The sequence below is a fragment of the Anser brachyrhynchus genome, assembly GCF_964034855.1.
Source record: "Anser brachyrhynchus genome assembly, chromosome: 2".
Lineage (NCBI taxonomy): Eukaryota > Metazoa > Chordata > Aves > Anseriformes > Anatidae > Anser > Anser brachyrhynchus.
In genome coordinates this window covers 28,988,072-29,060,160 of record NC_137695.1, presented here as the reverse complement: position 1 = coordinate 29,060,160, position 72,089 = coordinate 28,988,072, and the positions used below count along the sequence as shown (strand labels likewise).

General features: G+C 36.5%; 1 long non-coding RNA gene across 2 annotated transcripts; it reads left to right on the top strand.

Moving 5' to 3' along the window:
- The first annotated feature begins 14,974 nt into the window (after window positions 1-14,974).
- On the top strand, window positions 14,975-44,496 carry LOC308189695. Of its 2 annotated transcripts, XR_013946515.1 has the most exons (4): window positions 14,975-18,109; window positions 20,898-20,977; window positions 31,949-41,621; window positions 42,056-44,496. It is a non-coding gene; the product is annotated as an uncharacterized lncRNA (long non-coding RNA). The 2 variants fall into 2 exon arrangements; XR_013946516.1 differs by lacking the exons at window positions 14,975-18,109; window positions 20,898-20,977 and having other exon boundaries at window positions 30,403-38,359; window positions 39,886-41,621.
- Window positions 44,497-72,089: the final 27,593 nt, after the last annotated feature.

Below are 72,089 nucleotides of genomic sequence, written 5' to 3'. Positions count from 1 at the left end.
GATAGATAAATGAAGCTGGAAGAAACAGTGATTTTAAAGCTCTGGTCCAGCAAGGTAGTGGTAGAAAGGGCAATTCTTCACCCAAAGTCTGCAACATAGGCATATAGTATTATGGATATCAACAGAAACTTCATACAAGTTGATTATTGCAATGCACAGCCTTATAGCATGAAGAAATAGTTTTAGGGGGAGTTCATTTCTATTTGCTAATATCTCTTTAGGCATAATCACTTCCATCTCTGCTACAACAGGATTCATGTATTATACTCAGAGCTTAGTGCTTTGCTGTATTTATGGAATATGATCATAAAGACCAAAAGAAAGAATTATGCCTTGGTTGGAATGCATCATTACTTTCTGTTCCATTATGAATGCAGAAAAACTGTATCCCCTCTGCATGAAGAAACTAGTTTTGACTGTGTTTTTTTAAAAATATTAAACTAAGGAGACGATAATGTTTTTTCCTAATGTGATCTGCACATGACAATATAGAAAACCTACCCTAGATGATATTGTGTATACACTATGCATACTACAAATGTATTATATGTACCTTATTAATATTTTTCAAGAAGGCTTGATTTCTGTGCATCAAATAATTGAAGCTCATTTTCATTAATTATCGGTAGCCACCTGAGCATGTAAATATCTCATCCACAGTCTCTGAAATGGCATTCATCTGAAAGCCAAAAATATTCTTCATGCTACCCTCATAAATGTCAGCTTTAGCAATTATTAACATGTGGGACATCAGGCAATTTAATCCCCAGTTGAACCCAACACTAGATGCAAAAGAACAACAGTGACATCTATTATGCCACTTTGCATCAATTGTTAATGATCCATTTTACTAAATGAAGAGCACATCTACTGCATGTACTTGTCCTGAAAATGGAAAATCTACCACCATATATAGACTTAACAATTGAATTCAATCAGCAAGTATAAAATGAATGAAATAGTCCAATTTCTTTTCCTTCACTTGGCAGAAGCCATTGAGTTGTGCCAGTGTAAAGGGAAGCAACATTTTCTATATGTTATTAGTGCTCCTTCTTCTGCCCTCTCAAAAGTGAAGATTTAGTCACCAAGCTGCATTCAAGGTTAACCCTGCTGGGAGCTGAATGGGGAGCTGAATCTTACAGCATATTGTCTCCTACTGTAATATCAAAATGAAAGTAAGTGGAAGTACGGAAACACATGAGAGTTAAAGAAGGAATAAAGTATCTTTATAAGGCTGGTGGATTAACTATACACATTTTCTACCTTGTGTACAGGAGCACAGGGAATAAATATGCTGAACCTGTTCAAATTTCAGAATAGCTGACTCTAACACATTAACGTGTTGAAAGAAAACAGTTATGCCATTCTGTCAGAGTGAGCTCTGGTCTTGCCTCTGCTACCATCACAAGGCTCACGTGATACACTAAATTTTCCGTAGGAAATGGTCACCTATAAGACTACTACAAAGATTGACACAACGTTATTACTTGAGGGTAATCTTAACACCTGAAAGAACAGCTGAAAATCCAAAGAGAAGGTTTCTGTTTTTAGGGAAACTGCCCTTAAAGGGGCTATTTGGAGAAGGATTTTCAATAAAACAGAGGAAGCTTTAAGAGACAAGGTAAAAGAGGAAGTCCAGTTCTTTAAAATGACAATAGAAAAAACAGTGGTGGCAGTACCAGTGCATGCTGGAAGGAAGCAGTGTGGAATGGAATAAATATGAAAAAGTCTAGAATAAATCACATAGGAATATATTTTTGCAGGGAACGATGTAAGGAAGAGGCATGAGTGAAGGCCTTAGGTGGTGCAAATTTGCACAATCACAGAAGAAGAAAAAATTAAAAAGTAATGGCAAATCACCCTGCAGACCCACCAGCACAGTAAGATTTCTGAGTTCTGTGAAGCTTAGTGACATGTGTTACGGTTGCAATGAAGTGGTTCTGCCCACGTGCAGCGGAGCACATTACAACTAATCTGTGCTTGTGGTTTCAAGAAATTTCATTGAATAAACAACTCTGAACCTCTTGCACCTTTATTTTGTGCTGCGATTAGCTCAACGTTTATTGCAAACCTATCTGATCTCAATTTTTGTTTACTCTTGTATTTTGTCTTTATGACACTTGTAATTATATGCTCTCCAGTTCTTTCTCTGCTTGTTTGCTCTTCTGTATAACACAATATTAGCCCTTCAAAAATCCATTTATTGCTACCAGTGAGCTTTGAACCACTTATTGGTCATGTCACAAATGACTAGTCTCTAATTAGCCCATCCTTTAATTGTTCAGATTCCTGCAACTTACTCAGACAACTGTTGCATAGCCAATGGTCAGTGGCCCCATCTGAAATCAGGTTTTCTGTGAGAAAATCAGCCTTGCACAGGTGATATAGAAGTCTTACACAGAGCAAGTGGTCAAACAAGAGTTATTACCTTGCACTCCCACAGCTTCCATCTCACTTCCTTCATCTGCCAGATACAGTGGGTCTGAATTGAGGCCAGTGCTAACGTTTACAAGGTGATACAGGCTGTGGTGCTGTGCCATGTTTGAAGCAATCAGAAAGCACTCTACTGTGGCCAATGCTCCAAGACCTTAAAAATATTAGTCATGATCCAGGGCATAGGACGTTTCCATTCTGAGAAGAAAAGTGGCTGGAAAGTATGCCTTTTGCTTAATCTCGATGTTTTTAAGTAATAGAAATGGCTGAAAGTTTTCAGTCTGTATCATCTTTCTGCTGAAAAAATCTACAATTGCAAAAATACAACTTCTCTGCCATAATTGCGGAGCATCAGAATTTGAATCCTCTTTTTTAATTCACCAGTGTGATATGTACCAGAACCAGGACTGTTTCCTTTATTGTGCTGTCAAAGCAAAGCAAAAAATCTGTCACTATTGACAGATAACTTGACTAAAACTATTTGACATGGTCAGGCTTATAAATGGTTAGTAGATTGTCATATGAAGTTAATCTAAAATGTGATGATATGTGAAGCAAATCATGCAAATATAGATGCTATAGGTAGGCTCAGCATGGTTTAGCTGGTGCAAGCTTGCCAGAATTTTTATTGTTCAGCACTTCAGCTATACCATTTTCCTTTAGCTTCTCCAAGTATATCCTTTATACAAAAGATGGTTTACCTGTCTTAAGTTTATCTGAGTATTTATGCTGCATATAATAACATTAGGTTTGCAGTCTGTCTCTTTGTTGTTCAGCCTGGTCTTTTCTCACTTGCTATGGATCTCATGTTAGCTCTTCAATTACAGATTTCAGGGAATTGTGGTTTATCTTTGAATGTGACTCAGCAATTCATGAATATATAACCTTGTCAGAACAGCTGGAGCGTGTCTCTTACCTGCACTGTGGGATGTACTATAGGCTCTTTCCATAAAAGTAGAATTTGTTAAATTTCGATTCCAGTACAGTAAAAATCACTATATAGATCTGACCTTGTGTCCTGGTTCCAGTTAGGACAGAGTTAAGTAGCTCATAGTAGCTGGTAGGGTGCTATGTTTTGGATTAGGATGAGAAGAGCGCTGATAACATGCTGATGTTTTAATTGTTGCAGAGCAGTGTTTACACCAGGCCAAGGACTTTTCGGCTTCTTGCTCTGTCCTGCCAGCGAGCAGGCTGGGGGTGCAGCAGGAGCTGGGAGGGGACAGACCCAGGACAGCTGACCCAAACTGGCCAAAGGGGTATTCCATACCATCTGACGTCATGCTAAACAATATATAGGGGTGGCTGGCCGGGGTGGGGGGGCCGGCTGCTCGGGAATAGGCTGGGCATCGGTCAGCGGGTGGTGAGCAATTGCATTGTGCATCACTTGTTTTCTTACACATTATTATTGTTAATACTATTACCATTATCACTATTATTATTATTATTGTTATTATTATTTTCCTGTCTTAATAAACTGTCTTTATCTCAACTCACAGGCTTCACTTTCCCGTTTCTCTCCCCCCATCCCAGAGAGGGAGGGGGGAGGGTGAGCGAACGGCTGTGTGGTGTTTAGCTGCCGGCCGGGTTAAACCACAACACCTTGGAATTGGTATTTTTTCAAAATTTGTTAAGTGGTTAACACTATACTTTGTTTCACAAGCTTTATTAAAGGTCATTTAAAGTCAACCAGAACTTTGTATTGAACTTAACTCTTTCAATTTTGTAACATTTTATTTAATACAAAGTCAAGAACAGCTGAATTGAGAAAATTTCACAAAGAAATGTTCTAATTTTTCATGAGTTATTTTGACATTGTTTGACAGTATTTTTCCCTTCACCAGTGTAATTTCAGCATAGTTGACACAAGAGGCTGCTTGTACTTACCCAGCAGCTGAATCCCAAATTGCTATGGCTTAAAGCCAAGTTTGAACAGCTTCACTGCCATTCATACCTGAGCTTGCTGCAATTAAGGCCACTTTTTCATTTGTACAAGAGATTTAATGGTTCCACTGTCAACTATCAGCTACATCTGTTAATAAGACATTCCTACCATTTCCCGTAACTTACTTTAGGTATCAAAAATGATGAAGTTGTACTGAGTTGTGAATCTCTTTTGGTAATTCTGAAATGAATACAGGCTGGGCAACGACTGCATACGGGACAACCCTGTGGAGAAGGATTTGGGAGTACTTGTGGATGAAATGCTCGACATGAGCTGGCAATGTGTGCTTGCAGTGCAGAAAGCCAACTGTATCCTGAGCTTCAAAAGAAAGTGTAGCTAGCAGGTTGAAGGAGGTGATTCTTCCCCTCCACTCCATTCTCATGAGACCCCACCTGGAGTGCTGCATTCAGCTCTGGGGCCCCCCAGCATAAGAAAGACCTGTGAGAGCAGTTTCAGAGGAGGACTACAAAGATGGGTCAGAGGGCTGGGGCACGTCTCCTATGAAGAAAGGCTGAGAAAGTTGTAGTTATTTAGCCTACAGAAGAAAAGGCTCCAGAGAGACCTGATAGTGGCCTTCCAGTACTTAAAAGTGGCCTACAGGAAAGATGGGGCTTTATCAGGGACTGTAGTGACAGGAGAAGAGGTAATGACGTTAAACTCAGAGAGTGGGTTTAGATTAGAAGAAATTCTTTCTTATGAGATTGGTGGGGAACTGGAACTGGTTGCCCAGAGAAGTTGTGGATGTCCCCACCCTGTTCAAGAACAGGTTGGATGTGGATCTGGGGAATTTGATCAAATGAAAGTGTCCTTGCCCATGATGGGGATTGGAACTGGATCTTTAAGGACCCTTCTAACCCAACCCATTCTATGATTCTGAGTCTCTTATGGCTCCACAGAAATCTCCCTGAATGTGGGTGAAGGCAAGATCAAGAATTTACCATCAGAACTATCCTGCTGAAAACTTGTCTTTTGCCTCCTTTTTTTGTAGCTTTTCTTTTCCCTACTGTGAGAACATTGGTTCTCATGGGTGGTAGATACTACATATGAATGCCACAGAAACACTATGTATGTCAGATTTCTCTTTGGCCTAGATAATTTACATATCAGCCACTGTCATCTCTGTGCAGAAAGGAGACCAAAGTTAAGGATCATCATCATCATCCCATCATCACCATGATCATTACAATTAGGAATATTGGTATTACCATTATCATCTCTGTAGCTTTTCACAAGGTCAGGGTCAAATCAAAGATTTTTCCTAAAGCAATAATGCAAGACTGGATCAAACTCAACAGCAAAACCTGGGAAGAGAGCTTATCTTCCTTGGACAGCCTTAATGGGCCATACTCTTCTTTTGTGGATTCAGAGTCTGCACACAAACCAAGAACACTTTCTCTGGTGGGAGAGAGCATAGTAAGTACAGCAAAGACAAACTTACGTGAGGGAAGACAAAGATATGACCGCTAGACTGGGATTCTAGGAAACTTTTCCATCCATATTTATATAAATTTAGCACAGAAACCCTAAATACATTTTAAGGCTTGTGTTTCTATTTTCCACCTCATTCTCCACTGTATTATTTTATTTTTGATTATGAAACTTTGAATCTGTGAGTGCAAATATGAAGGAACAAAGTAGAAAGTTGAGCTTTATATTAAGTCTTATTTGAAATCACTGGACTCACCTGCAGAAATCTGAATCAGGTTGGAACAGAGGTAATTTGATGCTAAGAGTGAATATATGAGGATTTAATTAGGACTAATTTAATGGACCAAAGTTTAAAAATTCTATACGTTTCACCAGGCATGAAGATCCGTAGATCTCATTTGGTTTTATTTTGGATCTTCAGCAAAGACGTGTTATGTTACTAACTGTTTTAATATTTCAGAATGAAAAACCTGTTCAAATACTTTTACTTATACTCTTCTCTTTATAGAACAAAGGTTTAATTCTGACATCAGATAACCTCAATGTATTAATGTCTCTGATGCCACTAAAACAAGTATTTTAATGTAATTGCAAGTTAGACTAAAAGAAGCAGAGGGCGTACATTAGTAGAAATAGCTGTAGGAAGCAGACAAAATGATAGAACACTTTAAAAGTAATTGCAAGGGAAATGAATCCAAGTTATAAGCAAAATGCTTAAAACATTCCCTAGTGTGAAATTCCTCTTTAGTTGTAAGGGTGCTAGTAAGTGCCTCCTGTATTACTTTCTTATACCATATATATTCTACCATCAGATAGGATAAATGGAAATGTCTTTTTGTTCATTGACAGTATTGTCCTTTCTGACTGAAATGTTTTATTCAAGCCTGAAATTTTAACCCAGCTGACATGAAATCATAGTTTTCTGTCATCATGTCAGTGACCTACATTAATGTTATAAAAGCAGCACCTGGGTTCTAGTTTTTGTAAAATAAACCTTTGTGGAAAACAGGCCAACCACATAAATTTAGCACAGACCTGACTTAATGCTATATCTAAAAAATGCTTATCTTGAAAGCATACTGCATGCCACAGACAAGTCATGTAAGACCTAGAAGGATTCGTTTTTTTGGTAACCCACTTCTAGTATAGCAGCATGTTGTGAAAGGGTGCTCTGGGGAAATGTATTTACATTTTAAAATAATTTGTCTTAAACAATTTAATTGACAGTCTTTATTGAGTTATGTTGTATTTAGTCATAATGAAAATTATCCAGGGCCTCATGTACTTATTTGGCAAATTATGAAGATGATTTTGCTTCCTTTGGTCATATGTAGTAGGTCTCATACAAGTAAATATTTCAGGGAAGATCAGAGCTGTTACTCAAAAGAGTCAGATACCTTGGATGTAAACAAGATAGGTAAGATCAGGAAGACTTAATTATATATTTTTCTTCAACCACAGATTGTTAAGGTTCAAATTCCTAATTTATGTTTCCTGTTCTCTTGTGTCTTGTAGCAAATAGTACTTTACATTCTGCACACTGAAGTGTATGTTTGTACAATAAAAAACTGTAGTAACATTTTTGAAATCCTCCATAAGAGAGTTTATTGTGTGCCCCTTATTTATCTATGTATTAGCATAAAACAGTTACCTTATAGAAAAATGTGCTTTTCATTAGGTGCCTTCCTTTACTTTTTGTCAAAAACGTCTTCTCTACTGGTAAGACAATTAGCTAATTCTGTTATCATTTGCAATTCAGGTGACATTGTTGCAGAAATGCTGCATTTTTATGGTGCTTAATCTGTTTAACACGTTATTGATAGTGAAGTTCTGATGACTTAAGAATGAAATAAGTATGAAAAATGAGTACACTGTTTTTATAATATTCTCAGTTTGCTTTCTTACTCCAAATGTAATGTTTCCTCATCACAAGAGCCAGCAATAGATGCATAAGGTATTAACCTACTTGTAATAGCAAATGTATTCACACTCACAGCAACAGAACAGCAAAATGATAACTGCTCAATATATTTTCCATTTTCGCTTCTGAATTTTCTTAGCATGTGTCCTGAACCCAAGTGACCCTGAGCTCCTACTGAATGGGAGACACTTACTACTTTAGTTGTTGTTGCTGCTTAGAGAATCATACTAAAGCTGGAAGCTGGCCAGTGAGTTTTCCTATTAGAGCAAACCGAATACATTACTCTCCATGTTTTCTGCACCGGTTGTTATTCTATCAAAAACTGATTTCACTATTTAGAATAGTTTTTGACTTATTCAGATTCTGCTCATAAAAAAGTGCATTGGGTATACCAAGTTTTAGGTACCGGGGTGTTGTAAGGGTGGTCACTGTGGAAGGAGGTAAGGGGCTGCTCTGTGGTGGCCAGAGCAGGTTTCATCTGGCTCCACAATGGACAGGGGCACAACCGAACCCATCAGCCAAGCTGGTCATGGCTCTGTGAATACACTTAAGAAAGAGCAAAACACTGCATAGCAGTGAGGAATGAGGAGAAAAAGGGTGAGGAACAGCCCTGTGAGCATGAGGTCAGAGAAGAAGGAGGTGCTCCAGTTGCTAGAGCAGTGATCCACACTGCAGCCAATAGAGGAGTCCACAGTGGAGCACGTATTTCCCCCACAGCCTGTAGAAACCAGGGGAAATGTGGGATGGGAAGGAGCAGCAGAGAGAAACTGTTATGGACTGACTGTAGCACCCCATTCCACCCCCCCAACCCCCCCCCCCCCCCCCCTCCTTCCCTGCAGCCATGTCGGGCAGGAGGTAGAGGAGTTGGGAATGAAGGAGTGAAGTTCAGCCTGGGAAAAAGGGGGTGGAGAGGAGGCGTTTTAATTTCTATCTTTGTTTCTCACCATCCAAATCTATTTTAATCAGCAGTAAATTAAATTAATTTTCCCCAAGTGGAGTCTGTTTTTCCTGTCATGGTAATTTGCAAGTGATCTCCCTGTCTATCTTGACCCATAAGCTTCTCCATCTTATTTTCTCACCCTGTCCTGTTGAGGAGAGAGAATAAGAGAGCAGCTGGGTGGGCATCTGGCAACCAGACAAGATCAACCCACCACATCAAACTTCCTCCTTTGCTCCACTCTTTAAAGGGCTGGATGTAATCACCTAAATAGACTATACGCTGAGAGAAAAAGTAATGAGAACCTTAGGGTGAAAGGGGCAGGAAAAGCAGACCAATCTTTGGCTGGTATAAATCCATGGAGCTCTGTTGCTGTCTATGGATACAATTATCCAGATAAAATAAATGGAACAGTTCTCCTGCTTTAACCAGCTGAACATCTGGTCCATGATTTTGTTTTGTGAGAGAAGTGACAGGCTAATTATGCTTCTTTTATTACCATTTGTGTTTACTTGGTGAATTTTTAAACAAGTTTAGGCTGAAATAATCATAGTAACTCTGCTTTAAAGACCCTTCTTAAAAGTCACCATGTAAAGATATGTAGAATTTGCATTAGAATTAGTTAAATTGCAAACAAATAACAACACAAGCAAAGAAACAAAAAAACCAAGTAGTATTAACCTCTCTAGGTACAAAACTTTTCAAATTTCTAAATATTTCTCTAAATATGCAGGTTGGGATAACCATGATTGAGTTATCAGCAGCCCTGCGAGGAGGTGATGGACAGAACTGACAAGCAAATAGCCTGGAGTGGGGTGAACGAAAGGGAACATATAATCAACAAAATGGGGATTAAGCAGAGCCACCTCCAGCGATTCCATATAAGCAAGGATGCACCTACAAGGCATCGTTATGGAGAAAAATCACACATCCTTTCTCAGAAATAAGCATGTGCCTCTCTGAAGTGTCTGTACACTAATACACATAGCAAAGGGAAAAAGCTTGAGGAATTAGAGATTTGTGGGCAGTTGCAGGGCTATGATCTTGTTGAGATCATGGAGGCCTGGTGGGATGGCTTGCATGCCTGCAGCATTACAATGGAGGGATATAGGCTCTTTAGGAAGGACAGACCAGGAACACGAGGAGGTGAGCTGTCCTTTATGTGAGAGAACAGCTAGAATGCACAGAGCTCTGCCTGGGGATAGCTATATGCTGATAGCTATTAGCTATTAGTAGCTATTTCTAAAAAAAACAAAAATATATCCATAATATGTAGCATCTAGAAAAAGTGATTTATTTTGTAATTAACACGTTATCCTCCAAATGAAATTGAAACAGGGAGATAACCAGAAGGTAGAACTACAGCTGTGTTTGTGTATGGCTAATCAAAGAAAGGAATTGTTTGCTTTGATGCTTATCCTGTTGTCCTGCAAAGAATTAACCCAAGCAGCTGACAGTCTAAGCATTTATCTTCTGAATATGGAAATCAAGGAAAAACAAAAATCACCATAGCACAATTACTACTGCCCCTGAAAAACTGAGCTAACAGTTTATCAATGCATGTTTTAAAGTTAAATTTATATTTATATATTTACTATTTGGCAGCTTTATTTGTCAGTGCTCTTCATTATCAGAACAAGTAAAATATTTATCATGTATGTAAAAATTCACCTTTAAATTATATAAAGTTTCTCTTCCAAAGTGAAAGTAATTCTGGAAATCTGACACTAGTAGCAACAAATACCTGTGTCCCACTTCTACACACTGGATATGTGAAGCCAATCTGAACTCTTCTGCTAATCCCTCCTGAGACCTTTATGTTTTTATTATTCAAACTGGAACTGTGCAGTTTCCTAGCTGCAAGGCTGTTACACTGCGTATGTGTGTGTATACGTGTCCATGTTTGTATGTATACATAAATATACAAGTAAACCATTTAAGAAACTAGGACTGTTACAAGAACTAAATGTTCCAAAACTCCTTGGCAGTCAGTAGAGCAGAATCTTAGTGTTTATTTTTTAATTCATTTTTTAAAAGGTTCAAGATTTTTAAAAGGAAACCATTTCACTGACTAGAGAATATGATCCCATTTCCAAAGGGTGGCAGAGAAATGTGGAGGTCTCTGTACAAATTATTTTTGTACCAGCGACACTCTGAAAAGTACAGAACTATACAGCCAGAAGGAAAGTAGGGCCCTGATACAGTGAAACTAGCAAGATTTTGAGCAGAGGCAACTCCACAGTTGTCATGCACCCTGTTCTATATAGTATATTGGTTTTGCTCTTTTCTCATCAAATAAATATCTCTATTCTTTCCAACAGGTCAATAGATGATCAGCCTGGTATCTGCCATGAGAGAAGACAACATCTGAAGAAATTCTCAATGTAAGAGTGATAATATCGGGATTCGTCCAGCCTGAATTCCTGGTCATAATATATCTGTCAGGGTCCTGAGGGCACTACTAAACCTTATTGGCCCTGACCAGATTACTGCAAACAAAATTTCCAGGTTTTGATTGTTGACCAATAAACTTCTGGCTCCTTAACTGTTCCATTTTCTCAAATAAATATTCAACTACAGGCAAGTCCATTGTCCTTCGAAAGTGATGAGCCAGAGGCCATACATAAGAGGGAGAGAAGAACTGGGGAGACAGCGGAGAGAATGGCTTCAGATTTGGACTTGGAGGTGTGAGAGAGTTTAAGAGTAAGGCCGAAAGATGTAGAAAGCACACAGGCCTAAGTAAGGCCTGTGTGCTTTCTGTTTATAGTGTGGACTCACAGTAGTATACACATCACCAGTATAGGCTCCTAATTCAGGTGAAATCAAACTGTTTTTCTCCCACAACCACAATGCCCTGAGTTTCTGAACCCGAGGGGCCGGTTCCCCTCACTGGGGTGGTCACTCCCAGCTCACTGGCTGCTCCCCCAGCAGCTGGGCCAGCCCAGGGCCCAGCTGGAAGATGGGCAGGGCAGATCCTCCAGCTGTTGGTGGTGGCACAGTGACCACCCAGTGCTGAGCACATTGCTCTGAGGAAGCCCATCAGCCTAGCCCTCCAGCTCTGCTAAGCAGTCCTGGTCCCTCTGGAGCCCTGTTGGGAGCACATGGTGAATCTGGACCCACAGAGAGGGCTGGGGTTTGAGGTAGCAGGCACCAACCCATCTGCTCCCAATCACTTTTCACATTGAGTAAGTTTAATTTTGGCACCTAAGATAAGCAGAACTACTGCTGGCCCCATCCATGGGCAGTTTGTCCAGGCATTGTGGGGACACAGGGTTTGATCAGTGCTAGGTCACTGAGCATAGCTGAATTCTTTCTCCTTGGTCTGAAGACACACTGCATGTATAGCATATGGACAAGCAGGCCAGGACTTAACAGTGGTTCCAGACCCATGCTCAGCATATAGATATGTGAATCATCAGCCTGTACAAGGCTGGTAGAGCAGGATGGTCTGTGGTCAGGACTGCCCTTGACCTCAACATTTTCATCCTCATCCACATGTTGAGCTGCCTTAGGAGGTAAATGGAGAGTTGCTCTTTCCCTCATTTACTGGCAAAAGAATTCATCATCACTGCAACAGTACTCTTTTATTATTATTATTTTCTTCCTCCCTTCCTCCCTTCCTCCCTTTTGCCTTTCCTCCCTTACTTCTTTTTTTCTAGAAGACCTAATAAATCTTCTGCAGTAGATCAAGAGTTTCCAAGAGAAGGGGGAGCTCCTGGGAGGTGTTCTTAGGAGGCCCAGGCGGTTTCTCTCTCATCTGTGTGGTTACAACTCACCCATCGTGTTGTGAGACCTCTCAGGGGCTTAAGACATAATAGACAGAGAAACATTCTGCTATAAGATCAGTTTTTATGCTTTTTGCAGAAACAGAGAACTGCCCAACAGTGCAGAAGTTGAATTAACTGTCTGTTTGTCAGAGGTGAAATGGCAACTTTTCACTACATCTACCTCCATTAACATGCTTCCAAGAGAATCAGAGCTTGAAAAATGTGTTAAGCCTTTTTTGCTGCACCATAAAATGTCTTAGCTCCCATTTAATTTTATCCATGATTATTTACAATAAAATGACTTTAATCTGCCTATAAATCCTTACCTGGTACATTCTTTTTCCAAATTGCTTTATTAATCTTTAGTTATTATTAATTAGAAATGGCACAAACAGCACAATCATTTCCTTAACTCTGGCCGACAGCTGGGCTTTAATAGACTGCAGAGCATGACTTTAGTTTCTGGAATTTATTTTTCTCCTGCGTTAGCTATGTCACATGGTTGAAGAAGGTGAAGAAAAAGGAGAAATATTTCTGAGTATCATTTTTAATTGTAGAAGGACAATGTTTTATTATAACTATAATGGATTGAAATTCATGATATGTACTTAAATGATGCAGACTAGTAAAGCAGCTAGCAGCTTTGTATTCACAATTATTCAGATTTTTTTTTTTTTTCATAGCCCCTCCCTTAGGTATCAGCTTATTCATCTGTTACTAGTATCATTGGTCCCTCTCTGCTGTTTTTGTGGGACCTACAAATTATGTCATGTGTGACACAAATCAAATGATTTCCCTGCAGTGACAACTGATCAGGCAGAATGTTCACATTTAACAGTGCAAGATCTTGGTAATTGCGTAGGGAGAGCGTGCTCTTTCCCTGGACTGATGTATCGTTGTCATGCACTTGCTAACCGTGTTTCTTTGACTTCACTTAGCCACCTACTGGAAGTCTTATTGATGACAGAAAAGGTATCTAAATAACTTGTGAGTACCAGGGATGGAGTAGCTTTCAGTATCTACATCTAAATAGAAATAGCAAGCGGAACAGTAGGGAGATTCTGATAACACTGGAAACATTTCAAATCTTTGCATTTTGCACATACCAACTCAATGACTCTTTCTTCTAAACAACATACTGCTATTGCTATTAATGATCAGCTCCGACTAATCACAGCCCATGGGGTAAAAGTGTGACTGGTTTCCCAGCTGATATTACCCTATGCTCAAGTGTTCCATAGATCCTATTCTCGACACAGAATAATCAAGGAATGCCAATCTTCTTCTGTGTCCAGGCTTTTACATATACTGCTTTGGAAATTTGAGAACACTACCTATTTCTGAATTAAAGAAATGCCTTATAATTGGATCTTGAGTTTTTCTAATATAATCAGGACAAAGGATATGAAACTGTACAAAGCGGAGTACCTGTCACAGAGAGAGCTATGAATTTACAATGCAAATGTAAGAAATATGGCCCAAGGACTATGCAAATGTTCTGATGAAAAAATTATAATGGAATCTTTTATAAAGGGGCTTGTGTTATTAACATCTTCTTAAACATTTACATAAGTGTGTAAGAAAAGGAAAAATAGGAACTGCACATAGACTAGGCCATAAGTTAATACTAAAAGAGATCCAATACATAGCATTCAAGATGACTGAGAAAACACAGCAGAAAAAGATATGATTGCACAGAACTCTGATGAATGACCAAGACACAAGAATTTTCTATTGAAACATATTTTTTTAGGCAAGAAACCCAATTTTTAAGAAAAGTTTTTAAAAATAACTTCCTATTTCGTTATTACTTAACTAAGCTATTAATTTCTGCCATTTAATTTCTGCTCAAGAAGCAGTATTTCATACTTATTTTTAAAAAAAAGTCTGGTTTTGCACCTGAATCCTTGTGTGACTTTGAGCAATTTGCTTTTCTTGGAGTTTAAACTTTTGATTCCTATTATGTACAGAGGCATGTCCTCATCTCAGGGATATGGTAAAAATACCACCTGATGATTTGTTGAAATGTTATAATCATGGGATATGTGTGGCAACACAACTTACTCAGTGGATGGATAAATGAATACTATTTATGTATTTATAAAAATTGAAAGTTAATTTATGTAGTGTTCTTTCCATTCTTTGGTCAGCTTTGTTTTTACAATCTTGGAAAAGCAATGTCCATAAAAGTAGATGTCCTCTCTACTGGCTAGTAGTTCTTATGCAGACTACTACCATCAGAAGTTATTGGTCTAGCTGGAGCACCCAAATATTTCATCCTCCTGACAGTACTCATTCTATTTTATATACTTAGAATTGTATTATTATATGTTTTGAAATGTACTCTGCAGACTGAGTTTTCTTAAGAACAGAGACTAGCTTCCTAGCTCTGTTCAAAAACCTACAGTAAGGGCACACAAAGATGTATATTGTAATTTTTGGCTCAATTTTTTGCTTTTTAAAATGGGTTTAAAAAGATTTACTTACACTTTGAGGGTGCACTTACACCTGAGGTTTCCAAGATTAAATTGGTCATGGTAGTTTTTGTGTCTGGAAAACATCAAATGTTATGAGAGGAATGTGGGATCAGAGGGACTACAGCTACGAATAAAATTCCTCCTCAGTACAGGCAATTCCATTTTTTTGCAAACTGGGAATGAGCTTGGTACTTTCAACCAATTACTGCTGAGATAAAAAATTGGAGATTTTTTTTTCCAGTTTTATTAAATCAACCCAAGCTATATAGAGAAAAGAATCTTCTTTCTACAAGCAGCATTATGCTGCACATTGTAAACTGTCAGAAACACTTAACATCATGCTGAAAATGTTTTATGTCTGCTCTGTCCCTCCCTTGATATTTGTTATTGTTAAAAAGAAAGGACAAGTAAGGCAATTGAAGGTTACCCTTACACCACACACACGTGTGCACGTTCACACACAAAACAGAAAAGAAAAAAGAATCTTTTCAATTATAAATAGTGAATTCTATGAAACAGCTGCAACACTTTTCTGAATTCTTTGTTTCTCACTGCTTTCCCTTCATGCCTTGAGCAACCAAAAGGATTAATTCTGGGTAGTTATTTAAATATAGTTACTTGCTAAAAATCCTCTGCCAAGATCAGAGAAAAGGGATTAGGATTAAACTGTTCTAATCAAAAGTGTTTTTTTTTCTTTTTTTTTCTTTTTTTTTTTTCTTTTTTCCCTCCTTATAGCAACTTCTTTTGCTTCAAGAAACAAGTATTAACACTGTAAGGACAGCAATCTTGTGTAGTGCATATATCTCAGTGCCAGTAGATATCATCCTTACCAAATAGAGAGAAAGGGATTTTCTGTCACCTTTGTCTATCGATGCCCTATGGATGACTAAGGATATTATTAAAAGACCATGTATTAAAATACCATCACCACCATGTGTGTTTCTTTCTGCTTTCAGTTTGTAGAATGGCTTTGGCTTGTATAACTTCTCATCAGAAATCACACACACAAAGTTTTTGAATGTTGTAACTTTAATTAAAACTCATCCTTGGTGTGACTGTAATTGTAATAACATCTGTAATGCTTTCCTATCATCTTGACTTCTTTTCTGTAGCAGATGAGGTGCAATAAAATAATATATACAAAATATGTCAACATGCAAATGGCTTCTTAAAATCATGCTCTCTTTGGGTCTCATTTACATTACATTTACACTGTATTTTTCCTACTTACTTCCTTCCTTCCTTCCTTCCTTCCTTCCTTCCTTCCTATTTCTTTCTCTCTCTCTCTCTTTCTTTCTCTTTCTCTCTTTTTTTTTCTTTCTTTTTTTTTTTTTTTGTAAATGATTGCTAGTGGATCTTTGCTGACCTAATGATTGTATTTAAATTACAGCTAGACATTTAGTTAATGCGTGCATGGATGTGCAAGTGCATTTTTTCATGAGGCATAATGGATATTTTAATGACATATAACGTGGATATATTGTTATAAGCTAAACTTTAGAAGGACACACAATAAGTTGTAGGGATCATGGAAGGTTGATAGGTTTTTATCAGACAAACTACTTGAACTGGTACAGAGTATCACATATCTCCCATTCCCCTGCACCACAGAAATCAGGAACAAAACAGTATTTCTGGAACAAATGGAGAATTTATTGCATGACTACCAAATGACTACCTCTGTCTAGTGCTTTCTGAAAGAGGGGTTACTGCCTTTATTGGTACTCTCTGGTCATCTGTGTCCACAGAGTTAGAAGGGTTAAGGAGGGGTTAGAGGGGTCTGGCAACACTTCTACACTTGGAGAGAAGAGAAAGGGAGCTCTGTTGCAGATTACTTTTAATTATCCTACTGCCCATTTTAAATCACTAGCATGAGCAGTTCAGTGGAAGAAAGGACACTGTAATGATTTGGGGAAGCTGAGGAGTTGTCAGCTGAATCCATGGGGTGTGGCAGATCCTGACTGCTCTGGTACTAGGATGTAGTCACTGCTGACGTGGTTTAGGAGAGAAGTGCTTTGGTGCAAGAGACTGACTGAGAGGGAAGAAGTGATGGAAGCTAGCTGTAAGCATTTGTGTCAAGCATTATCTATAGGAATGAGAGAAACAAAATCAAAAATACACCTGTTTTGTTTTTTCCTAATTTAATAATCAGTGTGACTAAGTCTACTAAGTGATTTAATTTAATCATTTGTGTGAGTAAGTAAGTCTGCCATTAAATGTATCCTTCCCTTCAGAAATTGATTGTAATTGAAGGTAAGTAAGAAATGCTTTCCATCAGATTACTAAACCATCTTCTAGTAGTAGATAAAGGCTGGCTCAGCTGATGAAGGAACATTGATTGTAGGGATCATTGTTGATGAGGAAACAAATTGTGAATGAAGTTTGGAAAGTATTTCCACAGTCCCATTCAGCAATAAACCCTCAGTAGATTGGAAACAATTTAGATGTTAATCTCCTGGGGACAGAAACTCTCTTTCCTTAAACTCTCTCTCCTTAAAATTCAGAGCACATATAAACCAGAATTATGACTGGGATAATTAGCAACAGTAAGAATGTCAATAATAATGTTGTTTAGCTGTCCATTTCATCCTGTGACAGTTAACTAAAGTTCAGGGCCTCTTGATAGTTTCAGTTAGGTGGAGAGACTGGTAGCGGAGATTTTTAGCCAGTCTTGTTTACCTACAGAAAAATGCACAAGTTTTATTTCCATGAAATGGGAAGATTAAAAAAGGAAGCTATTTTCTTTTTGTGCTAAAGTTTTGTTCTGGTAATTTTTTGTTCTTTTCTTGTGCTCATTTTTTCTCTTATTTCTCTCTAGGCTTTTTACTGTTTCTCTCACAGAGATTTGTGCAAGCACTAACGTGTTGCTTGGGTGTTGGCCTGGATCCATAGGAAGTCCCATTACTGCCTTAGTTGTCAGGAGAGGCTCTAGTTAATGTTGTTGTAAAGATCCCCTTTCTCATAACTGGTGACCTGACCTCATATTTTTCATTTCTCAGCTTAACAGGAAAGAGCCTTCAGCTTCTGGTTTTCAGATAGATGCTGCTGGGTTCTGTTCTCTTAGAGTCTGAAGAGGTTGTTTTACTTGCATCAGCTCTGCGGAGTTCATATACTTTTTGGCTTGAATGATTTCATGGACTTCTTCTTGCCCTGCCACCACCTAGGATTAGCAGTCAAGCAAAGATATTATGAACAGCACTGAAGGTACAAACCTGAAAAGGCAGTTTTAGAAGCAGAACAAATTAAAAACACTTAGTAGCTGGATATTGCTCCAGTCGCTTAATCTCTTACCTAAAATCCCAGACTTACTTCAGCCCTTTAAATGGGTGTTTGTAACAAAACACCTTCTTACCATTGCCCTCAGTTCCGAATAATCTTTCCAAGCATTTCTTAGATACAAAGCTTTGGAGATACATTTTGGGATACAAAGACATTTTTAAAAATTGTTCTTTGGGAAGCTATGTTCTTTATTTTATTTTATTTTATTTTATTTATTTTATTTTATTTTATTTTATTTTTATTTTATGGACTTCCTATCAGTCCTATTGGGCTAACTGCTCACAAACAATATAAGAGACTTCTGTTTATGCTTCTTCGATGTAGTTAGCATGTATAAGTGGTGATTTCATGTTTTTATATATTCTCTCACCACCTAGAGACCAACAATGGCATATGACATGTTAACATAATTGAGAGGGTTGGTTAGTGGTGTATTGTCTGGTCATGGCATGAAGAGAAAATCTATTTTTCCCAGCTTTTACAGTGAGTTCATGGCAAATGAATGAGTATTATGTTTGCTATTTTATGTGTCAGGTCAGACAATGACTTTTCTTGGTGTTCTAAAATGAGGGATGATGCTCTAATTTACCACTGCCACCAATATTATTCTTCCTCCTTCTGTGTATGTAGTAAAGTTCATAACAAAATTAAGTAGTTATGGTGTCAAAAGTTATTACACTCCTGCATTTGTAGACAGAGAGGTGAAGGAAACTTTACACAGATCAACTCTTGCTGAGCCTTGACTTCCTGCATTGCTCTATGCTTTTCGTCTTCTGTTAAAAGGCAAAGAAAAGGACTCCAGCATTTCTTTAAAGAGATAAGGATCATCTTTCTCCCACACACTGCCTCCCACAGACTCCCATTTTTGCAATATTTGGGATGGTGCTCTACATGTATCAACATTCTCCTTGAGAAATACCTGGGATAGAGTGTGACTGTCTAGGACTTTCTTTGACAGAATAACAGATCCCATAATTCATAGAAGATGGTCTCTCAGGCTGATCTTTAATGGAAAAAGAGAGACCTACAAAAGACTTTTCCTTTGGTCCAGTTGTTGGACCACGGCATTCATTATTAGAAGGAAGGTACATAAACATCTTTTGTCTTCAGCTTATGCATACATTTCACTGACTTGTTTATAAACTAATGTCTATTTTAATGTTGGGTGTATTCTAGATATTGGCAAATGCTTTGTTTCATTTTTATATATACAGATGTTTGAGTCTTAGTGAATTTTTGCTTGGAGCCAGGTGGAACCCAGCCAAAATATCAATAGTCCTGTGGAGCCTTGGCACCTGACTGCTCTCATATTGTCAAAAACATCAGTAGCTCAGGGCCCTTTGAGAGTGTACGCTGCTGGTTTTCTGACTTTGTCTCAGTCTGTTTTTTCTTGTGGTCTCTCCCTAAAGAAAATATCACTTTTTCTTCCATGGAAATGGAAAAATGCAGATCCTTGCTATCAATTCTGTGATTTTTCTGGTATTCAGTTGTGGGATGGGATGGTGGACTTGCATAGATTAGGCATGATGCTAACCTTTCCTATGGTGCAGCATTCCCCAGTTACTGAATAGGTCCAGTGTTGGTGCTAATAACTCTTGAGAATGTTTACATCAGTGACCTCTGAAAATGTTCTGTTTGGTGCAGGTCAGAATAACAAGTTATCTTTTTCATGACTCAGAAAGTATTTAGGATTTTGAAACAGTCCAAGTGCATAATAACAGTTCCCAGTCTAGCCGATGCCTTCATATTTGCTTTTGTTCCAGAGAAGCACTAGAAGTGATGAGTTCTCAAGAGCGTACCCTGTGGGTTCCCTGAAACTGAACAGATGTTTTTCAGCTTTGTTGATAGTAGTTTTTTTTTGGTAAATTTGTTAGCATTTTACATGCTTGACTTTGGACTTGTATCCGGATGTCCTGGTTTCAGTTAGGATAGAGTTAATTTTCCTCCTAGTAGCTGGTAGGGTGGTGTGTTTTGGATTAGGATGAGAAGAGCGCTGATAGCATGCTGATGTTTTAATTGTTGCAGAGCAGTGCTTACACCAAGCCAAGGACTTTTCAGCTTCTCGCTCTGTCCTGCCAGCGAGCAGGCTGGGGGTGCAGCAGGAGCTGGGAGGGGACAGACCCAGGACAGCTGACCCAAACTGGCCAAAGGGGTATTCCATACCATCTGACGTCATGCTAAACAATATATAGGGGTGGCTAGCTGGGGTGGGGGGCCGGCTGCTCGGGGATAGGCTGGGCATCGGTCAGCGGGTGGTGAGCGATTGCATTGTGCATCACTTGTTTCTTACACATTATTTTTATTTTTATTTTTATTTTTATTTTTATTTTTATTTTTATTTTTATTTTTATTTTTATTTTTATTTTTTATTTTTATTTTTATTTTATTTTTATTTTATTTTTATTTTTATTTTTATTTTTGTTTTTATTTTTATTTTTATTTTATTTTTATTTTTTATTTTTATTTTTTATTTTTTATTTTTTTTTCCTGTCTTAGTAAACTGTCTTTATCTCAACTCACAGGCTTCACTTTCCCATTTCTCTCCCCCATCCCAGAGAGGGAGGGGGGAGGGTGAGCGAACGGCTGTGTGGTGTTTAGCTGCCGACAGGGTTAAACCACAACACTGGGTGACCATGGCAAACAACAGGCAATGTAGTCTTTGTTTTTTACTACTTATTTTCTTCATTATTTAAAGTTGTATTTTTCTGTTCAGGTTTTTATGTGTTGATGGCTACAGACCCATGATCTCCTGTCATGAAATGAGTGGCTTGCAGGTGGATTGCATGTGAGAAGGTAACAAGCAAGTGTGGTATGAGAACTTAATGTTGGGTCTCAGACCTTTGGAAACAGGCACTCTATATTGCTAAAATTTTAAACTGCTTAGCACAGGATGCCAGTTGAATGCAAAAGCAAACTTAATATCTTGTACATCCATTTCCTTATTTGTCTGCAGAATGATGTTAAATATTCTTTAGATACATATGCCAGTGCAGGGCAGGCCCAAAGGGACTGATCATTGTTGAGAGGAGTGAATCATGAGATACTCAATTTTCTGGAGAAAGTGGTAGTGCTCTGGCAATGGGGAATCCTCTGAACCCGAGAAATCTTGTTCTGAATTGACAGAATCAATGTACATGATATGGGTTTGAATGCTTTCTTATTAGGCAGTCAGCCTGTTGCCAGAGTACCACGGGATCATCTTAGCTAGCTACTGGCATTACCCTTGACAGAAGTCCGTGAGGCCATAAATAGCTTACCCAAGTTATATGTGTGGGAAATGTTATCTGATGGAGTTGTTCTTTTAATACTTTATGTAGACTCTGAGTACTCTTTATCAGAGCACAGGAATTTGGACAGAGCAGAAGCAGTATGGGAAACCATCCCCCTTGCTGACAGAAGTTTTAGTCCCTTTGCCAAATGCTGCTCTCAGTAATACTGTAAAAACAAACAAACAAACAGAAGCACCTTCAATGAGAACAGAGTGGACCTCTCCTGGATGGTTTAGAAATACCATAATGCATTAAATTAGTAAAGGAGGTCTGACCTGCAGAGCAATCTAAAAGCAATTCTACCTATTTGTCTCATCATGCTGAATGTACAGTGCAGCTCATCTGCACATATGTGTTAGATCCAGTACTAACTGGTATTGTTGGATTTACTGTGCCTGCACAGATTATCTATTCTACTGTACAGGTACATATATTTAGCTCATTCCACTCCCCAGTTTGTGCCTGGTCAGATTAGGTGCCTAGGACCCAGGCTGCCTCATGTACCAAAACCAATGCATAGAATGTGCCAGGTTCTATGGACTGACAGGTGGACAGAGGTGGACAGAGCACGCATACTAGATGAGTTGTTCTGGTGGTTTGTGCTAGATGTCATGCAGTATCTTTCCTGATAGCCCTTTGAAGCCTCATCTCTTATCATCGAGAAAGATGACTTGGTAGACAAGCAGATGGGTACATGAACATGGTACGGAAAATACACAGTTAATCTACAACCATATTAAATGTGCAAACTTAAAAAAAAATAAAATTCTTACTCACAAAGAAACAGGATGCTGTAATACATTTTAAATTTATGAGATTTACAACAATGATAATGTTACACTAATAGAAAAAAAAGGACAAACAGGTTGGATAATATTTTGTGTACTACTAAAACAAGTTAAAATTACTTTGGAAACACTATTGGACACATTCTCAGTTGGGTTATATTGTTTAGTTTTACTGATCTGAGTGGAATTATTGCCCTATAAACTGAGTGAATAATTCACTAAGATATAATCTGTGTGCTACCGTCAACACAACAAAATTATCAGTTATGCCCAAACATTCATATGCCTATATAGAAGTAGGAATGTAAGACTGAGTAAGAACCTTGCCTTTGAAATCATTAAAGCTACAACTATTCAAGATAGAATTTAGTCCATATATTCATTCCACATTTAAAACTAGATCTCATGCAAATTTGGTTATCTTCTTATTTACAGAGATTTTGTAGATAGATTCCTGAAATGCTAGCGTGCTATCATTATCAACTCACACATAAAAAAGATGATGACTGCTATGATCATAGATTTATCATTTTCAGGTACTGATTATGCCTTGTGGTAGTCTTTAGTCGTTTGAAGAAACAGTCTGATTGCCTCTAATTTCCTTGTCTAAATGCACTTTTCTTTTCTTTTTTTTTTTTTTTTCAAACTTCTCTTGAAATAACCATAGGGATTTTTTTCCTCTGCTTTTTGACTTCTTCCTGATATTTTGTGTTTGCAAGGCTGTTGCTCTTCTCACATGACCAAGCCATTCCTGTAGCTGTCTTTTTTTGCAAGTGCTTGCACAGACTCATGGGACCCAATTTCAGAAATACCCACTCTAATAGAGTTGCTACTCCTATGCACGGTGTATGTAATTCATATATTTATCTAGAGACATCTGAATGCAAAGTCTGAAATTTGTCATTCTATTTATACCACTGGAGTTCATATTTCACACATGTACAGGCCAAATCCGTAAACAGTTATTCTGAGTTTTATCTTTGATGCACTTGAGATATTCTAGTCTCGTCTGGTTCCATTGAATTTTGCAAGTGCTGCTATCATAAAAGCAATTTGACTTTTGATTTCTGCTTCAGAATTTCTCTCCTTTGTGATGATAATTCAGAGATACCTGAATGAATCCACTCATTCAAGTTTCTCAACTTTGATGTAAATTTCTTGTTGTGTATGAGAATTTTCTATTGTCCTGGTGCTGGCCTTTTCCTCCTGTTTGATCAGCAGTCCACAGGTAGTAGCTTTTTTGTTAGATCTGCTAGTTAGGGTCCTTTTTCTTCCAGTCAAATTGACATAATCTACAAAGTAAAGATTATAGATCTTTTGCCGCTAGCTGATAACTTTGTCCTACCAGAATGTTCAAGCACTTTGGACTTAGTATGTTCAAGGAAAATATGAATAGAGGTACTACCAGGACAGATTTCTGTCTTTTAGTCAGTTCTTGTACAGAATCATTTACTTAATGTGTACTCTGTGAAGATTATACTTTTCAAATTGTTTCTAAAGCTTTTATTTCAAGTTCTTATGCAACCTGAACTCACAGTTATTAGGAGGAAAACCTTGTGCATTTGCCTGTGTGGTTGAAGGAACTGTCTTTCTACCTTTTCTATTGATGGAGTTAATGTAATATTTCCTATTTTTACCTTTGAGATTTGTTTTACTTTTGAGGCCTTAAGTATTTCATAGAACTGTGCTTACTGCAAGGAACTTAGTGACGCAGGATATGGGTGTCAACACACCCTTCTGATCTGAATTGCTACTTTGTGGAATCTATGTTCTTAACTAATATAAGGAGCAGGTTCTGGGCTCCATCTGGATTGTCTGCTTTGGGAGAAGGACAACACTCGAATGAGCAGGTTATGCAAACACTTGCAGCCTATTCTGTGCCAAGGAATATGTTGGTAATAAACCTACCTCTCTTGCCAGTTTCCATAGGAGTCGCACACAATTGTCACCTCAAAATGTTCCATAGTTCTGTGGTTAAGATAAACTTGTGATGGTAGGAAAGGGATGTGATTTCTTGTCACCTGAAACAAAAAATGAGTTAATTCTGGATCTCCAAAGTTGTAGAAGACTGTTCTAACTTGAGGCTATTTATTGAGTAATAAAGGAGGAAAGAAAAGAGGTCAATGATGCTACATTTTCTTCCTTCTTGAAAGAACTGACCCAATTTCATCTCTTAATCTCAGGAGATGATTCACAGCTGTGGTTCTTGGAATGCGATGGACATCTAGCTTTATCTATATGCTGAGTGTATAAAAAGTTTGTAAACATGTTACACAGTGGATTTCAGGCAGAGCTGGTATGCCGAGTGGTTCAGAGATACTTGGGTTCTCACAATGAGATATTTGCTTTAATACAGGACTGCACCCAAACTAATAAGCCTTGACCGTCAGCCAGCCATCTGCCTAGTGAGGTGTACAAACATTTCCACTGCATACTAAGGTTGCCTAGAATATGTGCCTTAGCCCAGCTACCTTCACACTGTTATAATTCGAAGCCAGGAACAGAGTGCCCTGTTGCCCAGATCCTGGCGTTTGCCAGGTCCTTTAAGGCCTGTACAGCAAAGCAAGTTCTGTCTCAGCTTTGGAAAAAATGTAAATATACTCAAATTGATTCACCTAATACTAGTCCCAAACCCCACACACTCAGTTTGATAAAGGCTTATTTCAAATTTCCTCAGATTTTGTGCAGTGGATACCCACATAAAACATGGGACAACAGGCTTTCACAGTATCACTCACGTTTAGCTTCTATTTCACAAGTTACCTGATCATGCAGAGAAAAATCCACAGCTTTTAAAATGATTACTTATTAGTGAATAGCTGAAAATTCATGTAACTATGTCTTGGAAAAAGGAAAAAAAATAAAGAGGAATTGAAAATTAACAATTTATTTGGCCATCAACACTGAGCAGGAAGTTGTTAGTAAGCATTAAAAAATCAGTGTACAGAAATTCAGTGCAGTTCCCCAAATCCTACTGCAAATTCGTACCCCAGTTCTCTTTCTCTAAAATAATTTACTCATTGCCTATCAGCAATACTGCTTGTTTAATAATCAGTTACTTCCCAAGTTTAATCAGTGATCTGTTAGTTGAAGTACCTGGAGGATATGGTGGGAAAAACAAAAAGGATGGGATTCATAAAGGGTAGTGGTTGTGCCCTGGGCTCCATTCACAGCTAGTGGAGATCTAGTCAATATAGTGAATAGAGTCTAAAGTGCAATTCTTCTCATCTGGAAGCAGCTGCCTAAAAGAAGTGAAATGAATCAAACCTTGAAAGTGCCCATTACTCTCCATGGACTTGAAAGGGAGCCGAGGGGGACTAACTTCCTTGTAAGCAGCCAGACATCAAACATTTGACTTGAACCCTATCCAATGCAACTAGCAGTACTTAAGAGGTGTGTAAAAGTACCTGTGAATTTGTTGCATTCATGGCTGTTCAGTTTGAAGGCTGGAAACGCACATTTGGACAGAAAATGCTTATTCCAGCAGACTTGGTGTTGCATATGTAATGTAAACCTCTCAGGTTCAGACCCACAATTACATTCCTTTCTGTTCTAGACCCAGAAGCTCAGCAGCAGTTTGGGGAGAAGAGGCAGAGAAAATGGCAAAGTGGACAAGAGGAGGATTATTTCATGTAGTTAAACGTATCCGAGTTACAGCTATAAGATTTCAGTAATACCTTATACCTAAGCTTGCTTAGCTAAGGTTGCTTAACATTATGGCTACTGTGAATTCTTAGCGGTGGAATTCTTAGGCATCTGGTGCTTCTCTTACCATGCAAAGGGGTTTAAAGTTATGAAATTATGAATTTCTGTTTGTGACTGCATTCCTAAAAGTCAAACATTATAATATTGAACCTTGGCTATCTACTTCAAGTGCCCCATGTCAAACTGTAAAACTTTTAAAAGAAAACATTTTTCTCACTTCATAAGTAGAAAAGGAAAGAAAAACAGACTTTTTAATGTAGAAATGTAATTTATATTAAACACTTTGGCACTTCTGGTTGTTTCCTCTGATCTGAAATTTACACCCTTTTCCTCCCTGTATTAAATGAGAGAGAAAGGGAAAAAATCCAAGTCCCTTGATTTTATGAAGCAAAGAAATAATGACAGGAAATGGGGATTTTTATTTGTTCTTTGGTGTGAATTGGCACAGGCATTATGATGAAGTTAAAATGCAGAGGTTAATTGAAAAATGTGATAAACAAAGCCCCTTGAAGGTCTCAGAATAATTTTGCCTGGCAGCACTGACAGCCTACTACCATCAAGCATTAAACCTACTCCTGCTGGAGATAAAAAAAGAAAAAGAAAAAGAAAAAAAAAGAGAGAAGAAGAAAAGAAAGAAAAAATCCCTAACGTTAATTGTCTTTCTGTTCCTTCCACCTCATTTCAGCCCAATTATAACTGGGAAAAGTCATTCTGTCTAATTTGCATTAATGCACCTCTATGGAAAAATAGCTTAGACAGAGAATTTGATTTTCTCTTTTTTTTTTCCTTTTTTTTTTTTTTTTCAGTTTATTATGGACATACTTAAAATAAAAAGAAACCCAACGGAGCAAATTTCTATGGAAAGCTCATGGATCTTGATTTTTTCTTCGGTTGTTTAGCTGACAGAGAAATTTTAAATATTTATCGTCAGGAAAATTCACATTTTCAGTAGACACTCTTTAATCACAGGACTGAAAATGTTGAAATACCTTCTAGAACTCTATGAGCGCTGGCTAACTCCCTGTCATTATTAAGGAAGTCGACAGTGTTCTGTAGGTTGTGATAAACTTAGCTCTTTCTCTGCACTTTGTGTTTTTCATAATAGCCTTCAGAAAAGCTGCATAAATCCCCACTTATGCTGCGTTTTGAAAATAAGTCCAATGCATGATCCTATTGTGCGTAGAGTTTAATGGTGTAAAAGAACTCAAAAGAGAGGCCATCACATTCATATGCAGTACCATGTTTCCACTCAGCATTTCAATTCACATTTAATAAACACATTAAAGGGGCTCACTTGTTGTTGGACCCATGTTACATCTAATTTCTTATTGAGATAGCGAAGAAAAACAGTGTGTTTTGCTCTAAATTGTCAGTCAGTGTATGAGCTCGGTCTGCCTCTTCTCAGTGCCATTTATATTAATAGGTATGATTATCCATGCAGGCCTTATTTTCAATGTACTGTGTTTATAGTCCCCATTTGTACATCTTGCTGGAGCTAACGTGTTCATAACGATGTGGAACAGCTGGCCACAGATTGCTGTTTCTCATTAAAAAGACATGTTTCTCGAGCTTTTGGGGATTGTTTAAACTAAACAATACATACTATTGACATTTTGCCCTTTTTGTTTTCCTTTAGGTCTTCACTTCAGTGGGATATCTGGGGTGCAGGATTCTAAAGTAACACCTGAAGGGCTTTTGAGAGATAGAACCAAGGACAAAGCCACTTTGGGTCTTTAAAGATCCCAGGGTACTCTTTGCAAGAAAAGTGTGGGAGTTATTATTGTCCTGGACAGATTTCAGCTTGTATAGCTGCATTGTATGCTATTTAATCATGTGTTTTGCAGCTAGGTAATCTCCCCTTGAAAGGCCGCTGTACTATGCTGTTGAACATATAATAGCCACTGTATTCTGCTCCAAGAATGGCTTCACCCCAGAGATGAATGGAGTAGCTCCTTCATAGTGTTTTCAACTCGGACAACATTAATAATCAGTATCTTACTAATTATACCAGAAGCTTGGTTTCTGTTTGTATTGATCAGCAATCACAGGAGGTCCACCTGAAGAACCATACTTTTGTTTTTGTTGGCTCAGAGTTTTTGGACTGTGAAGTAATAGTTTTAATGCTCTACTTAGTCTAAAATTGATCACTTTTTTTACTTTCTCACTCTGAAAGCAAGCAGATATAAACTTAAAAGCATATTCTTTGATCTGAAGGGTAAACATCATGTCAGTAATGGGAAATGCCATTAGAAGTAATGGCCAACTGGCAGAGATTATGGTGCTGTACCAAAAGACTACCTGAAGTCTTTTGCTGATTCAGAAGTCTGCAGCCAGCTTCTCATGTGCTGAGAGCTATATTTCTGCTGTAAATTTTGATTATGATTGCTTAATATTGGTTTATTTAATGGGAATGGGAAAAAGCAATCCAATTTATACAGAATTATGCTATTCTCATTTAGGAGCAAGGATATTAATATTAAGATAAACATGATAAGATAAAGGAAGAGAATATCATAAAGTTTTAAACATGTTATGATGAAATGTCTAAAATGTGTACTTTCCTTTATTCCACACACAGAAATATTGTCTCAGGCTTCACCCAAGTTCGTGCTGATTGGCATGTCTCTGTCAAGGGCACTAAAGCTGGATGTGGGGAGTCAATAGTCAGTAGCACTGCGATGCACCATATAGAAGTACATACTTCTGTGACTAAGCTGTAATGAAAGTGTTTTTTAGTAGTATTTTGTGTAGGAAAATACATATTTCCCAAGTACACATTTTAGAGATTGAATAATGAAAATATATGCTTGAAATACATTTCCAGCTATATTAAACTTGACATTTTGCATAAATTCTAGCTGTGCATGGGAACCAACCATGCAGTATGCTGAGTGCATTTTGAAATAGGTAAAGATTAACCAGTGTGCATGTACGAAAGAGAGAACATTTCCATATCCGTGCATAACTTAAGTGGGACTCAGTCACAGTGCCTGGGGACTGAAGTCACTGTCTGATGTAAGTATTATGGCAGCATCTACCCCAAAGAAAAATCAAAGAAATGAAAAGGAAAGCAAAAAAAGGGGTAGGAATCCTACTTGCAGCCTGTGTTGTTCAAAGCTTCAAGAACAGTTGTGGATTTAGCGAGAATTCTTCCTGATATTCGCTCTGCAGTAGTCACTTGTTTTCAGACTCTCCAGTGGTGTTATGATTTACACCCTCTGCAATATGCAAAAGTACATTCTGGATTATTACCATATAATAATACAATATAAGAATGTATTTAACTAGATGCCTAAAATTGTGATATATATTTATTTCCATGTAAATAAAGATACAAAGTTGTGCATTGTGTTTAAAGAGTAAGATTTAGCAAGTACCAAAATTTTTCATAAGGATTTGTACTCTTGTTATATATATATATATATATATATATATTTATGCATCTCATTTTGCTTTCATTTTGCTTTCAATTTGAATTTGGCCAACCCTGAAGTTCATAGCTATTGAGTTATTTTTCCTATTTTCCTGAAAACAAACAAACAAACAAAAACACACAACAAACAGATAGTTGGGTGGACATGTCATCATCTGAATAAATCTTTAGAATGTCATCAATAGAACACCCTTTAGAGATATGAAGGAAACTTTATGAATTCATTCGTTCTGAGAAGCAGTGACTGACTGCAGAGATTTATTTGCCAGAGTGATAGCAGACCAAGATTAATGGAGCAATGTATACATGGAACCTCACTGTCAGGACCAATTTTAGTTTCTTCCTTTCAAGGGTTCCAGAATGGTTAAGGAGCTTCATGCAAGCAAGCAGATATTTGGTGGGAGGGATCTTTGTCATGCCTTCCTGGAAGAAATGGGTTGAAGGTCCTGTACGTTAAAAGAACCACCATCACTTCATTTTGGCCTCTCATTCCGTGTACTTTGCAGTGGGAGGTGGTTGTGACATGCCAACTTCATGTTACTTTTGTGCCATTTCCTTTGCACCACACGTTGAAGACCATGCTGATTCTTTTGCCATGGGGAGAGATGTCAGTGGCATTTTTACTTGATTCAATCTGCTGCCAGAGAATTTAAAACTAAAAATGGGTCCTGAAGAAAGCCCCAGGAAGCAGCCAACCACCCGCGTAGCAGCTCATCACTACCCCTTCCTCTCCGCTCTACATCAGAACAGGGGTTTAAAAAGAAACAACAAAGCCAGAGCAGCAGAACGTGCTCCGCACAGGCACAGGTACACCCCAAACAGGCTGCGGCCCGTGGAGCAGGCACTTCCTGAAGGCACTGCAGCTCACACCAGAGCAGCAGGAAACTAGTCAGAAGAAAGGACCAGTGAAAGAAATGCGTAAGTAAGGAGAGGCCGAAGGAACCCACTACACCCTGACCCCAGCCTCCTGCACTGCTTGTCACCTCACAGAGATGACAGATGGTGGAGTTAACAAGGCAGGAGAAGATGAGCAAGCAGGGAGGAAAGAGGTGTCTGGAGGGAAGTTGAGCCATTGAAAGGGAGACGAAAGGTGTTTTCCCTAATTGTTTAAATATTTATTATGTTTGTTTCACAATACCCAAATTAGTAATTATATGTTTTAAATTAAGGTCCCCCAGACTTTTTTTTTTTTTTTTCCTGTGACAGTGATAGATTTTGACCCATGAGTTTTCTCATTCTTGTGCTTCCTAATTTCTCCCCTGTCCTGCTGGGGAAGGGGAATGAGTTCGTGGCTCTGTGGGTGCTTAGCTGCTAGGTGGGACCAACCCACAACAGTTCCAGAATCCAAAACTAGATTATGAATTTCTATAGTCTGTTATAGCAGAATGTGTTGGAGACAGTATGGAAAATCTTTAGCTCTTCATTTTCACTTGTTTGATGTAACTAGGAAGGTTTATTTATGTCATTAAAACATTACAAGTTCTCTATACGTACATGGATCTTAATACTTAGCTAGAACAGCACAGGGAGAAATTATTTTTCAGGTAGACTAATTCAGTTACATTAGTTCAGTTGCCAAGGAGGGATAAGATTTAGGTCTAAAACTCAAATCTTCTATATCATATACTCCTGAAATAGAATTTAGCTCCCCAAATATGCTTATATTATGTATATAGTTATTTTTGTAATTTTGAGTATTTTTTTTTGCTGTTTTGCCTTCTGTTGCAAATGACTTATTTGCTGATTCAGTAAGCGAGAACACACAACTCTGATTTTTTTTGTAGACTGAAGAATTTTGCCCTTTTTATACAGATCTGCAGGGAACCTTAAAAAAAATTTTGCCTTTTTTTTTTTTTGTGTGTGTGTGTGCATTGTTTTTAATAATGGCAGACTCAAGGCTCAGGGAGAGGAGATTTTTCTGGAATTGGAAAATGGTTTGCAAGTAGCTCTGCATTAAAATGTTTCAGTCATCTTTGTTTCCCTGACTTCTCTCATAATTTGGATTATCTGAATACAGATGGCTCAGACTTGCTCACAAGCATTCTAAATAAATAATTCCACAATAGGATCACATACTGTTTTTCTCTGTCTTTAACTTCTTTACAATTCTGTGTTCTTTCTTTTTCTTATATTGTCTTTTTCCTTATGTTCTCACCATTCAAAGTCCAACTCATGACACTGTAGCATTATTTACATAGTAGTCATTGAATAGGAAGGCAAGCTAAGAAAGCCTGCCCAAGAATCAATGAGTGTTAATAGTATACACTAATTTTTAATTGATGCATGCCTGTTGTGTTGATGCCCTTTTTGATAATCCTGTGTCTGTCTTTCAGGCTGTTAACTCAGAAAAATACTTTGGCATATCTATATGGTGACTGCAGACAGGCTTAGTTTCCCCTGTATGCTGACCTCTCGGGCTAGCCAAGATGGAGCCAACAGGCATGGTGGAAATACGTGGCCAATTTTTCACAATATTTGCCCTGTATCTAAAATGTTTAATTTTTTTTTTTTGTGTGTGTGTTTTTTTCCCCGCTATGAAATAGTCATAATAGTGTTATTTTTTTTGTAGGACAAACTAATTGCAAGACAAAATTGCCTCTCAATGGGAGATGTGAACTTTTTGGTGGTGAGCATTGTATTGCAAAACAGAAATAATCAATTACAATAAAATACTGATATTTTAGCAGTCTATGGCCCATTTGTCGGACAAGGACTTTTTGGACACAATGACAGAAATGACACAATGACAGAAAAATAAGAAAACAGTCAGAAGAGTTCTCCTCTTTATCTGTAACACAGAACTTAGAAATGTGCTTACAATGAAATCCAAGGTATGTACAAACAGAAGAAAAAATAACATGTACCTGGGAGTTACATTCTTATATTTGAACATGACTTTTTAAATAACTATCTGATCTTATTCATTCACTTAATTTTAAGCATGTGAGTCTCCTTGTCACTGTTAGAATTTTTCTTGAACTCATTAAGCATGTATACTTGATTATCTTGAATTCACTGAAGAATTTCCATTATGTAGGAGAATCTTAAAGTCTAATTTGGGAAACAAAACATTCTCATCATGTCATAAATATACGAACTTTAAAAGCGTATGGAGTACTGCCTATACATGTTCACTTTAGTTTCATGACAAATTAATTTTTCTATTATATCATTAATTTGTTTATGTTGAATTCTTGCTGGGGCAATGGGAGACATCAAGATATCTGTATTTGAAAGTTGGTCAAAAGAGGTGATGTTCAAACTGAACAGTGGGCAGTTACGACAGTTATGCATGGCAACCTCAGTCCAGGAACTGAAACAATTTCTATTACTGTGAGAAAAATCTCAAATAATTTTCTTCAGACAGGATCCTCCGTGAAGCTATTTTATTCGCGATTGCAATGGCGGGCGTCCTGTCAATTTGGAGTGCATTTTAGTAAACAAATCATAACCTTTTATTTCCTATTACCTGACGCCTGATCACCTCCCCTGTTTCCTCATTGGCTGAGTACTACAGGTTCACAAGCTACTCGATGCTCCTCTATACCATATATGTACAATTTTTCTTTTTTTTCAACCCTTTAATTTCTCCTTTCTTATGTTTTGAGAACTTGTGATCTTTGTTTTACTGTTCTCACACTGCGCATCCTGTTTTTCTCAAGCTTCTACCTTATTTTGGAACAGTGAGGCCTTCTACTGTCCACTTTTCTACTTAGCATTTCTCCTTATTATGACTACACAACTACCTTTGAATACAGAAAATTAGTTCTCTACTGCAAAAACACAACTTAGTTTCTCACATTACCATCAGCCAGGATGCCAGTCAGTTTGGCTATTTTGGCTAAAATGTCAGAACAATTTTTCTATCCAGGTCACTGTCTTCACAAAGCTATTTAATTAAATTGACAGGTTTTCAATATGCATTTTGGAAATTGAATGAGAGGTTTGGGATTATTTTATGAATTTCCAGTTGAAGCCATATAAATGTATAAACTAAAAAACAACAGCTACATAATATTAATTTTCAGCTGCTTGAAGAAACAATTTATAATTTGGGAGCTACATCAAATCTTTAGATTGTTCATTAATTTGGCATTCAAACTCCTGTAATCATCTTTTACCAGTAAATTTATTGTGTTGATTCTAATTTGCTTGCACAGACATTTGAGATCTCAGTTACTCTTAAAAACAAATACATTAAACAGTTTGGAAGTTAAGAGGCATTATTGTCATGAGCCAGTCAAGTCATTAAATCAACATCAAGTTACCAAGTAAGGTATGATATTTGTGATGATATTAAGGTGAGAAGGAAAGTAATGATAATCTGAACAGTGAATGTGTAAACAATTCATATTGTATTCACTGTACCTAGGAAACCAATACAATTTAAAGCGATCAGTGATAAAAACACACAGAAAAGCAATAATAATAAAAAAACTGAACGTACTTCAACTGGAGTAGAAAATGCTGAAAAAGAGATCCGCAAACAGAAAGACTCTAGTGCCCTATTCAGTGAAGACTGCATTCTTTTCCTTCAACTGAGTCCTCTAGAATAGTTCTAGATATTTAATGTAGTAATCTGTTCACAGATTCTTTACAAAGTTCCTTTCTACACAACAGGGAATTTGACAATTTTAAGTTGAAAGTGTGTAGATTAATGATAAGAAGAGTGGCCCCAGGAGACAGCTTTTTTAGTTTAATCTTTCTCTGCTACCAGTTTGCCCTTTTGTGGGTAGATCATGAGAGAATTTAATCCAGGGCATCAAGGCACTGAGTTTTTAAGAAGCAATAAGCTACTATTGATTTTATTAGACATTTGGGGTTCAAATGGTTGGGCCTGGGTATATCTAGTAAAACATACTTTATTGGAAGTGGCGGGCTCTTAGAATATTGCTGGAAATACTAACCATATGCTGGATGGAAATGGATTGGATTACAGTGTAATTATACAATGATATAGTTATATCCAGTTCAGAAGATAGAATTGCTTGGGAAATTTCTGACAGTGTTTCCTCTCATTCAAATTGACAATTTATTGAAAGCGTTTTTTATTAGAATCATAGAATATCCCGAGTTGGAAGGGACCCACAAGGATCATCGAGTCCAACTCCTGGCACCACACAGGTCTACCCAAAAATTCAGACCATGTGACTAAGTGCACAGTCCAAACGCTTCTTAGTGTTTTATTATATATTTTATTTTATTTTATTTTGTTTTGTTTTGTTTTGTTTTGTTTTATTTTATTTTATTTTATTACTTTATTTTGCTTTACTTTACTTTGCTTTACTTTACTTTATTTTGCTTTATTTTATTTTTTTTCCTTATTAACCTAACACAGTTTCAAAGCAATGTTCATGTAGGAGGTGCTTGTTAATCCTCTTGGAATTCTTTTCTTTCTCTCTTTCTTTCTCTCTTTCTTTCTCTCTTTCTTTCTCTCTTTCTTTCTTTCTTTCTTTCTCTCTCTCTCTCTCTCTCTTTCTCTTCCTTCCTTCCTTCCTTCCTTCCTTCCTTCCTTCCTTGTATGTGTGTACTTAATAAACAGTGTAGTTCAGGTCTCCATTTTTACAGAATACAGTAACCATTGGGTTGAGATTCTCTTTCTTTTGTTAGTTTAATGGTGTACATAAAGCAGATAAGTGACAAGATGTAAGGCATTCTGCAGAATAGTTGGGTTATAAGGCTACTCAGGTTCAATGCTGCTCTAATGTTCAGGAAAATGAATTCACAAATGAATGCCTTAACGGATATTAAGACAACCTGATCTTGTTTGCTGAAACTGTTTATGTGTCACAGTTAACGGAGCAAAGGTACAGTTACCCCAAATACATCTCAAAGATTCATCCCAAATGATAAAATCTTCATATTTACCTCTTTTTCTTCTGAAACTTACCCATGAATAGATTACATTTTCTGACCTAAACTGTACTCAGTTTTTCTCACAACTAATTTAGCCCGTTGAAGCCTTTTTGGACTTCTTTTACACAAATCTCCTTTTTTCCATCTTTGACAGTTTTCGGGCCTAGAAAAAAATCTTGAGATGACCTGCTCTATAGCAGCATACCTATACAGGAGAAATTTCCAGTGTTGTAATTACTAACATCACTGCAATCTCCCAGTGTAGATGTTTTTTACAGATGTGATGTGAGACTTCAGTTTCTGACTTAATCTTAAATGACATTGATATAATTACTGTATTGCAAAGTTCCCTAAAGCAAATGTCTTAAATTTGTCAGATCAGTTAGTGGTTCCTGTAGGTTGGAAAGACATCCTTGGGAAATGATGACTTGAAAAAAAATAAAGATTGCCAAGCCTTAATGGATGTTCTGGTGGTCCAGATCAGGGTGACAAAACAAATATTCTGATAACAGGTCTTCAACTAAAGTTGAAGGTAAAAGTAAATGTTCTGAAGTAATAATTTTGGAGTTAAGAGCCAGCTGATTCTGTAGGCTTTCACACTAAGATGGAGTGCTGCCTTTTTTTTTTTTTTAATAAAATCTGAATATTAGGTCCACAGTATTCAGAGCTCAAGGACTTGTCATTTGAAGTGGATTAGATTGATCTACCAAAAACAAACACATTTTTTTTTTTCTGACAAGGTGCTAATAAACCCTTCTGGCAGTCACAGAGTTCTTTTTTCAAGATCTCAGTGTCTTTTTTTTTTTTTTTTTTTGAAGTGATGAAATTTCAGAGAACTGTTATAAGGTTCTAATTGAATTTCACAGAAGTAGCCCTGGTGTGACCCAAAATAGAGAAAAACAAAACAATCCTCAAAGCTAGTCTGTGTGGAACCAACGATTAAAAACGCCAAATGGGAAAGAGAGGTCCAAGCTAGAAATAATCAGCGTGAGGCTTAATGAAGATTTTTGAGATAACTTAGAGTTGATAAAGCCTACAAGATGGTGGATGAAAAGATTCACAACAACAGAAAAGTGTTTATTAAAACACCTTTTAAGAAACCTTGGAAAATAACAAAAGCTGCCTTTAAAGGTTCCTATTAAAATAAAGCCTGGGTGATTTAGATAATTTTGCCACCTGCAGCTTTAACAGAACTTTTTGCTTAGCTCTTATTGCAAGGTTTAGTTCACTTTGAAGAACTTTAACAATCATTGTCATAAAGCATATTATGAAGTTGTTGAGTAAAGACCTACATAAATCCCATTTTCAATAACTTTAAACAGACCTGAAGTGAGGTAAGAAACTCTCCTGGATGTGTCAGGGTAACTTTTGAGTCTCAGACTAGCATTCTGATCATGCTAGATAAAAGATACGAAAGTTGACTTTGAAATTTCATAGGTTATATGCAGACTGTTCCTAGTTTTTGGAGACCTGTCATTTCAGTTCCTTGTCTTACAGCCCTTGGTACATTGTAAATCCATGATGGGGTGAGATCTGAACATAGGAGGGCTTCTTCTTCCCTCTCTCCTTTCTTGGGCAGATGAAGAGTCATCACGACCATGACTGTACTAGCTCAAATAGTAGATAAGAGACAGAAGTTCTTTGCCACACCTAGTAAAGGTTTTAACTTTGTACTGGAACAGGAAAAGATTTGCAAATAAGACAAAGTCAGTGCTGAAAGCTGGAATGATTATCTGTTATTGGAACAACGATGGTGTCTGGGAGTCACATCCCCTAGTCAGGCCTCTGTTTTACCAGGTGTTGGACAAAGGACAAAAAGCCAAAGCTGTGTATTTCCTTGTAACTAGTACAAAAGTCTTCAATTTCTTTGATGTTATTTCAATATATAGAAAATGCTTTATTGCCTTTCTTCATTTTGATTAACAAAGAGGATACAGTGTAAGACAAATTTCTTTGTGCCTAGCACTGACTGAAATATGAGGTATTACAAAGGATTAGCTGCCTGCAGAATTGAGTAATATGATTAATGTAGCCTGGGAAGACATGTAAACAAGGTGAGAGGCTATGTATGCTGGTTACCAGGTCATTTTTTGTTGAGCTGACAGGAGGTGAGCCAGTTTTGTGACTGAGTTGCAGGAACTACAGTAGGTACAGTGCTCACCAATGCATTCCACTTCTTCCAAGCATGGGCTGGCTTGTGTCCTGACAGTTCAGGACACGGCTAAAGAAGGTACATCACTGTATGCTGCTAAGTATGCCTAACAAAGTCAATGTTTATTAGTTATCATGTTGTACTTCAACTGTATAAGATGATTATATTAAACAATTATCAGCTTAAACTTTCCATCAGCCTCTGGTCAACTGCACATTTTTGGTACAGGTTTTCCAAATGTTATTCGGTCCTTGACTTAATGGTTCAGTAGCTGCAGCACCCAGCTTCTAGGTCTGCCTCTTAAATTAGCTGGAAATTCATACTGGTATAGAGATGGTGTCTTTCTGAGCTACGAAGGAGAGACTTATGTTCTCTTAATTCTTTATATATATTTTTTTCCTGTTCTTTTCTGACACTAGGCTGAGAAATTCAGTTCTCATCTGTTACATTCTCACATTGGTTGGGCCACAAAATATGGCTTGTTGATTTGAAAACTGATTTTGGATTTTGCTCTCAAGATTGCCAAAGGAAATAGCTCATGTATTCTGACCTTTATGACAGCCTGTGAAGCCTCTGCATTTGAGGGGATGCATGAGAAAAGCTAAGGTGACGAGTTGGCACAGGAATGGATTTTCACTCTGGAAAATAAGCTTTGTATGTGAGAAAGCAGAAAATGTTTGTTTTTGAGCAGAGAATGCTTGTTCATTTGCTTTTTGTGCTTCTGTTGGGCTTCAGTCTAATTATTTTGTCAAGGTCAGCTAGAGCCTAAACCTTAGTCTTAATGCTTGGTAGGCTGACATAAACAAAACAAATACTGATACTATTTTCTTAATGCTGTTTCAAAAACCACTATTCTCTCAAGCTTTGTCCTGTCTCAAAGTTTTCTACTTCAGCAGCCACAGACTATCACTACTCTTCCCCCAGTTGTGCAGCATCAGTGAAACTAAATCGCTGGCTGGACAAACGATATTGGTGAGTATTTTAAATATTTAACTATTTCACTACATTTTGCATTGGTTTTATAGAAGCCCTATACGTTTTTTGAAGTCAAATGTAGTATGCTGTGCATATGTGTGTGTGTTTTAGATGCCAGAAATATAAATCACAATCCAAAACTACTGAGTTGAGATACATAAATATTGCGGGTATAGCTATGCTTCCATTACGCACACTGTAAAGCTAGAAGCCTTCCTTAGCGATTTGGTTGTCATATAACAAAACCAAGAAAATCAATCTGATTTGAATTAATTAATGAAATAATAAATTAATTTAAATACTTTCTGACATCAAAGAAGTATGACAATTGAAAGCTAATTCTCTATACATCTTGTTTCGTGTCAGTTAGAGACCCACATTTCATTGCTAATAATATATTAATTTTATATGTATTGTTGATGCAATTTTGAGGATATTATGATAGCAGCTGAATTTTCTTGTGAATGGATCAAATCATAAAAAGGATCCTTGTAGCAGTCATTTGATTCTTACTGTACAATAAATGCCTGTTAACTGAAGTACAAATTAAATACTTATTTGCAACACATAATACAAAGCACTAAGTACAAAAAAAAAAAATGGGCTGCATTATGGACTCACAATGTGGGACTGAAAATAGGCAGCTTCAGAGCCTGTTAAATATACTTAGCAGCCTGCTAAAATATGACATGGGAAACAGTTTACACTTGAGCAATTATCTGATAAGAGCCAGTGCTCACAGTGAACCTATTGCAGTATGTGTACATAGATAGTGTATATATACTTGAGCACATGTAAAGACCCACACAAGGGCACAGTATATGTCTGCTTCTTTATGTACATAATAAAACAGAAGTTAATAATATGGATGAAAACTCAGTAAGTATATAAACAATAAAGATGGTAGATAATAGAGGATATTAATAAAGAGTGTTCTAGTCTTCCGTTATGGTTGATGTATATTTTCTGTAAAGTCAGTGGAAGAATATTGAAACACAGCTGAAGTAATACAGAGGTGAATTAAGTTCTAAAGCATTGTTGATGATTGGGATTTATTGCTCCTCATTCATTTTATACAAATAAACAAAACAGACATTTAATATTATATAGTCAGCTTGCTTAGTCTGTCTTTTCAGATTCAAAGAATATTTCCTGTTCCCTTGGTACACTGTGAGAGGGGGTGTATGGCTTCTTTTTGAGAAGTGCTGGAAATGTTGTGAAAAGCGTATCTGCAGTGATTATTCATCAGGTAGTAAGAGCCTATATAGATGAGGGTGTTGAATGAAAGCTCTTCTAAGTCCCCTTAGATTACATGAGCTACCATTTAAAGAATGCTTCCAAAGTAGACTGACATCTTTGATTATCCAGCCTTTTGAGTCAGGCCAAATTCTCAGCTGGCATAAATCAGCATAGCCCCCCTGAAATACACAGTGCAGTGCTGACTTTAAGTAGCTGTAGCTCTGTCCCTGCCAGATCCATAGTTTTCTGCTCTATATTTATTTATTTATTTATTTTTGTTCTAGCTGCTAAATTAAGAAAAAAGAAAAACCTGTATTTTTGTTGCCCTATTTCTCTGTATCCAAATAAATGAAAATCAGATCTTGCAAGGGAAGGTAGGTAGTAGTAAATAGAGGTGGTGCTACCCACTGTACTGCTACAATATTTAATATATTGCATTGAAATGGTGCAAATGATATTCACTGATTATTTGTTAAGAAATAATCAGAGGTATTTAGAATGGGTGATTATAGTTTGGAGGAGATAACAGCCTTTTATAAAAATTAGACCAGGTGATCTGATTGTTTTAGCTGCCAAAAACCCTCAGGGAAGTCCTTTCACTCCATCTGTGCAGCCAGAAAGATGAGAATTGGCATGGGAGCTGTTACTCTGGCTCAACATCACTGAGACAAACCTCTCGTGACTATTCAGGAAGGTCTGAGAGTAACCTGGATGGGAAACTGTTTTCTCTTCCCAGTTATAACTTAAAGACGTAAAGAAATGTTGTCACACTTGGATGGTAATTTTAAAATCTGTAAATATCAAACTATGAATAAAATTGTAGGAGCCTGCTGACCAAAGCTAAAGCAATGGCCCTAATTTATTTCTGTGTGAGTACAAACATATCAATCTAGAACCGACAGTAGTGGTAGATATTAATGACCAACACATTTCTCTTCCAAGTTAAATAACTCATTTTCGTTAAATGCCCAAAGCTTAAAAAAACAAAGCAAGACAAAGAGACCTTTCATTATTACTGTTAAAATCAGTATTTCCTCTGCCTCCATTTAGTACTGGGATGTAGGAGGACATGAGTCTGAAACAGGCAGGATGCAGGCCAATGACCAGGGCTCTGTTAGGTATTTAGAGGTTCCTAGATACTCCAGGTACTTCAGATAAGGAATTTGTTTGTTCCACATTTTATATCTGGGAAAATCTAGATATTTCATGTTTATTAAGGGCTGACTCGATACAGAAAATCTGGTGGAGTGGCTATTAAAACATTGTGTTTGTTTGAGAATAATAATTCATCTGCTTTCCAAAACGAAAAGAAAATTTAACCAGAAAATGCTGCTTTAAGACATAAAACTTGCTAGCTGTATGTGTGATGTTTGTTTTCAATGATAGCCTGTATTCTGTTTTTGGAATGCATCAAGGGAAATTCTTGACTTAGACTTTATCTTCAGATACAAATTGTCCATCTGCAGGTTGTACTTGATCTCAGAGACTGCATATGTCCTACCCACACTTTTGCTCTTTCCTGACCTAAATAAAGTTGCCACCTTATTGTCTAGGAAAATGTGCATAGCAAATAATATTTAGTCTTCCCTGTTTTAGGCATATGCATTGTCATCATTCTTTTGAAATCTCTAATTCAATGCCATGCACTATTTCCTGGGTGAATGCTGTAATAGTTCTGTCTTTATTTGCATTTGTATAAGCATCTTTTCACACTGTGAAAAAGTTATCTGGAAGGAAGAGAATAAGACAGCATGTTTTCTTTGCCTTTTCTGATTTGGGGAAAAAATGAGCCATTTTGATTCTAAGGGCAGAGAAAGAAAGCACAGTTTGGGTATCAGTTGCAGGTTTAACAGCTGCTAATCTCACCCATGAGGTTATCAGCTGCTGGGTGATCCTATTTAAATCACCTTTGATACTGCAGCAGGCCTAGTGAAGCATGCACTGTTTCTAGCATTGCCTGTGAGAATGAATATTATTCACAGCTATCAAATTCATGCTAAAACAATATAGCTCTTTTCAGGCAAGTATATTTCCTTATTTCTGAAAAGGATTTATCTTTATGTTTCGACAGTGGAAACAACTAAGTCCAGAAGTGTGTTAATTTCTAAAGGTTGAATGTCATAATCCTTGCTCATGGGAGTGATCCATATTTGAATGCTTCAACAGTTTCACTCTGAGTACAATTACCTGAGTTAAATAAGGAGAATCAGTCCTTCAATAAACGAGCAAGTAACTGAAACATAAGCAATAATGGCTTTAAAGTTTGAAGTACATTTTGTTCACAGTTGAAATTTTCAGAGGCTGAAAAAATAGAGCTTAGAAACCTACCTGTTAATTTAGATCTATTTGTAAAAAACACCCATTGCAAGAGGATTTTTACAGCTAGTTAAAATATCATGATATTGCCTTATATAGCTCATAAATGCCATGTGAATTCTATGCATCTGATCTCAGGTTTCCCCCATGAAAACCATGGAGTAAGCAGAGCTACCATCCCTGCAGCAGTGGTCACCAGCAGGATAAAAGGAATGCTGCCAGAGGGCCGTTGAGAAAAGGGAAAATAAGAGTGCAGTTCTCTCCTATCACAATGAAAGCTTGTGACAAGAATTTGTACCTTGTAAAGTATAATAAAAAATAACAATATATAATCAATTATGTGTATTTTTAAAAGTCTCCAAACACGTTATTCCCTGTCTTGTTTCGGCATTTATTATTCATTTACTGTTAAAATTTTATCTACACAGGTCATATTTAATGAAAAAAATTACAACGTAGCATAACATTTTTGAAAAGCAAATGAAAGTTGTAGCTCTAGCTTCATGCTAAATGATGACTTTGGGGAAAAGTACAAAACATTAAGTAAAATATTAAGTACTGACATTTAAAATTTTTTCTTAAAGTGGAATTTCCAGGAACATTTCACTTCAAACATAAATTATACCCTTCATTTTTCCTTTGAAATTTTATTTTTATGCTTAAATTCAAATAAAAGTATTTAAGCTACTCATAAAATACATTTCAAATTATTATTTTTTTTAAAGCTATTGCAATTTCAGAGTGCTAATGGTGTCAGAAAGCTTTATTCTCTGTAGAGATAGAAATTTGTTAGAAATTTAACCTCTCATGGATGTTTTTATTTCATCAGCATTGCCCATCACAAATTGAAATGAATTAAAACATAACAAAATAGAACAGAACAAAACAAACCCAATCCACACCTGGCCAGTCCTGTTCGAGTTACCTAGGAGTTTATGTTGATCTGAAGGCGAAAGGAGATGTGATGTAAATCAAAGTAGTCTAGAAATTTGATGCCTCTAAATGTCATCCTGCTAGTAACAAATCAGTCAGTTGCAGTGATAAGTTTAAATGATAAGCTTCAAAGTTAAATTTGAATGAGAAGTGCTTAGGTCCGTTGGACAAAGGAGATGAAAAGCTGCCCAGTTTGACTATTGAAACTGAAAAGCAGTATGACCTTGCCCACACTGTCAAAATATGACTTCATTGAATCCCATCTTCTAGCTAGGTTTTGTTTCACCAAGAGAGATGATGGAAAAATTTTCATCTCCTATATTTCTGGAACATTTGCTTCTCTGACAACTATAGAAAATGAATGTATTGCCTAAAAATCCCTGTGCTCAGAAGCAGTCACATCTCATTTCACTCTTCTTTACTCTTTTTCATTTACAGATGTAGACAAACATTTTTTTATTTTTATATATTTTTATTTTTTATTTTATTTTTTTTTGTTCAGGATGCTTGGATGCTTACTTTTGCATTTTAGGAATTTAGAGAGTGTTTGTGTTAGCCTGAGTTGGGAGAATAAATCGTTGTCTTTCCCACTTTATACCCCTACCAAACATTTTCATAAAAACATGAAAAACCCTTGGCATTTAACCTTTGTGTTTTTATCAGTCCCATACACTGACATACAATGTACCTGCCTTTATTTGACTAAAGGAAAACTAAAATGTGTTACCATGTTTAGTTTGTTACAGCTAATAACACAGTTTTTTTATGAAAGCCACATAGGAAAGAGTAATTAAGAATGCTAAGATTGCTGGTTAGAAAGTCAAGAGTTAAGAAGTACCAGATTTAAGGTAACTTTGTCAGGTGCAGCTTTTTAAAGTTTTTTTTTTTTTTGTTCTGTGATTTTACAGGCTTTGTCCCCAGAGTCCCCTGGTGGGTTCAGTATATAGGCTAATTCTAACCTGGGGCAGGGACCATTATTGCACTTCACAGCTGCCTGCAACTATAGCATTGCATAGAGTCAGTAGATGTACTAGTATGTACTTACATACTATGAGCCATCAAAAGCTTTTCTATACCTTGGAAAGAAATGCCAGGCTCAGTCTGATTGGGAGACAGCAGCTTTCAGGCTTATTTTGGGCTGCTTCTGCATGCCACATTAGATCTCTGATACTCCATGCCCTGTTACGTATTCTCTGACACTACTTATAATACATCTGAAAACTCCAACCCTAGCTCACTCCACTAGGTAACTCCATACACTCCTACCTTTCTCAGGCCAGATTTCATCCCTTACCTTTTTATCTTTTTGCCCCTTTTCCCCACCTCAACAAGATGAGACCTGAAGGTCACTGTAAGGGTAGATATTATTTTTCTTCTGTGTTGCCAGCAGTTAGTGTGAGGTCTCTCTCTAGACATTTTTCTTACATAGAAGATCTTCGATGAACACAGAAATAATTCACTGAACACAGAAATAATTTCTTCATGGGCACTTTTATGATGCTTACTATCCCAACACAGGATTGCTGCACAAACAGCAGTGGATTTGTTTTCATACCTTACACCTAACAAAAGGAAATGTCATTTTGTTGAATAATTTTTGGTGCCCAAATTGAGATGGTTGGTCCTTTTTTTTTTCTTTTTTTTTTTTTTTTCCAGAATACGTGTAAATAATGCACCTAATGCAGGTCTTGGCAAGGCAGGAGAAGAAATGAGCTGAAAACTGGATGTGGGACCTGAAATAGACATCTCACCAGAAGGCAGTACCAAGACGGTATGCACAGGGCTCAGATCAGAATCTCTCCTGCAAAGCCATCATGCTAGCCTTTATGCTGCCTTGTGATACAGCATTATTAGATGGTAACAATATATTTTGACTATGCTTACATTTCCAAATGCTTAGCACTTCTGCTCCTGTGCATTTTCTGCACAAAGATTCTTATATTTGGGAGGTGAGGGGGTGGGGTAAAGAGGTTACTAGGTGGCTCCTATAACTTTTGGAAAGGGGAAGAGTATTGCATGATTAGCGTCTCCTCTAACTAATGTTCACAGACATGTTGTGCCTAGTATAATATAATAATAATAATAATAACTTAGAGTCCACAAATGCTTAATAGGAAGGGGGGCTGTGAGAAATTGTAGAAAAGAAATTCTGAACTCATTTTATTAACTTGAAATGTTGCTTGATTGAACTGTTTGAGTCTCCTATTATGTTAAATTCCTTTCCTTCTCAGAAGAGACAAATAGCAGATTAGGTATTTGTTTTAGTCATTCAGTCTACATTGACCGATTGTTAAGCACTGAAACCAAAGACATTCCTTTGTGAGGTCATACTGATGTTAAAAAAGAAAAAGAAAAGACTAGAAAAGTGTTCTGAATCATCTTTAAATATACACACATGTATATTTACTCATGCACAAATATATATGTATATATTCAAATGGTGTGTGACGATCTTCACCAGATTTGTGTGAACTTGACTGAGCTATTGCACCTATAGCTTAGTCTGAGGTGAGGACTGCCATTTGATTTTAGTATTCCTAAAGCATTCCTAAAATCGATGCCAGACCTATGTATAGTATATAAATGAACTATGAAAGGAAGTATTTTTAGTATTCAAGTCTTTTTGTTTATGTTAGTTGTTTGGGATGATCCCATGTGTGGGCCACTACACAACACACATGCTGATTTTTACTAGTGTTTCCCTTCCTTTCTAACTTCTTACTCTTTGTTTGGGATTACTTTTTCATTTGTGTAGTGTCTTCTAGTTGAAGTCTAAGGACTCTGGTAAAATAAATATTTAAGTAAAATATGCAAGTTGACAACAACCTATGATGCACCAGGAAGCCTCAAAAAAGTGTGAGAGGGATAAGGAGTAGACATTTAGTTTCCTGACTCATCCAACTTTCAAAACGTTCTGATGGAATAGAAGCTAGAAGTGCCATAAAACTGACGATAAATTCATAGAAATAATGTATTTCATGATAATAAACTCACATTTCCATGTTCTTTTGGTACTTTTGTCTTAGGTAGGTTCCTGTTAGTGAGCTTGCTGTCATCTGCTTCCATCTAATGAAAAAGGAATTGCTTGATGTAGAATTCTGACACATTTGTGTTCAGAGTATAAATTCATTTTGATTTACTTTTAATTGTGAGACAGTGATAAATTACTGTACAATTATCACATTTAAAATGGCAAGCTGAAGCAATGACAAGTCTTTTTAGATTTTTCGTTCCACTTCTACTAATAAGTGAACATGCAATGGTTCATAAATACTGCTTCATTTTGTCACTGTCACAACACTGTTTGTAACTCTGGTCTTTCTACTTTCTGGATAGTTTCCTCATTCCTTTTTCCCCTGAACTGGATTTTTTTTATATCTTTCATATTTGTTTTTTGTCTGTACTTGGGAAATCTAACCTGAGTTATTTCAACCAGACTAAGCCCTTCTGCATATTTGTTCAGAAAGCTGAACATTGTTAACTTGTTGCTGAATAAAATCATTTCAAATTTCTAACTTTATTTCCATAGCTGTGCTGAGTGTCTTCAAATTCCAAGCTTTTAGACTGGGCCTTGTAATTTAGCTCAACTGAATTACATTTTATTTTACTGTATGAAATAGATACACTGCTCAAACCATCTGGCCTAGGATCTAGGTGTAAACAGATAAAAGCGAAGCTTAAAAAAGCTTCAATGTAAAACTTTCAACTTCTACAACTTCCTGAGGTGACGATGTCTATAACCTCAACCAACGCTGAGTGAAGACTGATATTTTTGTGTTCCATTCCAAACTCCTGCTGTTGCTTTCATGCTTGTACTTAACTGAGAACTGTATTTAGGAATTCAAAAAAAGGTAAAAACACAGGTAAAAATATGGCTGAATAAAATGTACTCAATGTAAACTAAAAGATCAGGCTGTGCACAATACAGCTAGGCTCTTCTAAAATATATTTTTAGATGAGGTTATAGTGGACGTGCTTCCTTCTTTTGCCCTTTAAATAAGATGACTAGTCCTTAAATGTACCTGTTCAGAAATTAGGAAACAGACTCCCAATCCTATTGGTTTGAAATCCTGAGCTGTAATCTGCTAGGAGATAATCAGACTGTTGCTGGAGTGAGATACTAGTTAATTGCCATTTTTTTCCTGAAGCATTACCAATGTCTAGAGAGAGAGAGGATTGTAATTCTGTAGTTTGGGGACTCATCTGGAAAGAAGCACTCCAACCTCTGTTTGCAGGACTTTTCATCCACACTATGACTATTACTAGAAAATATATAAGCAGAATTGAAGTTTTTAAAGAACAAGAAAACTAGGCATAAGTCTGTTTTACTTAAATACATAACTTTCTCTCAGATTTAATTTCTTCATATTTACTTAGCTTGTTTTCCCAACAATTAACAGCTGACCCTAACGGTGTTCCTTTAAAATGGTCCACAGTCCTTTCAGCTTATCCTGGAGACACCTTTTCTTGATCTGCCAGTCCTTAACAGTTTGCTGCTAGGCAATTCTTATTTTGGTGAAATCTAGAAAGCCTTATTAAATGTAGAATTATCACAATCTTGTTAAATATATGCGGTATTTATTTACACATTTATAATTAATTGGAGTGTGCATATATGTGTAAATAGTTATTACAAATTTATAACTTCTGTTCCAAGTCCAGCGCACTTCTCTAAAACAGAAACATATGGGAAGTCTTGGCCTTGTGGCTGCTAAGCGTTTGTTGTAAGCACTCAATGCATCCAAAGAGAGAAGTTGTGAAGTCATGGGAAAGACTCCTGTTGGCAATCAACTTTTCTTGCTGATTTCTAAAGTCCATTGGTGGAACAAGTCATCTGTACTTGAAAAGTGTCCAACACTTGTAGAATTAAACCTGTAGTATAAACAATAGGACATGAAACAGTAGACACTAAAAGACACAGTCAAGTTCATGTATGTTATTGGAAAAAAAACACTTCCAGCACTTTCATCTTCACACAAACTGTACTTCTGTTATTGGAGTTCTGACTCCCACAGAGAATGAGAAACACCTGCTCATGATGATAATCTAAGCATAAATAAGAAAAGATTGCTATGCCTATGGGAGATGTGATAAACTTTCTTGAACAGTTTCCCTCTCCCACAGGAAGTGTCATAAAATCTCTAATATAGTCTAAAGAAATCACCAGCCTCTGAGTTTCATATTCAAGGTTATGCCTCATTTACTCAGCAATGTGGAAGGCTGTCAAATTATTTTTATGCTGATTGCACTCACTCTGTATTATAATACTTTTATATTAAGAATCCTCTCTTTAAATGTTTGGAGTAACTGAAGTGATGTTAAAATATATGCATATATATTTTAATAAAAGAATTCGTGATTTGTATAAGACTTTCAAGACATGCTGGATGCTTGTTTAAAACATGCTGAGGGAACATAAGCTGCTGTTTGTATCAATTAACAGCTATGTGAAAAAGTTGATTAACCAAGAGTTTTTTTACTGGTCAAAGAGAAAAGAACATCAAAAATCTGTGTTGCTCTTAGAGAATAACTGCTGAAATGTCTACCATTTTTTTTTTAATCTAAGCACTGTTTAATAAAATGATTTAATTAAGTTAATTGGTTGAGAATATAAAGATAATTAATAATTAATGTAAAACATCTGCAACCATTTCCTGTCTAGTGAAAACCTATGAATAATTTTTGCTCTCATTTTTGTTGTCTGGAAAGCTTTTACTAAAGTCAGTGGAGTTACAATAGTATAAAATCAGTCTGAGAAGAATGTCAGGCCTCTTTAGTTCAGAACAAATTAAAATCCAAATCAAGCACTAGTTCCATAACCCATGGTTTTTTGAATGTTTGGGATCAGTTATAAGGATTTAATTCATAATCTATACAATACTGAATGAATAATCGTATTAAATCACTGACTAAATAGAGAAAGACTATTAATTTATTTCCATCTTGGAGGCCTGAAAACTAAGGCTTCAGACATCTGAGGAAATAAAATCCTAAGAATGAGTAACAGCTGGATGAAGCATAGTAATTATATAATGTACTCTGGCTGTTATCACTAAGGCATCTGTTTTGGGAGGTGAAATATGGAGAAGTTACAATGAACCTCCGATTAGTGAATAATTTTAATGAGAAAATGAGTCAAAAGTAAAGGCAGTAAGTGCTTGAGAAGAAACCAACCCAAAATAAAAATTAAAAAGAGCGAATGAGGAATACTTAGAGATGAGTTCTTGGATATTTTGTGAATCTGAAAACAGCATGAGTGATTAACTGTGGAAACCGAACCTTATGACTACAGTGAGGGAGATATATCTCTTCTAAATTACATGTCTGAAACTCAGAAGTCTAGTACTGAACTACTTGCCCTAGGCTCTTTCTATAGTCAGTAGAGAAATCTAGGCATCTCTGGAGGGTGATTCATCTCTGACTAACACAGGAATCTGAGATAGGTCAAATGAATTGGCCTCTAGAGGTGCCTGTTTCTCTCCAGTTCAGACTTAGATGTCTAACTTTTAAATGTCTAAAGCTAGGTGCGATGAATCCGACTTCAAATCATCTTGATCTTACATTGTTTGTCCACTGAACGGTTGAACAAATACTAGTAACAGGAAATCTCTAAGGCATACCGTAATAGAGGTACCCTATGCTGACCAAGAATCGAAGAATAATGCATTCAATTGACTCTGCAATTACTGCTTTTAGCTAATGTTTTAGTGTGGGACTTGGCCAGATCTCTGTGACTTGTAAAACCTTTTATGTATCACTCAGGAGAAGGCATCTGAATGAAATATGCCCTTCTTGATGCCCATTAAACAATGTGAATTCCTGGGTTAGCGCTAAATAGGCTGTGCTCATCTTGCTTGATATATGAGTGTGATGACATTGCCATTTGCAGTGTTATGTCATTAACTAAAACAGACAGTCTGGATTTTCTTTTCTGAATATTTCTAATTCTTCATTTTGTGTAGAGAGAGGCTGTAGAAATCATATTTCCAGGTTGTTCCTTTGTAATTTTTGCCTCCTCTTCTGGAAAGGGAAAGCACACTCCTGTAGGTAAGGCAACCAAGATGAGGATTTAATCTTTTTCACTATAGTCAAAGTGTGAGGCTTATGATTAGTGTGTTCGTCCCTCTGGTCTTACTGTGTTTACTCAGAAAGTAAGTTCTGTAGTAAAGACTGTGTAATAGTAGATGTGTGCAAGACATGAGTCCCAAGTTTGGTGGGAACCTTTACTGTAATACAAACTATATTTCATATTAGTTAAGATTACATTCCCAGGACATAACAGGCATCCTTTGCCCACAAAAATAGACCCACACTGATTCTTTGGTTACTTTCATAACTTTACATGGTTTTATTTTCTAGCACACAACCTGCCTTAGAATTTCCTTTCATTATTCACTATTTTACTTGTGGTTAATCTTATACAAAAATATCCTTTTTTCCTTCATTGTCCCAGAGCGTAGAACCAAAACTCTTCATGAGACTGCAACACATAACGAACACAGAGATTTCTTTCTATTGTTTTTCCAGCATCCTGAAGGTTCATTTTGATGACCACAACATGTCTGATTTTAACCCAAAGTCAAAATCCAAAAGTGGGTTTTAAAAGTTATTATCTTCTGATTTTTTTCTTAGAAATGTATATATATTTAGGTTTTCCGCAAACATCAGCATAATAGATGAAATGACAAGATTAATTTAGAAAAATGGTTGGTAGAATAGTTCCACTGAAGAAAAATATGCTGTTAGTAATTTTTAGTAAACTTTTTGGAATTTTATTTAGAAATGGTTAAGCACATTGTATCTTGAATGTGCATATCAAATTAAATATAATTATATTGTATACGTAAATTAATTAAACAGTTGGGAAATCGAATTTAGTAATGGATCACTGGCTCTAAACTACAGCATTCTACCTTGGGCTAAATTAAAAACTAACCACTTGGTGTTTTGACATCTCATTAGCAAAACTGCCTTTACCACACACTAGTCTATCTGAGTGATAGAAAAGAATGCATGCAAAAAGTGTGTGTAAAGGACTTGCTGGAAATAGAATAGATCTAATTTGAAAGGAAAATATTAGTGGAAATGATGGTTGGATTTATAATTATTGGATGGGAAAAATAAAGAAAATCTTGTATTTTCATATTATTTCTGAGAAATATTGATGGCATATGCATTTCTTGAATATGGAATTCCACTGGAAGTTCTTAGTATTGCAATGTGGAAAAAGAAATAGAAGAAGGAAAATTTGAATGAAGAATAATAAGTAGGTACTTTGTTCAGTTTGCTTCTTTCTGCCATTAGACAAAAGACAAAAAGAGTTAGAGATAAAGAATAAAACCTATCATTGCTATTTGCTAGCTTATTGGTTTAATAAATGCCAAGCATTGTTTACCTTTCGGGAAATCCACATAATGCACAGAGAGGGAATTTGAAAGGAATTGTATACGTGATATGAAAGAATAAGGATGAGAACAGTACAATGAAAACCATTTGCACGAGCTGCAGCTGCAGATTCTTGGTTTTTCTAAGAATCGGCCTTTAATTTCTGCGCTGTTTTGTACTGTTTGCCCCTACAATTTGGCTTCACCCTTTAAAAGCATTTAGAGTTATATGTAACAATGTCTTACATCAAATCTGAGTTGCTTTTGTTGCCAAGTCTGGTAGACTGTGCACCATCTTTATCCTCGGGGACTACTCAGTTTATTCTAACCGAGCTGATCACATTGTCCTTTTCGACGTTGCCTGTTCTAACTCTTGCCATTTGGATAGCATCTTATTTTTTGGATTTTTGCCCTGACTGAAGTACTGAGCAGAATCTTCACAGACCTGTATTAGCCTTCTTCTCTTCTCCCTGAGGTGTCTTTGTACAAACTTGACTATACTGAATCTATTTCCACTGTTATTTTGCTGACTCTCCTCTTTGCTTCTGAATGCTTCTTTTACCCAGGTCTGTACTTAAGAGCATTGGAAATCTTTTGGATGTATTAAATCAGAGCCAGTTCATGGAGACTTCTATTTCACCTAGATTTTTGAGCACGTTTAAACAATAAAATCAATGTCGATATTTTAAATTAAAAGCTCTTCTCTACCACTTCAAGAAGGTGAAAATCCCAACAAAATGGAAATATTCAAGACTACAGGTTTCGTCTGTGGGCAGTTACAGCTAAGACAATTTTTCCTTACATTAGCTGCACTTCCCAGTGTTTTCCAGCTATATTTTTGAATTTACCAGATGACATACCACCATGTGTTTGGAGATACATATGATTTTATAGATCATCTCCTTTCTTAGAAAATGAAAAACACCGTGTTAGTGGTTCCAAATTCTAACAAGTATTGTTTATCAGCACAATTTTTATCAGCTTGGCCCATTGGTTTTAGTGACTAATACTATCATTTACATTAGATGTCAATGGTATTATTATGCCATTTCATGCTAGAGAAGTCACAAAGCAGAAGAAAATATAGAATCATGATTCTTGAAGACTCCAGTAATGAAGACCTACAATCAGCTGTGATCATACTAGACTGGGTACATATTCAAAATACTTTGTGGAATTCTTTCATCTGGGATTCAGTTTGGTGAGGATTGACTAACAGAAAAATGTCATGTTTCAGATATCAACACATAAGATACAAAGAATATTTAAGATGTCATTCAATCTGCCTAATTCAGCAGTCTACAAGATAAATTAAAAACAGTATCTTCACAGAGAATTCATAAACCTACTACAAGATATATATCTCAGAGAGCACATATCACTGGAGATGCTTCTTTATTTCCATTGACTGTCACATAAATCTACATATATATCTTAGGAGATACCTAGCATTATTGAAGTGAGTGTAATACTTAGCAACATGGAAAAATATTTCAAGACCATTCTGTACATGTAAAAGTGTAGGAATTTCCACATAAAGGAAACTCAGGTAAATTACTGTAGGACAGGGAAATTTGTATAGATCCTTGTTTTAACTTCTGCATAAATCTGGAAATACCTACTTAGTCCATCTATCCATAATAGTCGCCTGACCGCCTAATAGAAACCATTTTACACACAGAAGGGGTAAAATCTGAGTAAATGCTAGCAATGATAATTTGCTGTTAAATCCTTCAAGCATGCGTGATGAACTGCATTCTACTGGACTGTAATAGTAATATTCCCACTATAGCTGAATATCTGTCTCTATGTCTTTGGTTGGTTGGTTGGTTTTGTTCCAGTATAACAAAAATTGGCAGGTTAAACATTTGGTTAATGAGTATCTCTGTGAGCATCTGATAAAGACAAGCAACAAAATTGTGAAGATCAAGATCTTTCCATCTCTTGTAGCTTGGCTCTGTTTGTTACTTGTCCTGAGTGAAATATTTTTACATTGAAGAGATACATTGACTAACATTATTGTAAAACTTCAGAGAGGAAGAATACTTTTATTCAGAAATGGAAGCAGTTTAAACTCTTCTTTAGAATATTATATACTGTGATATTTACAATACAATTTTATAAAATATCTTCAAACTAGAAAGTTTGCTGTGTGTTGCTAGTTTTGGTCAATTTTCATTTTATTCTCTCTGTTAATAGTTTAGTTAATTTAGTTAATAATTAATTTTCTTTATACTGCAGGTTTACTACTTTTCACGTTTACTTGAATGTGAGGATGAACTTTTAAATTCGAACCTATTTACTACTCCCTAAAAAAATCTGTTTTTAACTTTACATTTAACTGTCAGCTTTCTGTCTTTCATATGCTGTATATCTCTTCCGATCGAAGTTCTGCTGAGCAAGAGTTGGACTTTCCTGCATGAATGGATGGTAAGAAGCACATTGCTATTATTTTTGTAGTGGTAAAAATTAAGTACCAATAAGAATAAAAATATTAATGATGGTGAAGATTACAATAATGAAACAACAGTTTTATTATTATTATTATTATAGAATGGTTATGTTGACATTTATATTTACATGTAATCTTACCATCGCTTTGAAGGCAAAAATCAGCATCAACTAAGTGGCAGCTACTCATTAACTTGACACTAACATAAAATTGTACTGACATAATGCAAGAATAAAAGGTATCTTGGGGCATACTGAAGCTGGATGAGAAGAAGGGGGGTGCTAAATTAGCCTGTGTTTCCTTGATGACAAGTAGCCCTTGGTTGTTAAAACCTGGCAAAATTCAGAGCAAGAATGAGGGTTGCACTGCCATGCAATTTTCTACACCAAATCGGAATATTCAGAATTATGTACATAAGATGTATAGGTCCTCTTGAAAGCTAGCTGTATTTTCAAGGGCCTAATCAAAATGGAATGGCAACTGAGCATGTATTTAAAAGATTCTCATCATTAACATACTGCTGAACATCAGAAGAGTTAATGGGCTTTAACTGTAGGTTAGATTAATTTAGTATGAATTTGGCTGTCTTAAATTTAGGCATCTTGTCAGTGAAGACAGAAGTCAGTGAAATAACCTAAAAGGTATTAATTACATTTCTGTGGTCCCGTTTTAGTGATCAAGCTTAGGCTGGAGTGAATGGCTCTAAAGGAGATACCTAGCTCCTTGAAAATAGGAGAGAAGTAAGAGGAATCCTCCTAAAATTATTGATTTCATTTTTTTCCAAATAATCTTTGATATATTTTTGGGTGGTCAGTCTGTCTTTTAGAACAAATATAAAAAATTGCCTTGTCTAGAAACCATCCAGGGTTTTCAAGCCACTTAAATTACAGAAAAAAAATATTGTATGAGTTAAACTTTCATGTTTTCCTACAATGATTATTGGCTGGGCAAAAGGCGGGACATACTGTGAACTTATTAATGCTGTTAGGTAAAAAAAAATTCAGTCTTAACTAAATAGGTTGCAAAATGCTAAGAAGCCAGTAGCACTTCTTGTACTTCATATTTTGCCCAAAGCTTTTAAGGTGGATTTGGCAATACTTGTTAATTAAATCTTTCACCGGTGAAGCTGGTGAAATCTAAGGTAAACTTTTAATTGTGCTGAGTAAGAGCAATTAATAATTGTGTATCAAGGAAAATTCTAAATCAGTGGTAATTGGAATGACAGGCAGGACTTTGCTCCAACACTTCATTAAACTTCTATTTTTATAGGGATTTCTTCATTTCCACTGGAATGAACAAGTCAGTATGCATGACTTATTCTGCAATGAACTTTGATGAATTTTTCTAAGTACATTAAAATGAGCTGCATCTTCTGTTAATCCAAAGACCCCCCCTTGCCACCCCCCCCCCCCCCCCCCCCTTCATACATATGGTGATAAACCCTGTGATGCACATACAAGGCAGGATAATGGGCATGAAGGACAATCATATATGTACGTATATAAATATATATTTTGGCTTGTCAGTAATAACTCTGAACTGCCTACAGCATTCATAGTGCCTCTTAAAAGTCAGGTATTGTATTGAATTTAAAATTCTCTTATGCTGAGCAGGGAAGGAAAAAAAATCAAACACTTTCTGAATTGGGCCCAAATATCCAAGGTTAATTTTCTGAGAAAGCTGCAGCAGCTAGATAAGGCCATCCCCTGCAAATTAGTTTTGCCTGCCTGGATTACAGCTAAATTTATGCAGCTTGCCTTATCCTTTCAGAAGCGCCTCTGAAGTGTCGTAATTAACTGGCACACATAAAGTGAGCAAATTTTCTGCTTGGTGGCAGCCATTCCTCATTTCATCTCAGTTCTAACCCAAATGGAAAGGTAGTTTCTTATTTTTACAATCAAAAAAACCCTCCAATATTTTACAAGAAGTCTTTGAAAACAAACATGAAACAGCTTTAGAACAGAGTTCAGGGTTTAAAGAGCACAAATACTGCTGAGGGAGCAAGGTGGTTATTTTGCATAATATTAAATAAAAAATAGAAGATGGAGATTGTGTATACATATATATCTATATTTATATGTTTATCTGTGTATGTGTGTATATATACAAACACATTTAACTTCCAAAATATTACCATTCACTAGAGAATTTCTGTCTCTTTTCTTTCTGTTCACATCCACTTCCAAAGTATAAGTTAGGAAGGAGTAGATGTGATTTTCTATTTTAACATAATAGAAATATTTCCTGGTTCTCTCTGAATCATGCCTAATTCCTGTGTCAAGAACATATTTAATATTTTCCATGTAATTTTCCTTCTTCCTGATTAAGATATTTTAACAGAGTAAAAAGAAAAAAATGTAATTTAAATAAATGCCCAGTGTCTATATTTGAAGTAAAATGTGTAAAATTGGTGGAAAGAGTGTAGACTCTGGAGAAAATCTTATTTTCTGTCCTTTTCTGTATAGATTTTCAACAAACTTGTGTTTGCTGTTGTGGTCAAGATGATTTTCTATTGTTCTAATAATATTTTATGCTATTTTGCTAATGTTTCCCGTTTGTCCCATTATTTACCCATTCATAAAACCTGTTAAATATTTTGACAATATTCAATACATTTTTGTAATAAAATATTAAGTAAATACTTTCTCTCCTCATCTCCCCCACCTTCCCCCAGTTCTAGTGCTATGAAAACTTGTGGAAATCAGCCAGAATGACTGCTATGAATTCTGATGATAAATTGCAACAACTATTATGCTCTGCAGTATCCAACTTTTTTTTTTTTTTTCCTTTCTCCATTTTTCTATTTAGCAAAAGTAATTTCTAGGTTTGCTATCAAATCTTCATACTATCCATTCAGAGGTTGCAGGCAGGGTAATCAGTATATTACAAACCATTGTGAGCTAAACTACCTCCATTTCAACTAGTCTTGCTTGGTGTAAAGTTGTATTTTTGCTTCCTGAAAATTGATACTAAAGCTCAGCTGGGAATTTTCTAAAATCTATTTTTACTCAGAACTTTCAGTTATGTCAAATATAAAGCTCTTACTCTGCCAGTAAGTAGATCGACAAGTATGCTGCAACGTGTTAGTTGTACAGAGCATACCCCATATAGTAAATCTCCCAACAATTGTGTAATAGCAGCAAGAATCAAAGGGCCAATTTCTGCTTTCAGCTACACTGGATTAAACCCAGAGCAAATCCACTGACTTCAGTGGAGTTACTTGGGATTTAAGTTAGTGTAATAGTTAAACAGAACATGTCCCTTCCTATTTAAGCTATAATTCTAACAGCTACTTATAGCTGAGATTCCTGGGCAGTGAAATGACTGTCAATGGACTTGCAGAAGAAGAGAACATGACATGAGTTCATGGAATTTTTATTTGCTTAATCTTCAAGTGATAAAGATGAACATTATTACTGTCCTGACCATAGTAAAATATCTTGCCTATGAGGACTATGAGGACAATGGAGAAGACTGTTGTGAAAACAGGGGAAGCTAAATAAATACTAAAATAATATGCAGCTGGAAAGATCTTCAAGAGCTGAGCAAATCTGAAGGCAAATGGGTTTGAGCAGAATCTAAGATCTTGTCAGCAAATATGAATAAGAGCTTAATTATTCATAAGAATTTTACAATATTTAATTGATCTTTAGCCATGAAGTTCACTAGAAAACAATGAGAATTAATTTCTATATACTTCAGAATTAGAAACAATCAACTAAAGAACAATAGGAACCCAAGAAAAAAGAGAGTGGAAAATCAGAGGTTCACCAGTGCTGCTGTTTATCCCATATCCTTGATATCTCTTGATACCCCAGCATTTCAAAACTTTTTAGTTACAGGTAGCATGTACCCCAAATCTTTGTGCAAAGACAGGAGTTAAAGGAATTTACAGATTATAGTAGTCAAAAAACTGTTTATCTTCCCAGCAGCGTACTTGCAGGATCCATCTGAAGTGGAGAACAGGCAGCAATTTAAACCTCTGTCAATTCTGTTTCTTCAGCTCAGATTACGGGGAAGCATCTTACTAAATGTAATGATGATTGTTGAACTTTATAATCTAGACATCTGTCAGATGGCAACTGGGCTCATTTTTATGTGACACTAATGATTATTGTCTATATATTGACTAAAATTATTGGATGGCTTTGATAAAAAAAAGGTAAAGGACATGCTGTTTTTGTTTTGTTTTTAACATTTTTTTTCTTCTTCCTGATTGTCACTAACTTTACATTCTCTTCCTTTCTTTACATTTTATCTCTTCTTTCTTTACTCTTGCCATTTTATGCCAACCTTTTATCTTATTTTCCAAGTGTGCATTTTTCTTCTTCTTTTCATATCTTTCATGTAACTCCTTATATTTTGTGATTACCATCACAACTATTGCCACTGCCATGAAACCTCTTTTCATCCTGCATAGATATATATATGGTAGACTGGAACTGGTGTTTTCTTTTAACATGTTCACCAACCAGATTTATGGGAAAGAGGATACTTCTTTGTAGCGTTTCATTTCAGAAAAATGATGAGTGGGAATGTTTGGACAATTTATGTTGTTGATAATCCATTACAGTAACACATCTTTCCTGCTAATGCATGTTTTCCTGCTTTAACAAAAAGCATGGAGAGAGGTACAATCAGAACATCTCTGACTGCAGCCAGATTCTTGGTAAAATGAATAGGAAGATCTTAGAAGAGAGTGTGCCACCAATGCTTTCATAGTGCCTTTCATTTTCCACTGCCACTGATTATAAATACAGTGAAGACAAACCCGAAAAGCCTTTTAAAATAATTCTAAAGTAGTGTTGCATTATCTGTGGGTTTTATGGAAATTTGTGGCCACAGTTCATGGTTCAATATCCCCTGCGTCTAATAACAATAACTCTGTTGTAGGAAATTGACTGATGCTTTGTGAATGATCATTTATTCATAGTTGTAATTATTCTTTTAAGTCTCTGTAGTATATAAGCCCTCTTCCATGTTCTTTTATAGAACTACAGGACTAGTTCAAAGTAATAAAATTATTTTCTTGCATCTGCAGATTTTTATATTTCTTTTCTCAGACTTGTATGGACTATAAGTAAGACTTAGTAAACTTTAAACTAAAAGGCTCTTGCATGTCTTTTCATGCTGATCACATCAAATAACAAAATCCATAGGAAGCTCTCTTAGAAACATATGCTATAATTTATATAATATGATTATACATGCACATAAAAATAAACAGATTTAATAATAGACATTTTAAAAAATACCAAAGTGAAGAAATTACTGTGATTTGTCAAGTTTTTCCTTTTTTTTTAAACAAATCTCTGCTGTCCAGTTGCTTATATTGAATTCAAATTAAACCTTAAATGAAGAACTGATACGTGTATAAAACTAATGAATAAAAATCCTGTTTACCAATTAGTTAAATCCAATTAAAGCTTAAGCTGATAATTGTATAATCATCTAGTATGAAAAAGAAAAAATATGCTTAGAGCTGTTGTCTACAGAATGTGTAGGAAGATATTTGTATTGGGAAATTGTTACTATACTGAGACATTGAGTAAAATGATAATTTCACTGTGGTAAATCTGTGATACTGAACTCAGGAGTAGCAATTGCCTGTTGTTGAAATAGTGTTTTCTGACAAAAGAACATCCACAAATCTACGGGCAGTACCCATGCTCAGGTATCAACATGGGTACATCTGCTACTCAGTAACAGGTATTATGATGGAAATACATGATTTTCAGAAACTGCAATTCTATGCTAGCTATCTGGAAGACATCTCTCCAGAAAGGCAGATTATATCTGAATAGTTTGATGTGTTATAGTGCAGTACAAAATCCGTATTTCCTCAGTTATGACCCTTTCTCATTTCCAGAGTTTGATTTGACAGCAGGAAAATTCTCTTCTATTTCCACATGGCACAAAGCCCAGGCAGCTAGTAGGCTTTTCATGGAGCAAAGTTCGTAAGTGATAATTTATAGATGCAGGATATGAACTCTCACTTGCTGAATTTTGGATTGTTTTTAAGGGCTTTTCTGAATTGTACAAAATTAACTCACAAAGGCATATGATAGTTCTGGTGCTCCACAATATATCTCACCAAACAATATATGGCCTCTGTGCTGAGTTTCAGTATAATATTTGATTTCTTATCATTTATTTATTTATTTATTTTAAAATCCCAGTGATATTATGGTGGCATTAATGTAAAACAGAGAAGCAAAGTAATAAGTGCAATTATTTCCTATCTGCTGGATCTCTGTTAATTGAGGGGTGATAGAGTCTGAAATGAAATGTATTTTGTTACATCTGCACCATAATCACAGAGCTTCTCCTTTAATTTAAATACTGAATGAAATAACTGCCTGAGAAATGTTACTCAGAATTATTGCTATTCCTCTGTAACAGAGTTCACACACTCATGGCTTCATTAGTGAAGTGGAATGATGTCACTTTACTGAATGCATAATCTTAACACCAATAAAAAGAAAACCTGAGTGAATGAATGTATGCCACTGTTCCCATTAGTTCTTTTCTCTCTGTGAGTGCTCTCACATAACCTAGACTCCTGGACTGGGTTATAAGGCCATGAATGAGGCACTGTGTGAAAACTTTTTGCCCAATTTGATAGAAAGGTAAGGAAAGCAGAATGCTGGTGCATTTTGCAGGTATGAAGAAGATGACAGTTCTTAGAATTCATAGTAGGAAAAGAAGACTCCATCAGTCCTATGAAGGCTTTTCTGTTCGTTACTTCTCCCATCATGGCGTGAAGGATTTGCTTTGCCCCACCAATTTGCTTAAGAGTTTATCTGAAGCAGGAATTGTTGGAAGCCTCTGACTTGCAGTAGCCAAATTTGATGCACAGCACATTGAAAAAAGAGTCCTTCTTCTTCAGTGAAGGGTGGAGGGTGCTTGTTGTGGATAAGCTGTGGTGTTTATTCATCAGGCAGAAAGTCCGACCTTCTGCCAGGTCTGACCCTCTGCCGGAAGAGTCCAGGGGTGTCGGAAGTTCAGCAGTTCTTCATTTGGTTCTTCCTTTTTTCCCATTCTTGTAGGGACTTTAGCTTTCTTTATTACATTTCTCCTATCTCCTTTGTCTTTTCAGCACATATGGGCTTTTTGCATGTTAGATACCTGCTCTTTGTTCTCTGCTAAAACCAGTCCCATTCATTTCTCAGTGTTACATTGCTTTAGGAACCTGTACTTGACCTTTTTGGATCTGTGCTTTCAACCCTCAGGCATTGTCCTGTTCTTATACTTTCATGTATGTTCTTGTACTGTTTTTCTGCTGTAATCTTGTTCTTTATTTTGGGGGCCCCTGCTGCTAAGGAAAACTGATGTCAGAATGGATACCTAACAAAAGTTTGTTAGACTTGAGGAAGCTCTATACACTGAGTCATGATCAGGACTATCCACTTAAGGCCTTGTTTTATTATTTAGGCACCATAATTTGGAGGAAAATTCCATTATTAAAAAAAAAAAAAGAAAAAAAAAGGACAGTTGTCAAATGGTCATTATTACTTTTTGCTAATTATAAGCCTGTATTCAAATCCATTAGATAATCAGGTATATTGTATATGTGTTTTGTTATTTTTTAAGAACAAAAGTTAAAACAGTATACTAGGACTTGGGAGATTGGTGTTTAGTTCCCAGGTCCTGGCCAAGTTCAGGTATGCCTGTTGCCTGCTTTGTTGCCTTTACTTTTATGTATTTTTTTTACTTTGCATTCCAAGCTTTTTGATAGTCATTGTCACATACTCTGATAGCACAATATGATACCTAGATATTATAAGGTAAGAGTAGCAATAAATATTCATCAAGTAAATATAAAGATAGAACTTTTTGACTTAGATGTAATCTAAGAGTCTTTTGTTTCACTAATATATATGAAGTACCAAAGTAGATCTTCCTCTAAAATAATTTTATTTCAACAAATGAGTCTCAGATACTTTTCTTAAATGCTCATGAGAGGCCAATATTTAGGTATATATCCCTCACACATTAAGAAAGAAAAGATTATCAGAGACAGAAAGTGAAAATAAATAGCTCCATTACTTCTAAGTGTTTCTTTTCGTAAGTGGGAAGGTTACTGGTAAAAGACATGGAAAAAAAAATAATAAAAAAACCACAAAATACATGGTCAACAGCACGTCCCTTTTGTATTAGCAAAAGATAGAGTTAATTTTCCTCATAGTAGATCATATGGTGCTGTGTTTTGGATTTGTAATGAAAATAGTTTTCATAACACACTGTTTTAGTTGCAGAGCAGTACTTGCACAGAGCCAAGGACATTTCACCTTCTTACACTGCCCTGCCAGTGAGGAGGCTGGGGGTGCACAAGGAGCTGGGAGGGGACAGAGCCAGGACAGCTGACTCAAACTGGCCAAAGAGATGTCCCGTACCATATGGCATCATCCTCAGCAATAAAAGTTGGGATATTTGGCCCGGGGATGGGGGACTACTGTTGCTTGGGGACTGGCTTGAGCATTGGTTGACTGGTGGCAAATAATTGTGTCGTGCATCGATTTTATTATTTTTTTCTTACGTTTTTATATTTTCTTTCCTTCTTTCCTTTCTTCCTTTCTTCCCTTCTCTCAACCCATGAGTTAACTCATGGATTAACTCATGGGATAACTTCTTGGCCTTATGGTTCTGTTCCCCTCATCTAGATGGGGAAGGAGTGGGGAATGAGACTGCAGCTGTGTGGAGCTTAGCTGTTTACCAGGGTTAAACCACAACAAGAGGGAATGCAAAAGAGCCTAAAGTATCTTGAAATTTTAAATTTCCTCCTGAGGCTTAAGGGTAAGAGCCTTCTTCCTGATCTTTAGGTATTTGTAAGGAGATATTTGAGCTAGCAGTTAAACTACAGTTTTGGTTAGTCAGGAGAAATCAGTACTTGTAGAGCACAGTTCATTTGACGTATTTTAGATATCCAAAAGAGGATTAATTACACTATTTACTATCAATAGAAACTATAAAGTGATTCAGATGCAGACATCTATATGGTAAATGTCTAAAGTTAGATGAGATGAATCATACTAAAAATCAAGTACTTAAATGCTACTAGAGAAGGCCTTAATTTCTGTATGTGTTTTTCCAGTATCATCTCTAGAATCAGTGTCCAATAGCCAACCCTATTGCTACATTAGTACCATACTACCGAATAATTTCTGGCTACCTAAATCCACTAGAACTTCCCATATTTGTAAGAGTCATTAAAAATGCACACCAACAGCCAAATTTCTGATTTATCTTTTTTTTTTTTTTTAAACAAGTACATTTCTCAAACAAACATAGAAAATCACTGGAAGAGCACTTTTGGGCCACAAAATAATTATTTTTGATCTGGTGGATTTTTTCTTTAAACATATAATTGAAAAACAAAAAGCTGTAGAAGCTTACTTTCTGCAAATTAATAATTGTGCAGTTCACAATAAAGGTCCTTGATGGCACAATGATACATATATATACTTTAAAACAAATATTTGGGCAGAGGCAAGATGAATCACTAAACATAATTAAACAAATTGAGATTATCCACACTTCTTTTACTGTACAGAAGACAAATGACCTTCTAAGCCAAAGGCCTGGACCATTAATCAGCTATTAAGTAAAAAAAAAAAAAATATATATATATATACACATAAATAAAAAAAGGAGCTTGCCTTTTATAATTAAGCTACAGTTTCACAATCCATTGAGGGCAAAGATACATTTGTACACTTACTATGAAGCCAAACAGTAATTAGAAGTGTGGAAACCATCAGAAAAGGGGGACGTGTTTGCACAATAATTAGAAATATTTCTTCTCCACTTTCCCATCTCAATAACTCAATCTAGTCAATTTACAGTTAAATAAAAGCATTGCACATTTGAAGGAAGCCTGGTATAGAAGGGTGGTATGCAACTAAATTATATTGGTTTGGTAGGATTTCCTCCCCCCCCCCCCCCCCAAAATTCCTATCTTCCATATTTTTTACTTTATCTCTGATTTTTCTTTTCTACAGAAGCCATTAAATGAGAGTCTGAGTTCCAGCTAGCTTAAATGGGACTGTAGAAGTTTTCAAAGTAGTTTTATAGCCACTTCAGGTCAAGATGAAAAACAAGCCAACAATTTTGTATGTCCAGGGATGTAACAGGTCTTTTACATTTACCTGATCTATATTTTTATCTCACACTGGGAAAGAAGTATTAGAAGAGGTGTTAAAGGCAATGAATAGGAATTAGGAGTTATATGTCTCACTGTCCTTTGTGCTTTGGAAAATATCTCCTCCAGTGTATTTGAGGCTTGATCTAGCTTCCACTGAGATCAGTGAGAGTCTCATATTGATTTTTAGGGAGAGCTGGATCAGGCCCTTGTTATACTACCTAAATCCTGACTAGACCAATATGTGTATGAACTGGCAGTGATCACCTGAAGATGAAACGCTAGCTTTAAAAACCACTGTGCTGTCTCTTCTGTGGCAGAAAGGGAAAAAAAAAAAAAAAAAAGCAATTGTGCATGTATAGGGGAGAGATGAGGTGCTGCTGGCAGTTTGGATCCTGTACAATTAGACTTTTGATCATCGCTCCACCAGTCCAGCAAAGATATAAAATCATAGTTAGTGTGTTTCTGCACATAATGAGATAAGTAGAAGTTTTTAGTTAGCCATTCAGTGCAGACATTTCTACTGACCTCCTGCAGGAAATAGGTTCTTGATGCAATCTCCTATTGATTGAACTGCCAGACATTAACTGATGGCCAGCCTTTGAAGGATACTGTTTTAAGAAACCTTGTGATGCTCTTTCACAATTCCTTGTCATATGCTTAGACCTGAGATATCATGAAGGAGAAAAAATGATGGAAATTGAAATAGTGTCATACACATTTCACTCTCTCATTAGGACCAAAATGAAACAAGTGGGATCAAGAAGCTAACATAGGACTTTGTTTTTTTGAACAGGGAGGGCACTGCCTACATATTAAGACAAGGAGACATTTATTATACATTGATCCGCATCTAATCTGGGCTGTCTGTGGAGCAGGCTGGCCAAATGCCAGCCCCTGTCTCTGGCTATTGACATCGTAAGGACCAAGCAAAGTTTTAAAACTGGTCTAAAGGTTTTGTATTGAAAGCATAAGACATCATAGAGAAGGCTCTTAATAAGAGTTCAAAAAATTAGGGACTAGAAATAATAAATAGTGTGATGGCAAAATATATCCAAGTATTTCAAAGTATGTATGTCAAAGTATACATGTCCCAACATATGTATGTCCACACTTCTACTGACATTAATGAAAACACACCAGTGGAAAGTATTCTGGATCTTGGCTGGAAACTGATAGACCTACAACTGATACAGATACATCACAGTGCCTAATGCTTAGTGTCAAAGGAGGAGAAACTCTGCCCACTTTTTAGTAGAAATGGGACTAGATTAGAATTCAGAGATATTAAATAAAGCTTTGAAGGACAACTTTTCAGAAGTGGAGTTTTACCAGAGGAAGAGTGCAAAAGAAATAAAATATCATTCCAATTCCCCTGTGATTTAATACAGAAATTTGTAGTAATTCTCTAAATGTGTTTAAATTTACTAAATATTTTTAATTTATTAAAAATGTTTAATTTCTGAGACATAAAACCCTGGTATATGTCAAACTCTAAGTGCAAGTAGCATGGCAGTGAAGGTTATAGAGGATGAAAGCAGAACACGAATCTTACTCTTAAATTGAATTATACCCCTTACAATCATTTAAAATTGGTCAAAAACTACAAGGAAATCCCCCTAGCTCATGAATACTGTGCTTTAAAAAAAAAAAAAAAGCTTTTTTTTTTTTCTTCACACATTCTCAGGATGTCTTTTATTGCTTAAAGTATTTAGAAAATCCCATTAATAGTTTTTTTTTTCCTCGAACTTTGTTATTCTTGAAAAAAATTATAAATTGCAACTCAGTTATATTCATTCATTCAAAAAATTAAAATTAAAAAATCCCATAATCCCATTGCATTGGGATTCATTACCCTTCTGCATAATATCAACCAAGAAAAGTAAGAAGTGGGTGCTGACCAATACATTAAGAGCTATTTAGACAAATCTAGGAACCACTGTATCTGGAAGAACAAATTTGTAGTAAAAATAAATGATGATTTCATTGGAAGAATATATTAAACATTTTGCAGATGATTTCTAACCTAGAAAGAGTCATGATTCCACAGCTTATTCAATTCACACACAGCTTATTCAATACAGATAGATATTATGCCCATACGGAACAGCTTGCAGGATCAGTTTAAATCTGTTAGACATATGATATACTTAACAGTTGGAACAGACAGCTCTAATTTGGGTATAGTCCAGAATGAGAAGCAAACCATGGTATCATTGCAAGGTGATGCTACTGAGGACCACCATGTTATGGTTTGATTTGTAGCTTTAATATGAGGACATTAATAGAAACACTAAGAGTTAAGAAGTTCTAAGAAAGGGCAATTTGTCCCTTCCTATGATATGCAGTTTAATTTTATGGAAGCAGTAGTTTTGCATTCTGTATTTTGCAAGGAGGTATTTAGTGATTGTGCACCATCAGCTATGATCATTATGATCACATTTCCTTGTATGACAGGGAAATCTAATTTCTAGCTGTCTCTAGGTAATTTCTAGCTTGTCTTGTTTCAGTTTTACTTTTAATGTAAGCATGTAGTTCTATCAGCGAGTTTGGTATCATGATAGAGGCAGCCTCAACTGTGAATTTCACACCCTTTGTGTAATGTGGAGCTGTATTTTGTGGGTGAAACACGACTGCTACAGAGGCAAGCAAGACCAGTGGAGTGTGACTTTGCTGATGGACAGGCTATTCCACATTTTTACATAACATGTTGCATTAATGAAGGAGATTGTTAGAAAAAAAGGATAATGCAGCATCTGTTGGGTATAGATTTCTGAAGTAATTCAGGTTTGGAACGAAGGTAAGCATTTGTCCCAGATGATGAGGGGCCCACTGGAGCTTATTCCTGATCGCACCAGCCAGTGGCCTCATTCATTCCTGCTGAGTATTGATTAATTATTCATCATTTGGTTTAAATGCCATTATTTGCACAAAATCTCAGACAGTGCCATAAAATATAATCTTGTCGACTACATATGAAAGCTATCCAGTACCCTCTGTGGCATGCAAATTCTACAGCCATTTACTTCCTACTATGCAAGCACTGAAAGTATGACAGAGCCATCTGGAGTGCTGAATCTCTATAGAAAAGATGAGCAATTTAAAAAAAAAATCCACCAACAACATGAAATAAGAACTTTAGTATCAGCTTTCCCCCATTAGCTCAAAACAATGTGTCAGTCAAGAGGCATGAAATGTATTAACGGATTCAGAAGAAGACAACCCGTTGGCTTTGTCATATTCCTCATCTGCTGTGCAAGTAACACTCAGTATCAACTTCATTTCATAACAGTTAAATGGCATTTGTCACTGTTAGATGTGACAGTCTTCTGTTCTGCTCCTCTGCCTTTTTGAACTGTGAGTTCATTTGCTAGTACATGTCAGTGAATCAATTATTTTATGACTCCATTTTATATTTCCTTTTTTTATTACATTACAAGCAGTGGGAAGGGAAAAGGAAAGCTGCTCCATAAATCAGCTTGGATAACCAACAGTTAGAGTGCTACAGCATACCTGCAGTGATCGTATCCTTGAACCAGAGGCAGAACAGAAATGTGCTGTGAATTAAAAATAAACAAACCAAATGAAAAGAAGCACTACCCAGAAATAGTGGAATTTATTTAGAGATGTAGGAAATATTGTTGTTTACAACAGCCATTTAATTACTGATCCACGTACAGGACAGAACCAGGTCTACTCCCACCCTTTCATGCTGAATATGATTCACAGAACTTTTTAGTGCTGTATTTCTACAAAGTCAAGTGTTTTTTTATCTTCTTTTTCCTCCAGTGATAAACAGAACAGTAGGATTATTAGAATATCTGTATATTCTCTTAACATTTCAGAAATGACACAAATGGCTGGTAGAAATATGTTTACTTTCAGGTGAGAGAATTTTATATTACAAAAATGGGCAGGATACTTTTGATAACCTTCTCAGCTTTGAAAATTGCTGGGGAATGCTAAGTGAGTCACTGTAGCAGGTGTCATGAAACATCTGGGGAGTAAGAAAATGTGTCACCTGCAATGTAGAATTCTTAAGACAAAACCCAACAGGCTGCCAAGCATGATGAAAAGCCTTGGCTGTTGCATTCTGTTCGCCTTCTTTACTACTAGGTTTTAGTCTGTACCTACAGATTTTGTTTGGAGATGTCTTGGGTGGTGATGCTTAGGAAAAACAGAATGCCCTTAACACGCTACGAGCATGTAATATGCCTTACCTGCTGTTATGAAGATCATTAACTTCAGGTGAGTCAAGACAAGGAATCAAATTCTTTCCAAAATTTTGAGGATGAAAAATTCCAAATAGTTCACAAATAAAAATGTCAGTTGAATTACTCTAGCCTTATATCAACATAATAATAACTACACCCAAATGAATGCATATAAAATATACAAAATATCCAAAAGAACAACAGTATTTGTTTAAATAAGGTACTGAACTCAGCCTTTCATAACACCTTATTCTACTAATATCCATAGGCACACATCATCCTAGAATATTTCTGTTGCACAATTTCTGGCACATATATCTGTAGAAATACACATTAATAGAATATGCAATAATGAACAATATGCTCACTGAATCAAGAAAGGAGTCATCTAGGAATGAAGAAGCTCTCTGAGAAACAAAAAGAGCTTTACACTACCATCTTCATGTACTGACAGACTGCCTAAGAGAGAGGAATTAATAATTTTTATTTTAACTTGAGAACACGTAGTAGTATATCTGGGTAGGCTCAGGATTGTGCTGTCTCATTTAGTTATTCTGACTAGGCTAATGTGAGTTTTCCGTTTCTGAGACAATTTAGTAGCAGCTTGTTGCACTGTGCTTCATTGTACTGTGCTGTGTACATACTGTGTGCAGTCTCTGTTGTAATCTCCATCCTTTCTCAAAGCTGTTTGCTGGCATTTTCTACACAGTTCCGCCACTAACTATTCAAAGTAAGAAATTTGCTCCTTAATGCTTTTTCTTGGAAGCGCAGGTAAAGCATGAGAAAATGCATTTGTGTCTGACAGTAAACTACAACAGCAATCCTTGAAACCAAAGCTAAATGTCCACCACTCATTAAAGAAGCAAAATGACCACAGAGACTTCATGATTATTATTTCTTTCCTACCTAAGAATACTGCAGGATGAGAGTCTCCCTGAGCCGCTTATTTTGCACAGTAGCATTTGTTCACTTTCCACTGCCTTCTCATGAGGTGAAACAAAACCCCGCTCCTTTGGCCCTATATGCCTATGTGCTCCAGCCCTCTCACCATCTTAACGAGCGTCCATTAACTCTGTCCCAGTTGTTGACATTGCTACTGACAAGGCCCCAAACTGGATATGAGACATGATCTGCTGAGGGCCAAATAGAGGGCAATAATCATTTCCTTCAAACTGCTGATAATGCTCTTACTAATTAATGCAGCCCCATATAAAGTTAGCTTTCATTGTAGCACCAGCACACTGTCACTGGTGACTTTGCAGGGATGTTCAGAACCAGGTGGCTTTACTGCTGGCTACTCTAGCATTGCTTGGAGCAGGTGTGGGGCATTATGGTTACTGCATGTTGGTTTAAAGAGGCAGAGCCAAGGAGCAGGAAAAGGAACAGGGATAACACCCTTACTAACTAAGAGAAGTTTGAAAATCAGCTTATTCAGAGGTACCGATGAGCACCTAATGCTATACCTCCTGCCCTTGCTGTGACCTATGTGAGCTCCAGGCAGAACTACAGTACTTGCAAGAAGAAGGAAGCGGTGGGAGCTATTTTAGTAAGAAACTATTAAAAGGTGGCAGTAGTAAACTCTTTTGTTTGAGAACATCAGATAGTACTGATGTCTTGCACAGAATAGAGGCAAAGCATTAAAGGAGCAGTGCAGGAGAAACTGCAGTATTAACATCCCATTCTTAAAAAAAAAAATAAAAAGAAAAAAAAAGATTACAATCCAAAAACAGTGACATATTGTGAAACCTTTAAATTGAATTCATAAAATTAAATTAATTTTTATTTCTTCTGGGCAGGTGCAATGTATTTTCAGAGAACACAGAAAATCAGCAAAACATCCACAACTGATGTGTTGTTTAACACTTGTATTTTAAAAAGGAAATTAATGTGTTAAAAGCAGCTCTTAGTGAGACTTTGCTGTCAAAACTGGGGACTCAGCAGCATGGTGATCCTGTGATATTGTGTATAATTGGTAGATTGCTAACTAATAATTTTTTTAATAATTACCATTCATAAATTATAGATGTGCAGTTTATGCCTAATACAAACTTAACCAAGAGCTATTCATCCAAGCACCTCTGGTTTTAAGGTACTCAAAACTGATAGTTCAAGACTTTCTGTCCTTAAAGGTATCCATCCAGGATCAGCAAGGGCTAGTTGCTGCCCAAGGGAAGGGGAGTTGGGATCCAAGACTGACACCAAGGCAGGCAACCAAGGCAGGCAAGAGCAGAGGCCCGACCGACAAGGGCACAACCCTAATTGCACACAAGTGAGGTGAGCAGGGCGGGCGTGAGAATGGAAGCCACCATGAGCCTCAGTCCAGGAAAGGCAGGCAAAGCCACGAGCTGGAGGTAGTGCATCCTGACATCATGTGCCTAATGCCCCAGAAGAAAATCTATAGCCACATACTCTTGAGTTTTTAGAAGACACTTCTATGTCAAAGAACTTGGAACATGAACAAATTAGTTGTGTTGAAGGTTAAGAAGAGCTCTGGAAGAAGGGTAGGAGAGTTCAGGTAAATCACAGAAATTACTGTTTTTACTGGAAGGGTATGTACTGACCTAGATAATTCTAAAATGTAAAATGCAGGAGAAAGAGAAGGGTTAAATTTATTAATGTATATGATTTTTATTTTAAAAATAAATATGCTTGCACCGAGCATTTCTGAAAGTAGGTGGATTATGGTCTTTGTCCTGTAAGGTACCCAATACCTTAACTTCTGACACTATGGCATGAGGCTGTTTGCTACACCATAGAAATGTCCAGCCTCCTCAAGTGCTGTAGTCCCACAACAACTTTTGCTCAATTATTACCAATTAAAAACAAGGTGAATTCTCTTCCTGCTTCCAATTCAGGAAACAAATTGAGCTCACAAAGTGCAGAACAAGCACCTTGTTTTCTCCTTGCAATCTGGTTTATTCAGATACTTAAAAATGAAACCTATTCCACACACAATCAAACTGCAAACTGCATTTCACTCGTGTCATTTTGTCGATTCTTCCATTCTAATCTCAGCCAAATGGACTCAGAGATTTATACAGTATATGGACACACAGAAGTAAACAAACATAACGCTGATAAGGTGTGCTCTGTGACTTGCATTGTCTGTCAGGCAATGGAATGAGATAAGTACCTGTTCTGCTGTTACACAAGCACAGAAATGTTCTGTACCCCTTAGTGCAGAACTAGCTCCCACCATGTGAGGAGGAAGAACCTACCCTCATACAAATCCTGTATATCCATGATAGTCTAGGAAGTCTGTCAGTCTAGGAAGAGAAAGAGACTGTCAGAGGAGGAAAAAAAAAATGTTTCCAGCACAGATAGTAGGACAGTTTTAGAGAAAGCAGATTTAAAAAGAAACATGAAATACCATTTTGCATGCAACTTTGCCTCACATCAGGTTCAGCTCTCCCTAATCCATGAATCCATGTACTTTACAGCCTGGTACAAAGCCAGGGAATATTGCTTTCAAATGTGGTACTTGGTACCATAGCTGCTGGAACCTGGCAAAAGAGTTTGCCAGGAAACTTTGGCTGACAACAATACAACAATCCACGTTGCAAATAGTCAGAGGGATGCAAACACACAAGGTTATAGAATTTGCTAGTAAAACTGCAATATGATACGTGATGAAGGTGTTTAGCATCATAGAAATTCATCAGGATCTACATCCAGTCTCATTAGCTGTCTCCAGATCTGTTGAAGAACCTGAATGTCATGAACACAAACAATTTGCATAAGAAATGTCCAAGCTTTGAATTGGAAACAAGATTAAAAGAAGAAACAGCTGTGTCTAATTGTCCATCCCCTGTGGAGATTAATATCACACATTACATGAAAAATCAGATTTGGAAATGAGGTTAACAGAAGAATTAACCAGAAGAGGGAGTGAGCAATACCTCCTACATAGTTCCCTGTTCATAGCCATGTCTTTACTGCCGTTCAGAGGCTACTCTGTCTTGAAAAATCATCCTCAAGAGGGCTGCAGGATTTGTTACCTTGCTACATTTAACACATTTACTAACGACAACAAATTGATTTTTATTTA